The sequence below is a fragment of the Salmo salar genome, chromosome 14 (genome assembly GCF_965601325.2).
Source record: "Salmo salar chromosome 14, fSalSal1, whole genome shotgun sequence".
NCBI classification, from domain to species: Eukaryota; Metazoa; Chordata; class Actinopteri; order Salmoniformes; family Salmonidae; genus Salmo; species Salmo salar.
In genome coordinates this window covers 108,565,324-108,637,412 of record NC_138304.1, presented here as the reverse complement: position 1 = coordinate 108,637,412, position 72,089 = coordinate 108,565,324, and the positions used below count along the sequence as shown (strand labels likewise).

The window sequence follows — 72,089 nt, the reverse complement described above, 5'->3', positions numbered from 1 at the left end:
CCACCTGCAGCACAGACGGTTAGGAACAGTTCAACCACACGTTAACCCACCAACCACCTCCATTAAACCGTGCTTAGTTTGGGGTTTTTTTTAAGTGAGTGAGACTGTATGTTGTATGTAGCATATTGCCTCGCTTCCTGACATTAGGCTTTACAAACCACACATCAATCTAGCAAGAAACAACCTTCATTCAGTTCTCACACATTCAAAATGAGGGAGTATTGTTTCATGTATTCCTGAAGACTGCTTTACTCCTTCCAGGGAATAGACAGCATTTAGAATTCAAGTGAATTATCCCTCACCTCTTCCACTGTCCAGAACGAGGCCTGGGCCTGTTTGTACATCCTCCAGATGTCCGGGTACTGGATTGGAAAGATGACAAAACGCCTGGGGTTGTCTCGAAGCAAAGGCTCATCCTCTGTGCTGTGCTGCTGGTCTGCGTCTTTATGTCTGTTCTGTGTGAAACAATTAAAGACCACAGCTTATTCATCTTGCAGCGTACAGTCACTTAAACGTCGACTGAAATATATTTGATAACGTTTTAGAATGTTAGGCGTATCTGAGATACAGACAGCAAACAAATGCACCTTCTGCTGTGTTACCACTGGTTGGAGAATATTGAATGTTGTAACATCAGTATGTAGTTGTTGGAAACAGCTGATCTAGCCAGTGGTGTAGGTCGTCGTTTTTAGGTGAGGTAGCGCAACAACAAAAAATAACAACGTAAATGACATCATTTCCTCAAAGTTTGTACCGACAGATGTAGCCAATTTAATAGCCTATCATTCTAGAATTTGCATAGAAAAACACATCCTCCAATTGCATCGTCTACCTATGCCCACACACAGGCTATTGTCTAAACCCTAGTTAAATAAAAAGGTTAAAGAAAAATTTATATTTTGAATACCCTCAAACACCAAGTTATGCATACGTATTTTAAAAACACAGGTCATCATCACTGACCATGATGAATGATCATCATGTTTTACCATCCAGACTGCATCTCCATGTGTTGCTCCATGCCAGTCATTTGATCTCAATCAGTTTCATGGGAATTCAGATATTATTGAATGACTGTTTGATGAGTGAATTAGAGCAGATGGTGTTAAACTATTAGCCTTTCTGTATTTTGTTTCAATCAAAGTGTATATACACATACATATATATATACACATATATACACACACACACACACACACACACACACACACACACACACACACACACACACACACACACACACACACACACACACACACACACACACACACACACACACACACACACACACACACACACACACACACACACACACACACCCTGTCTAGTGGTGAGCGCTGTTCTGCCGCATTCTACATTTTTACTATTGGGCTTCAGCTAACCATTTTAAAATCCCATTTGAAATGAGTTGGTGTAACAGTAAGGTTACAGGCATACTATGCTATTATATTAGGTTCTGTTACGCAAAATGAACATTAATCATTGTGATCTTGCAAGACACTGATTAAGCATTGATCTAACTTCACTAAACGAGCCCCATGTTGAGAAGAGATCATCTTCTATTAGTAACAATAATAAGTGATGAGTGGGACTATTAGGCAGAACTTGGTTATTTGAAGCGAAAGGACTAAAAGGTAATTTGAAGCGAAAGATGCTGAAAGGATCCAGGATCAAGCAATGATGTGATTTAAAGAAGTTGAACCAACTTCTGGTGCTGAGGGAGAGCTGAGGGAGAGCTGAGGGAGAGCTGAGGGAGAGCTGAGGGAGAGCTGAGGGAGAGCTGAGGGAGAGCTGAGGGAGAGCTGAGGGAGAGCTGAGGGACAGCTGAGGGAGAGCTGAGGGAGAGCTGAGGGAGAGCTGAGGGAGAGTTGAGGGAGAGCTGAGGGAGAGCTGAGGGAGAGCTGAGGGAGAGCTGAGGGAGAGCTGAGGGAGAGCTGAGGGAGAGCTGAAGGATAGCTGAGGGAGAGCTGAGGGAGAGCTGAGGGAGAGCTGAGGGAGAGTTGAGGGAGAGCTGAGGGAGAGCTGAGGGAGAGCTGAGGGAGAGCTGAGGGAGAGCTGAGGGAGAGCTGAAGGATAGCTGAGGGAGAGCTGAGGGAGAGCTGAAGGATAGCTGAGGGAGAGCTGAGGGAGAGCTGAAGGATAGCTGAGGGAGAGCTGAGGGAGAGCTGAGGGAGAGCTGAAGGATAGCTGAGGGAGAGCTGAGGGAGAGCTGAGGGAGAGCTGAGGGAGAGCTGAGGGAGAGCTGAGGGAGAGCTGAGGGAGAGCTGAGGGAGAGCTGAAGGATAGCTGAGGGAGAGCTGAAGGATAGCTGAAGGATAGCTCTGCCATTTGGCCAGTTCAGGAACAAACAATAGTTTAGAGTAGGCTATACTCTAATAGGCCTGCGACTACGTGGTAATACTGCGGCTATACTCTAATAGGCCTGCGACTACGTGGTAATACTGCGGCTATACTCTAATAGGCCTGCGACTACGTGGTAATACTGCGGCTATACTCTAATAGGCCTGCGACTACGTGGTAATACTGCGGCTATACTCTAATAGGCCTGCGACTACGTGGTAATACTGCGGCTATACTCTAATAGGCCTGCGACTACGTGGTAATACTGCGGCTATACTCTAATAGGCCTGCGACTACGTGGTAATACTGCGGCTATACTCTAATAGGCCTGCGACTACGTGGTAATACTGCGGCTATACTCTAATAGGCCTGCGACTACGTGGTAATACTGCGGCTATACTCTAATAGGCCTGCGACTACGTGGTAATACTGCGGCTATACTCTAATAGGCCTGCGACTACGTGGTAATACTGCGGCTATACTCTAATAGGCCTGCGACTACGTGGTAATACTGTGGCTATACTCTAATAGGCCTGCGACTACGTGGTAATACTGCGGCTATACTCTAATAGGCCTGCGACTACATGGTAATACTGTGGCTATTTGTAGGCTATCGACTAATGTAAATACAGTACCAGTCAAAAGTAGACACTCATTCCAGGGTTTTTCTTAATTTTTGACTATTTTCTACATTGTAAAATAATAGTGAAGACATCAAAACTATGAAATAACACATATGGAATCATGTAGTAACCAAAAAAGTGTGTTAAACAAATCAAAATATATTATATGAGATTCTTCAAAGTAGCCACCCTTTGCCTTGATGACAGTTTCACACTCTTGGCATTCTCTCAACCAGCTTATCCCCGACTTTCCAGTTAGTTGCCTTGAAGTCACTGAAGTCAGTTGGGCGACCGTTCAAAACGCTTTCCCAGTCAGAGCTTGTTTATTCTCGACTTTCCAGTTAGTTTACTTGACTTCAGTGAGTTCAAGACTTCGCAGCTCCAAGTTTAGTTGTTTTGAGCGCAGCACAAATCCTGCTTATTGACCAATGTAGAATGTTTATCATTTTAATTTGGAAAAGAACCACTTAATCCCAGATTAGGGAACCACATAGCCACTGATTCCTTCCAAACCACTCATTGTTGAATTTGTGATTTCCAACTTGTTGTGTAACGTTTATGTCCAATGGCTGATGAGCACCGATGCGTTTTATCTATAATTTCTCTAAATTATTTATCTTCATATGACAAGGAACAAAAAGGATTTTCCAGTAGATTGTCGACTTGATTCATGATGATGACTGCTAGCTAAGATTGAAGGAATGATGTTGACATGATCAGTCCAATCAAAGCTACTGTAGATATAACGTGATTTGACGTCATTTTATCTGTGGCCAATTACCTTGAGCCTTCTTGGATGGGCACTACTTACTAATGTAACTCTATGGCAGCACCCAAGGGGCTATAATTTTCTAGCTCTACCCTTAGACTCGGCAGTGACCTAGTGTCCCCATGAGTGACAGAACACTGAGCCAATCATGGCGCAACGCTCCTTATTTTCTGCTGGCTTGCCCCACCACCACAGAAAGCACTGAGCTAGGCTGAAATACCTGCATTTTGGAGCTGCCTTACTCAAAAAAACACAAAAAGAGACCATGTTTGTATGCAGCTTCATTAACTCAATGATATATATACATTTTTTACATTGTTTGCAAACTTATGTGACACGTAATAATGACAAAATAACATGCAAAACAGGCAAGCCTTTTTTTTTGGCAAAAAAATGTGGGTCTCGAAACAGGTGGGGCTGTTCACCTGCCCTGAATGACTGGTCGCCACTGGTCCGAGGCAAAATGGTGTCGCCTCAACCAAGTGGTCACATCATTCTGGGTGACACTGCACAAGAGGGGTCTGTGGAGGTTTATGAACATCCTCAAGGCAGACATGCAAATGTTTTTCCATCGGTCTGATTGGCTGAAGGAGTGGAGACTGCCTGTCCTCCTTAGTGCACACAGCTATGATTGGCTGAAGGAGTGGAGACTGCCTGTCCTCCTTAGTGCACACAGCTATGATTGGCTGAAGGAGTGGAGACTGCCTGTCCTCCTTAGTGCACACAGCTATGATTGGCTGAAGGAGTGGAGACTGCCTGTCCTCAGTGCACACAGCTATGATTGGCTGAAGGAGTGGAGACTGCCTGTCCTCCTTAGTGCACACAGCTATGATTGGCTGAAGGAGTGGAGACTGCCTGTCCTCAGTGCACACAGCTATGATTGGCTGAAGGAGTGGAGACTGCCTGTCCTCCTTAGTGCACACAGCTATGATTGGCTGAAGGAGTGGAGACTGCCTGTCCTCAGTGCACACAGCCATGATTGGCTGAAGGAGTGGAGACTGCCTGTCCTCAGTGCACACAGCTATGATTGGCTGAAGGAGTGGAGACTGCCTGTCCTCAGTGCACACAGCCATGATTGGCTGAAGGAGTGGAGACTGCCTGTCAGTGCACACAGCTATGATTGGCTGAAGGAGTGGAGACTGCCTGTCCTCAGTGCACACAGCTATGATTGGCTGAAGGAGTGGAGACTGCCTGTCCTCCTCAATGCACACAGCTATGATTGGCTGAAGGAGTGGAGACTGCCTGTCCTCAGTGCACACAGCCATGATTGGCTGAAGGAGTGGAGACTGCCTGTCAGTGCACACAGCTATGATTGGCTGAAGGAGTGGAGACTGCCTGTCCTCAGTGCACACAGCTATGATTGGCTGAAGGAGTGGAGACTGCCTGTCCTCCTCAATGCACACAGCTATGATTGGCTGAAGGAGTGGAGACTGCCTGTCCTCAGTGCACACAGCTAGCCTAATAGTTCATCATTCTCGCCACTGCCAGAGAGAAGACAGGGTAGAATCCACCATTTATTTACCTACCTCTAGGCTGCAATACATATATAGCGGTAATTAAATTGTAGTAATTGTGGTGGTAATTAAATATCATTTATTTAGAATGTATCTGAATTAATTTCACCAGCTCCACGTCTTCTGGAGTGAAATAGAAAATAGTGAAGGTAAGCAGCTCCACCTCATAGACCCTTTTCTGTTTCATAACGTCGGTGAAAACACACGGACGACAATGCAGCAGGGGCGGAAATCCCGGAGGGGACGGGGGGGACACGACCCCCCCATCCTGGGAAAAATATGATTTGTCCCCCCCAATATATCACTGAAACATAACTATGTAATTTAAATAATATTAATAATACGCAATGAAAGCAATTGTGCTGATTATAGACACTTAATAGCGCGTTTTTAAGTTTCAAAAGATTGCGACCCCCCCCCCACCCTTTGCCTCACAATGGTTTGATCCACTGGCAAGGTAACAGAGGGGTCGTGTCTACTGTCTGAAAGGCACCCAACGAACGTAACTGACGTGAGGTTAATCCAGTCAATCGCGCACACACACTAGCTGAATATGCAGAGCTAGCGCGCAAATATTAACTATTAAGCTAGCTAGTACCTATTCCATTTATGTGGCCTCGTCAAAGATGGAATCTTTGCTATCGTCAATTTATTCCAAGATCAGCATGCAGATGATGTAAGTTAGTGCTTCAAAGTCCCTGTGATAAGGTTAGCGATAAACTGAAGTCCAAACTGAACAGAACTACACTCTCTTCTACCATTGTCTTAAATATATTTAATGGTCTCGTTGCAAAAGCTAAATTGTCGCAAGGGAACTTTTATTTATTTATTTTATTTAACCCGGGTAGCAAAGATTATAGCAAACACCACTGAAACGGAATTGGTGCTCACTAGCTTTGCAAATTCAGCTATTGTTGGAAGCCAGCCAATATGAAACAAACTATTAAAATTACAAAAGGTTGCAGCATATGTTGTGTAAATGGTGAACTCATACAGCTGTCAACTCTTGTCATTTTAATCCGTTTCACATTTGCTAGCTACCTTTTAGATCGAAGCCCAAATAGAATGATAAAAGATAAGATGATAGAAGCCCATCTCCTACAGTAAATAACCTACACACTGTGTGTGTAGCCAGCCAGCCAGGTAGAAAAATGGCAGAAAAATAAAAGACGGACATCAGAGTATTTTTCAGTACACCAAAACGCAAAGTAAGAACCCTAGTAGCCTAATATCTCAAAGACTAGTTGATAAAATGTTCATAAGAAAGAAATGAAATTCTAATGGAAATGTTTCACAATGATGTCATTGGGCAAAGCAGGCAACAGATGGCACACAGACAGCAGAGTTGGGGACAGATATACAGGGACAGACTGGCAGAGACGGAGTCTCAGGTAAGTTTGTTGAGTCTTTGTTTGACAACATTATGAAAGGTTCTCAATTTTTTTGACTTGTAAAATAGGAACATAATTGGAAAACGCCATGGATACCCCCACTCTCAACTTAAACTGGTGACTGAACTAAGATTTGTTAAAGGCAATGGTATTGCTGTTGTGATTAGTTGTGTAGTTTTGGGTACCGGTAGTTAGGAGTACGGCAAACACCTTATTTCTTTGGTTCCTCAATATACATTTACCATATTACAATGTAGGCTATGTGTTACAGCACTACTTTTGGTGTCCCCCTCAGGAATTGCTCTTGAGAAAATTTCATGTAATTGTCCCCTCCAAAGTTGATATCAGATTTTCGCCCCTGCAATGCAGGTCTCAGATAAAATAGCAACAACATTATATTTGACATCAATAAATAAGTGGTCTGCTATTATAAAACTTATATCTTGGTAACATGCTCTTTGTGACCGCAGTATTTCTCAACCACATTTAAACATTTAGATCAACAATCAACGCAGCGACATTGCAACAATGTATCACGGTCTTCGGTGAAAACACCTGTCCTGAATGGTGCCTGCCCTGAAAGGTGCCTGTCCTGAATGGTGCCTGCCCTGAAAGGTGCCTGCCCTGAATGGAGCCTGCCCTGAAAGGTGCCTGTCCTGAATGGTGCCTGTCCTGAATGGTGCCTGCCCTGAATGGTGCAGAAGGTGTGATTGTTCCATACTGTTCAGCGGACTAAACTACCTACATCTCCGTTGTTGTAGCTGTCTTTGTTAAGGTTACACAAGCTCACACACTAGACAATGTAAAGCGGCATAGTAATAACGTTACGACTATACACAACGGAGAGAAACCGGTTTACTTTATTGTTACCTGGTAATCCGTGGACTCTACATTCGTTAGATTTGAGCAGTCCATTTCTAGAACAAGCAGCCCTCCAGCAGTGAAGTCTCTCCTGAAGGTCTGGTCTGCTCCCAGCCTTTCTAAACACATAGCTTTATCGCGAGAAGTGCCGGGGTTAAGGGTCACACAAGTCAGAGAAGTTCCGGGGTTAAGGGTCACACCTCGTGAAAGTGATAAACGGACACCTTTTAATTTTCGTAAAATAAAAAACTTTATATGGAAGGATTTTGACGGTCTGCACACGCACAACCCGACCACGATAACAGAGGAACAGATAATGATAGATAATAATCCCAGCGGGAAATAAAGGGAGAACTGTAGAACACTCTACCGGTAGACCAATCGCTTTCCCGTTGTCATGCTGCATCAACCGGCTGCTAAACGTCCAATACCGTCTAAACGTCCAATACCGTCTAAACGTCCGATACCGTCTAAACGTCCAATACCGTGTAAACGTCCATATACTGTAATGAAACGAGCAGGTGTCGGACCTCGACCTTTTAGCCATAAGCCCAGGGTCGTTACACCATGTTACCGTTTACTAGTCACAAATAGGTCTCTGAAATGTTCGACTTCATCATTAGTTGTAGTTACACACATGCCGTTTTCAACCGGTTTGGAAGTCAGAGTTTCTTAGTTCCGAATAGAACTTGAATGCCGCATGAATCCAGAAACCTGTTGGACTATTTTCCTCGATATTATACAATGACACTATTTCAACACTACACCATATTACAGAGAACATGTTAATTATCTCGGGAAAATATGTGTAATGTTGTACTTCTTGTTCACGTAATGCATGCTAATGTTGGGGATTATGAGCTAGACTTGACTCTTAATTCATTCCTTGAAGGAGTGATCTCCTTGTCCAAGAATCGCCAAGAAAACGACGCATGGGTAACGCACGTTGGGCGTTCAGATGTCCCTGAGGTTTACCACCTCTAAATAATCTCGACGGTTACCAGTTGTCGGTCGGCGTGTTAATTCCCCGTGCAGCTGATTTGCGGCAGTATTATTGTAATGACAATGTTTTAATATCCTTTTCTGATTGACTGATAATTCATATCGAAAATGTACTAAACAGTAAGGATTGGACTCTTTAATCTTTCCTGCAAATAGGCCTACCCATGACTATAAACCTACCCATGATAACTATAAACCTACCCATGATAACTATAGGCCTACCCATGACTATAAACCTACCCATGATAACTATAAACCTACCCATGATAACTATAGGCCTACCCATGATAACTATAAACCTACCCATGATAACTATAAACCTACCCATGATAACTATAGGCCTACCCATGATAACTATAAACCTACCCATGATAACTATAGGCCTACCCATGATAACTATAGGCCTACCCATGATAACTATAAACCTACCCATGATAACTATAAACCTACCCATGATAACTATAGGCCTACCCATGACTATAAACCTACCCATGATAACTATAGGCCTACCCATGACTATAAACCTACCCATGATAACTATAAACCTACCCATGATAACTATAGGCCTACCCATGATAACTATAAACCTACCCATGATAACTATAGGCCTACCCATGATAACTATAGGCCTACCCATGATAACTATAAACCTACCCATGATAACTATAGGCCTACCCATGATAACTATAGGCCTACCCATGATAACTATAGGCCTACCCATGATAACTATAAACCTACCCATGATAACTATAGGCCTACCCATGATAACTATAGGCCTACCCATGATAACTATAGGTCTACCCATGATAACTATAGGTCTACCCATGATAACTATAGGCCTACCCATGATAACTATAAACCTACCCATGATAACTATAGGTCTACCCATGATAACTATAGGCCTACCCATGATAACTATAAACCTACCCATGATAACTATAGGCCTACCCATGATAACTATAAACCTACCCATGATAACTATAAACCTACCCATGATAACTATAAACCTACCCATGATAACTATAGGTCTACCCATGATAACTATAGGTCTACCCATGATAACTATAGGCCTACCCATGATAACTATAGGTCTACCCATGATAACTACAGGCCTACCCATGACTATAAACCTACCCATGATAACTATAGGTCTACCCATGATAACTATAGGTCTACCCATGATAACTATAGGTCTACCCATGATAACTATAGGTCTACCCATGATAACTATAAACCTACCCATGATAACTATAGACCTACCCATGATAACTATAGGCCTACCCATGATAACTATAAACCTACCCATGATAACTATAAACCTACCCATGATAACTATAGGTCTACCCATGATAACTATAGGTCTACCCATGATAACTATAAACCTACCCATGATAACTATAGGCCTACCCATGATAACTATAGGTCTACCCATGATAACTATAGGCCTACCCATGACTATAAACCTACCCATGATAACTATAAACCTACCCATGATAACTATAGGTCTACCCATGATAACTATAGGTCTACCCATGATAACTATAGGCCTACCCATGATAACTATAAACCTACCCATGATAACTATAGGCCTACCCATGATAACTATAGGCCTACCCATGATAACTATAGGTCTACCCATGATACCTATAAACCTACCCATGATAACTATAGGTCTACCCATGATAACTATAGACCTACCCATGATAACTATAGACCTACCCATGATAACTATAGACCTACCCATGATAACTATAAACCTATCCATGACTATAGACCTACCCATGATAACTATAAATTCTTCCCATGATAACTATAAACCTATCCATGATAACTATAGACCTACCCATGATAACTATAGACCTACCCATGACTATAAACCTACCCATGATAACTATAAACCTACCCATGATAACTATAGACCTACCCATAACTATAGACCTACCCATAACTATAGACCTACCCATGATAACTATAAACCTACCCATAACTATAGACCTAACCATGATAACTATATGCATACCCATGATAACTATAGACCTACCCATGATAACTATAAACCTACCCATGATAACTATAGACCTACCCATGATAACTATAGGCCTACCCATGATAACTATAAACCTACCCATGGTAACTATAAACCTACCCATGGTAACTATAAACCTACCCATGATAACTATAGACCTACCCATGATAACTATAGACCTACCCATGATAACTATAGGTCTACCCATGATAACTATAGACCTACCCATGATAACTATAAACCTACCCATGATAACTATAGACCTACCCATGATAACTATAGGTCTACCCATGATAACTATAGGTCTACCCATGATAACTATAGGTCTACCCATGATAACTATAGACCTAGCCATGATAACTATAGGTCTACCCATGATAACTATAAACCTACCCATGATAACTATAGGTCTACCCATGATAACTATAGGCCTACCCATGATAACTATAAACCTACCCATGATAACTATAGGCCTACCCATGATAACTATAAACCTACCCATGATAACTATAAACCTACCCATGATAACTATAAACCTACCCATGATAACTATAGGTCTACCCATGATAACTATAGGTCTACCCATGATAACTATAAACCTACCCATGATAACTATAGGTCTACCCATGATAACTATAGGCCTACCCATGATAACTATAGGTCTACCCATGATAACTACAGGCCTACCCATGACTATAAACCTACCCATGATAACTATAGGTCTACCCATGATAACTATAAACCTACCCATGATAACTATAAACCTACCCATGATAACTATAGGTCTACCCATGATAACTATAGGTCTACCCATGATAACTATAAACCTACCCATGATAACTATAGGCCTACCCATGATAACTATAGGTCTACCCATGATAACTATAGGCCTACCCATGACTATAAACCTACCCATGATAACTATAAACCTACCCATGATAACTATAGGTCTACCCATGATAACTATAGGTCTACCCATGATAACTATAGGCCTACCCATGATAACTATAAACCTACCCATGATGACTATAGGCCTACCCATGATAACTATAAACCTACCCATGATAACTATAGGTCTACCCATGATACCTATAAACCTACCCATGATAACTATAGGTCTACCCATGATAACTATAGACCTACCCATGATAACTATATACCTACCCATGATAACTATAGACCTACCCATGATAACTATAAACCTATCCATGACTATAGACCTACCCATGATAACTATAAATTCTTCCCATGATAACTATAAACCTATCCATGATAACTATAGACCTACCCATGATAACTATAGACCTACCCATGACTATAAACCTACCCATGATAACTATAAACCTACCCATGATAACTATAGACCTACCCATAACTATAGACCTACCCATAACTATAGACCTACCCATGATAACTATAAACCTACCCATAACTATAGACCTACCCATGATAACTATAAACCTACCCATAACTATAGACCTAACCATGATAACTATATGCATACCCATGATAACTATAGACCTACCCATGATAACTATAGACCTACCCATGATAACTATAGACCTACCCATGATAACTATAGGCCTACCCATGATAACTATAAACCTACCCATGGTAACTATAAACCTACCCATGGTAACTATAAACCTACCCATGATAACTATAGACCTACCCATGATAACTATAGACCTACCCATGATAACTATAGGTCTACCCATGATAACTATAGGTCTACCCATGATAACTATAGGTCTACCCATGATAACTATAAACCTATCCATGACTATAGACCTACCCATGATAACTATAAATTCTTCCCATGATAACTATAAACCTATCCATGATAACTATAGACCTACCCATGATAACTATAGACCTACCCATGACTATAAACCTACCCATGATAACTATAAACCTACCCATGATAACTATAGACCTACCCATAACTATAGACCTACCCATAACTATAGACCTACCCATAACTATAGACCTACCCATGATAACTATAAACCTACCCATAACTATAGACCTACCCATGATAACTATAAACCTACCCATAACTATAGACCTAACCATGATAACTATATGCATACCCATGATAACTATAGACCTACCCATGATAACTATAGACCTACCCATGATAACTATAGGCCTACCCATGACTATAAACCTACCCATGATAACTATAGGCCTACCCATGACTATAAACCTACCCATGATAACTATAGGCCTACCCATGACTATAATCCTACCCATGATAACTATAAACCTACCCATGATAACTATAGGCCTACCCATGACTATAAACCTACCCATGATAACTATAGGCCTACCCATGACTATAAACCTACCCATGATAACTATAAACCTACCCATGATAACTATAGGCCTACCCATGATAACTATAAACCTACCCATGATAACTATAGGCCTACCCATGATAACTATAGGCCTACCCATGATAACTATAAACCTACCCATGATAACTATAGGCCTACCCATGATAACTATAGGCCTATCCATGATAACTATAGGCCTACCCATGATAACTATAAACCTACCCATGATAACTATAGGCCTACCCATGATAACTATAGGCCTACCCATGATAACTATAGGTCTACCCATGATAACTATAGGCCTACCCATGATAACTATAAACCTACCCATGATAACTATAGGTCTACCCATGATAACTATAGGCCTACCCATGATAACTATAAACCTACCCATGATAACTATAGGTGTACCCATGATAACTATAAACCTACCCATGATAACTATAAACCTACCCATGATAACTATAAACCTACCCATGATAACTATAGGTCTACCCATGATAACTATAGGTCTACCCATGATAACTATAAACCTACCCATGATAACTATAGGTCTACCCATGATAACTATAGGCCTACCCATGATAACTATAGGTCTACCCATGATAACTACAGGCCTACCCATGACTATAAACCTACCCATGATAACTATAGGTCTACCCATGATAACTATAAACCTACCCATGATAACTATAAACCTACCCATGATAACTATAGGTCTACCCATGATAACTATAGGTCTACCCATGATAACTATAAACCTACCCATGATAACTATAGGCCTACCCATGATAACTATAGGTCTACCCATGATAACTATAGGCCTACCCATGACTATAAACCTACCCATGATAACTATAAACCTACCCATGATAACTATAGGTCTACCCATGATAACTATAGGTCTACCCATGATAACTATAGGCCTACCCATGATAACTATAAACCTACCCATGATGACTATAGGCCTACCCATGATAACTATAAACCTACCCATGATAACTATAGGTCTACCCATGATACCTATAAACCTACCCATGATAACTATAGGTCTACCCATGATAACTATAGACCTACCCATGATAACTATAGACCTACCCATGATAACTATAAACCTATCCATGACTATAGACCTACCCATGATAACTATAAATTCTTCCCATGATAACTATAAACCTATCCATGATAACTATAGACCTACCCATGATAACTATAGACCTACCCATGACTATAAACCTACCCATGATAACTATAAACCTACCCATGATAACTATAGACCTACCCATAACTATAGACCTACCCATAACTATAGACCTACCCATGATAACTATAAACCTACCCATAACTATAGACCTAACCATGATAACTATAGGCCTACCCATGATAACTATAGACCTACCCATGATAACTATAGACCTACCCATGATAACTATAGGCCTACCCATGATAACTATAAACCTACCCATGGTAACTATAAACCTACCCATGGTAACTATAAACCTACCCATGATAACTATAGACCTACCCATGATAACTATAGACCTACCCATGATAACTATAGGTCTACCCATGATAACTATAGGTCTACCCATGATAACTATAGGTCTACCCATGATAACTATAGGTCTACCCATGATAACTATAGGTCTACCCATGATAACTATAAACCTACCCATGATAACTATAAACCTACCCATGATAACTATAGGTCTACCCATGATAACTATAAACCTACCCATGGTAACTATAGGTCTACCCATGATAACTATAACCCTACCCATGGTAACTATAGACCTACCCATGATAGCTATAGGTCTACCCATGATAACTTTAGGTCTACCCATGATAACTATAAACCTACCCATGTTAACTATAAACCTACCCATGATAACTATAGGTCTACCCATGATAACTATATACCTACCCATGATAACTATATACCTACCCATGATAACTATAAACCTACCCATGATAACTATAGGTCTACCCATGATAACTATAGGCCTACCCATGATAACTATAGGCCTACCGATGATAACTATAGGCCTACCCATGATAACTATAGGCCTACCCATGATAACTATAGGTCTACCCATGATAACTATAGGCCTACCCATGATAACTATAGACCTACCCATGATAACTATAAACCTACCCATGATAACTATAAACCTACCCATGATAACTATAGGTATACCCATGATAACTATAGGTCTACCCATGATAACTATAAACCTACCCATGATACCTATAGACCTACCCATGATAACTATAGACCTACCCATGATAACCATAATCCTACCCATGATAACTATAAACCTACCCATAACTATAAACCTACCCATGATAGCTATAGGTCTACCCATGGTAACTATAGGTCTACCCATGATAACTATAGACCTACCCATGATAACTATAGGTCTACCCATGATAACTATAAACCTACCCATGTTAACTATAAACCTACCCATGATAACTATAGGTCTACCCATGATAACTATATACCTACCCATGATAACTATATACCTACCCATGATAACTATAAACCTACCCATGATAACTATAGGTCTACCCATGATAACTATAGGCCTACCCATGATAACTATAGGCCTACCGATGATAACTATAGGCCTACCCATGATAACTATAGGCCTACCCATGATAACTATAGGTCTACCCATGATAACTATAGGCCTACCCATGATAACTATAGACCTACCCATGATAACTATAAACCTACCCATGATAACTATAAACCTACCCATGATAACTATAGGTATACCCATGATAACTATAGGTCTACCCATGATAACTATAAACCTACCCATGATACCTATAGACCTACCCATGATAACTATAGACCTACCCATGATAACCATAATCCTACCCATGATAACTATAAACCTACCCATAACTATAAACCTACCCATGATAGCTATAGGTCTACCCATGGTAACTATAGGTCTACCCATGATAACTATAGACCTACCCATGATAACTATAGGTCTACCCATGATAACTATAGACCTACCCATGATAACTATAGACCTACCCATGATAACTATAGGCCTACCCATGATAACTATATACCTACCCATGATAACTATAGGTATACCCATGATAACTATAGACCTACCCATGATAACCATAAACCTACCCATGATAACTATAAACCTACCCATGATAGCTATATGTCTACCCATGATAACTATAGGTCTACCCATGATAACCATAAACCTACCCATGATAACTATAGGCCTACCCATGATAACTATAAGCCTACCCATGATAACTATATACCTACCCATGATAACTATAGGTCTACCCATGATAACTATAAACCTACCCATGATAACTATAGACCTACCCATGATAACTATAAACCTACCCATGATAACTATAAACCTACCCATGATAACTATAGGCCTACCCATGATAACTATAAACCTACCCATGATAACTACCCATGATAACTATAAACCTACCCATGATAACCATAAACCTACCCATGATAACTATAGACCTACCCATGATAACTACCCATGATAACTATAAACCTACCCATGATAACTATAGGTCTACCCATGATAACTATAAACCTACCCATGATAACTATAGGCCTACCCATGATAACTACCCATGATAACTACCCATGATAACTATAAACCTACCCATGATAACTACCCATGATAACTATAGGTCTACCCATGATAACTATAGGTCTACCCATGTGAACTTTTTGAAATAGCTACCATTTCTCTCCCATTTATCACGAATCGATGTAAAATACATTGTTTGGAGTGCTATGCCTGAACCCTCCAAAAGATTTGCCTGATCCGACAAAACACATTTCAGTGTATCCTTACTCATTGAGATGTCAACCTCTTCAGTTACATGTTGCTCATCTGATTCAGTTTTCATAGAGCTTACGATTTCCTCATCTGATAAACATCTACAACTTCCTGTCTCTAAATGGTAGTATTTATTCCTAATATCTTGTGAGTCTGAGATTTGACTGAGCTGTACCACTGACACTTCCTCATATGAACTCTTGGCTACGTCAAGATGAAAATCAAAAGCAGGTTCTTTATCCTCAAAAGAGAGTGTACATTTTGCATATTATAAGTTAGCAGTCCGAGCGTCTTTTCTGAGCAGATGATTGAAAATCTCCACGGGTAGTAGGTTTTGAACCTGAGCCTGATTCACATTCTCTGTTTGTACAATTTTGTTTAATTTCAACTTGTTTGTCACTAGCAATAGAATGAATAAATGTGTCACAGTCATACAGGTATGATAGTCCAGCATTGTTGCAGTCTCTGAAGTAGTTGGCTTTTTAACTAAACACCTGTTAATAATCTGTATTTGGCACCTCCATTAGCGCAAGGCCAGAGTGCATGAAAGTCATGTATGGAATGAAGTTGTATTTCACACCAGGGTATGCAACAAAAAAAAACATTTTTAAGGTGTATTAAAAAAACAGTGAATGAATATATTGTGTTGGAATTCATTTAAAAAAACAGGATTAAATGGAGGCATTACAAGAACAACTAAGTTTTACCAGCAGTAATAATCAACAGTCCCCCTGAAAATCAGAACATATTTGGTTAGTAAAAACACAACTGTTACAGGACTCATCTGAAGGTAACCTGGGACTGGTTCAAAAAATAATAATCGAAGTACAGAGGTAGTTTTGTGCTCCCCCCCCCCCCAAAAAAAAAGTGGGTTAAATGTGTAAAAAAATATATATATTTCCAGAGCTTTCTTATATCCTAGATATAGGACAGACACAAATCTTATTATATATTTACTGTCTGTTTTTCCATGTATGAATGTGTTAGTTAATGTGTCTCTATGTGCTATAGTAGTAAAGGCCAGATTCAAAATGGTACCAAATAAATACAGTACCAGTCAACAGTTTGGACACACCTACTCATTCAAGGGTTTTTCTTTATTTTTACTATTTTCTACATTGTAGAATAATAGTGAAGACATCAAAACTATGAAATAACACATATATGGAATTATGTAGTAACCAAAAAAAAGTGTTTAACAAATCAAAATATATTATATGAGATTCTTCAAAGTAGCCACCCTTTGCCTTGATGACAGCTTTGCACACTCTTGGCATTCTCTCAACCAGCTTCATGAGGTAGTCACCTGGAATGCATTTCAATTAACAGGTGTGCCTTGTTAAAAGTACATTTGTGGAACTTGTTTCCTTAGTGCGTTTGAGCCAATCAGTTGTGTTGTGACAAGGTAGGGGGGGTATACAGAAGATAGCCCTATTTGGTAAAAGACCAAGTCCATATTATGGCAAGAACATGTCAAATATGCAAAGAGAAAATGACAGTCCATCATTACTTTAAGGCATGAAGGTCAGTCAATGTGGAAAATTTCAAGAACTTTTAAAGTTTCTTCAAGTGCAGTCACCAAAACCATCAAGCGCTATGATGAAACTGGCTCTCGTGAGGACCGCCACAGGAAAGGAAGACCCAGAGTCACCTCTGCTGGAGAGGATAAGTTCATTAGAGTTACCAGCCTCAGAAATTGCAGCCCAAATAAATGCTTCACAGAGTTCAAGTAACAGACACATCTCAACATCAACTGTTCAGAGGAGACTGTGTGAATCAGGCCTTCATGGTCGAATTGCTGCAAAGAAACCACTACTAAAGGACACCAATAAGAAGAAGAGCTTGCTTGGGCCAAGAAACACGAGCAATGGACATTAGACCGTTGGAAATCTGTCCTCTGATCTGATGAGTCCAAATGTGAGATTTTTGGTTCCAACCGCCGTGTCTTTGTGAGATGCAGAGTAGGTGAACGGATTATCTCTGCATGTGTGGTTCTCACCGTGAAGCATGGAGGAGGAGGTGTTATGGTGTAGGGGTTCTTTGCTGGTGACACTGTCTGTGATTTATTTACAATTCAAGGCACACTTAAACAGCATGGCTACCACAGCATTCTGCAGCGATACGCCATCCCATCTGGTTTGCGCTAGGTGGGACTATAATTTGTTTTTCAACACGACAGGCTGTGTATGGACTATTTGACCAAGGAGAGTGATGGAGTGCTGCATCAGATGACCTCACCCCAATTGAGATGGTTTGGGATGAGTTGGAACGCAGAGTGAAGGAAAAGCAGCCAACAAGTGCTCACCATATTTGGGAACTCCTTCAAGACTGTTGGAAAAGCATTCCAGGTGAAGCTGGTTGAGAGAATGCCAAGTGTGTGCAAAGCTGTCATCAAGGCAAAAGGTGGCTACTGTGAAGTATCAAAAATATATATTTTGATTTGCTTAACACTTTTTTTTGGTTACTACATGACTCCATGTGTGTTATTTCATAGTTTTGATGTCTTCATTATTATTCTACAATGTAGAAAATAGTAAAAATGAAGAAAAACCCTTGAATGAGAAGGTGTTTAGAACTTTGCTGGTACTGTATATCAAATATCAAACACTGAAATAAAAGAATGATTATTTCGCTCAAACGTGCACAAATTAGTTTACATCCCTGTTAGTGAGCGTTTCTCCTTGCCAAGATAATCCATCAATCTGACAGGTGTGGCATATCAATAAGCTGATTAAACAGCATGATCATTACACAGGTGCACCTTGTGCTGGGGACAATAAAAGGCCACTAAAATGTGCAGTTTTGTCACAGGACACAATGCCACAGATGTCTCAAGTTGAGGGAGTGTGCAATTGGAATGCTGACTGCAGGAATGTCCACCAGAGAAGTTAGAGAATTTGGCAGTACGTCCAGCAGGCCGCACAACCGCAGACCACGTGTAACCACGCCAGCCCAGGACCTCCACATCCGGCATCGTCACCTGCGGGATCGTCTGAGACCAGCCACCCAGACAGCTGATGAAACTGAGGAATATTTGTCTGTAATATAGCCCTTGTGGGAAAAAAAAACTCATTCCGATGAGCTGGGCCTGGCTCCCCAGTGGGTGGGCCTATGCCCACCCATGGCTGCGCCACTGCCCAGTAATGTGAAATCCATAGATTCGGACCTAACAAATTTATATCAATTGACTGATTTCCTTATATTTACTCAGTAAAATCATTCAAATTGTTGCATATACATATATACATATATATATCTATCTATATCCAGAGATGCAAAAAAACAAAACTCCAAAGACAGGGTTTCAGTCCAAAAGATGTATTAAATTAATCACTTGCATTACTTTAACAAGCACAATTTACAGTCAAAAATAGGATATGGTCCATTAGTGCCTTAAAAAGTAATTTCCAGTACTTTACTTTTCCAACAAAGGGCGACAGTTAAGAGTTCAGTCAGGTCTGGTCTAGCTCGAGTGCCAGTCTGTTTGCGCTATCATGCCCACTTCCTTGTCACTCATTGTCATGGCAAACAGCTTGGGATTGACAATGAGCAACGGAGATGGAAAGAACACAAATCAGATATGGGTCCAGCTGTGGTCACCTTATTTAGACATTAAAAACTGTACAAGACTCCATGTTAGATCACCATACAGTAAGAGAGGCATGAGAAGCTAGATCCACATAAATACGAAGACAAGTCTATTGGTGGACTGCTATGTGCTGTGGCGACAGAGCAAGGCCTTGTAAACACACTTGTGGTTGAAATGTTTATAAAAAAATTCAAAAAAAATACCAAAATGTTCCAAGTGTGTCCAAGCCTAAAGGCTGATGTTTGTTGTATCTCTAACCCAGCAGAGAAGCTATACAGCATATACGAGAGTGAAAGCCATGGGCTGTAATGCTGTAGTCGGCTTTGCTGTCCAGAACACTTCCTCGAAAAGGATTTCTAGCTAGCCCGGTAAAGTTCTGTCTGTACATTAGCAAACAGAACATAGCTAGTTCTGTTCAGAACTCCTCTGAGAAGAAAATCACTTCAACAAATCCTTCAAATGCCCCTCTCACCAACTAACAACGTTAAGACGTCACAATGGAATCACAGTTAACCATGTAGAGGGTTCAAACAGACAACAGTATTCCCACGGGAAGATTCAGCTTTGTTAAACCGCATGTACTTGGGGAAATGTTGGCTGGAGCGCAAACGTGCTCCATATTGTTTTACAAAAAATGCAATTAATAAACCCAAATAAAATATGAAACTTAATCAAAAAATGGGTTAAGGTTAACATCTCACTTTCACTACACTATGGGGTCAAAAGCAAAAAAAATGTAGTACTGATTTTAAATATTAAACCTGGCAAATCCTCTTCTATAGACAAAATGCATCATCATGTTGAACAGACAAGTGATTTTTTACAAGACTGTCAACAGGTAATCAATATATAATAGAAATGAACCAATTACACATTTATGTAAACTATATAATGAATAAAGCTGGTTAGGAAGCGGGGCTCCATCTACAGTCATCCATTTTGTTGCATATGTTACTGTTAAACGTGTTGTTTTCTGTCTGACTGAGGAGGAGGAAGGGCGAGAATTGTGTTGTTTACTATCTGACTGAGGAAGAGGGGCGAGGAGGAAGAGATGTGTTGTTTTCTATCTGACTGAGGAAGAGGAGGAGGGGCGAGGAGGAAGAGGGAGAAACGTGTTTTCTGTCTGACTGAGGATGAGGGACGAAGAGGAAGAGGGAGAAATGTGTTTTCTATCTGACTGAGGAGGAGGAGCAGGAAGAGGGAGAAACGTGTTTTATAGCTGGCTGAGGAAGAGGGGTGAGGAGGAAGAGGGATAAACGTGTTGTTTTCTGTCTGACTGAGGAGGAGGAAGGGCGAGTATGAAGAGGGAGAAATGTGTTTTCTATCTGACTGAGGAAGAGGGACGAGGAGGAAGAGGGAGAAACGTGTTTTCTAGCTGGCTGAGGAGGAGGAGGAGGGACGAGGAGGAAGAGGGAGAAACGTGTTTTCTAGCTGGCTGAGGAGGAGGAACGAGGAGGAAGAGGGAGAAACGTGTTTTCTAGCTGGCTGAGGAAGAGGAGGAAGAAGGATAAATCGTTGATCTTTTTCTTTTTTTCCAAAAACAAATTGAGAATTGATGTATGGGTCACCAATAAATCGTTTTCTGTTCCCAGGAAATCACAAGTCTATATCAACCTTCCTGGAAAGTTGAACACTGCATTTTCCAAGGCTGTTGGGAATGTTGACCACTAAAAGCCCAGGGTAAGGAGATCTCAGACGTCACAGCGGAGACGGAGGGACAGAGCTGAGCTATGCACCGTACTGGACCATGGAGAAGTTCTTCATGATGTCGTCCACAGCTATCCCAGCCTCCTGTATGTTGTACCTGGAGAACACAGAGGAAAATCGTTTGGACTAATAAAAAGGTGCAGTGGAATACAATAAAAGCAGGAATGGACAATGATGGCATAGCTTCCAAACATATTTTTCAGTATAAATCTTGTCAATGTTTTGATATGTTATCTATCACAAACAGTGAAGATGGAAGATATGGGTGCACCAATATTTCTTGTACAGCATCACCTCAGTATCTGAACTCCGATCATGATGGACATCACACTGATATCCAATATGAGAATGGATGCAAATTTCAGTCAATTTTGTTGCCAACTTACCAACCCCCATTAACCGGTTAAACAGGAAATACTATGAACAGACTTTTTTTCAATAAGAGATTAAAAAAAACATCTCACAGTATTGAACATGCAGCTACTGGAATGAGGCAGAGAATAGAATACATAATTTGCCAAAATGTAATTTTTTAGTTTATTTATTTAACTAGGCAAGTCAGTTAAGAACAAATTCTTATTTACAATGACGGCATACACCGGCAAAACCCAGACGACGCTGGGCCAATTGTGCGCCGACCTACGAGACTCCCAATCACGGCCGGTTGTGATACAGCCTGGATTCGAACCAGGGTCTGTAGTGACGCCTCTAGCACTGAGAAGCAGTGCCTTAAAACGCTACGCCACTCGGGAGCCCCAAATATATCCAGCTACACTGGTTCTGAAGGGGTAGAGACGGTAAGGTAGGTAGGTAGCTGGTTCTGAAGGGGTAGAGACGGTAAGGTAGGTAGGTAGCTGGTTCTGAAGGTAGAGACGGTAAGGTAGGTAGGTAGCTGGTTCTGAAGGGGTAGAGACGGTAAGGTAGGTAGGTAGCTGGTTCTGAAGGGGTAGAGACGGTAAGGTAGGTAGGTAGCTGGTTCTGAAGGGGTAGAGACGGTAAGGTAGGTAGGTAGCTGGTTCTGAAGGGGTAGAGACGGTAAGGTAGGTAGGTAGCTGGTTCTGAAGGGGTAGAGACGGTAAGGTAGGTAGGTAGCTGGTTCTGAAGGGGTAGAGACGGTAAGGTAGGTAGGTAGCTGGTTCTGAAGGGGTAGAGACGGTAAGGTAGGTAGGTAGCTGGTTCTGAAGGGGTAGAGACGGTAAGGTAGGTAGGTAGCTGGTTCTGAAGGGGTAGAGACGGTAAGGTAGGTAGGTAGCTGGTTCTGAAGGGGTAGAGACGGTAAGGTAGGTAGGTAGCTGGTTCTGAAGGGGTAGAGGCGGTAAGGTAGGTAGTTGGTTCTGAAGGGGTAGAGACGGTAAGGTAGGTAGGTAGCTGGTTCTGAAGGGGTAGAGACGGTAAGGTAGGTAGGTAGTTGGTTCTGAAGGGGTAGAGACGGTAAGGTAGGTAGGTAGTTGGTTCTGAAGGGGTAGAGACGGTAAGGTAGGTAGGTAGCTGGTTCTGAAGGGGTAGAGACGGTAAGGTAGGTAGGTAGTTGGTTCTGAAGGGGTAGAGACGGTAAGGTAGGTAGTTGGTTCTGAAGGGGTAGAGACGGTAAGGTAGGTAGCTGGTTCTGAAGGGGTAGAGATGGTAAGGTAGGTAGCTGGTTCTGAAGGTAGAGACGGTAAGGTAGGTAGGTAGCTGGTTCTGAAGGTAGAGATGGTAAGGTAGGTAGGTAGTTGGTTCTGAAGGGGTAGAGACGGTAAGGTAGGTAGGTAGCTGGTTCTGAAGGTAGAGACGGTAAGGTAGGTAGGTAGCTGGTTCTGAAGGGGTAGAGACGGTAAGGTAGGTAGGTAGTTGGTTCTGAAGGGGTAGAGACGGTAAGGTAGGTAGGTAGTTGGTTCTGAAGGGGTAGAGACGGTAAGGTAGGTAGGTAGTTGGTTCTGAAGGGGTAGAGACGGTAAGGTAGGTAGTTGGTTCTGAAGGGGTAGAGACGGTAAGGTAGGTAGCTGGTTCTGAAGGGGTAGAGACGGTAAGGTAGGTAGGTAGCTGGTTCTGAAGGGGTAGAGACGGTAAGGTAGGTAGGTAGCTGGTTCTGAAGGGGTAGAGACGGTAAGGTAGGTAGGTAGCTGGTTCTGAAGGTAGAGATGGTAAGGTAGGTAGGTAGTTGGTTCTGAAGGGGTAGAGACGGTAAGGTAGGTAGGTAGTTGGTTCTGAAGGGGTAGAGACGGTAAGGTAGGTAGTTGGTTCTGAAGGGGTAGAGACGGTAAGGTAGGTAGGTAGCTGGTTCTGAAGGTAGAGACGGTAAGGTAGGTAGGTAGCTGGTTCTGAAGGTAGAGATGGTAAGGTAGGTAGGTAGTTGGTTCTGAAGGGGTAGAGACGGTAAGGTAGGTAGGTAGCTGGTTCTGAAGGTAGAGACGGTAAGGTAGGTAGGTAGCTGGTTCTGAAGGGGTAGAGACGGTAAGGTAGGTAGGTAGCTGGTTCTGAAGGGGTAGAGACGGTAAGGTAGGTAGGTAGCTGGTTCTGAAGGGGTAGAGACGGTAAGGTAGGTAGGTAGCTGGTTCTGAAGGGGTAGAGACGGTAAGGTAGGTAGGGCTGGTTCTGAAGGGGTAGAGACGGTAAGGTAGGTAGGTAGCTGGTTCTGAAGGGGTAGAGATGGTAAGGTAGGTAGGTAGTTGGTTCTGAAGGGGTAGAGACGGTAAGGTAGGTAGGTAGCTGGTTCTGAAGGGGTAGAGACGGTAAGGTAGGTAGGTAGCTGGTTCTGAAGGTAGAGACGGTAAGGTAGGTAGGTAGCTGGTTCTGAAGGTAGAGACGGTAAGGTAGGTAGTTCTGAAGGGGTAGAGGCGGTAAGGTAGGTAGGTAGTTGGTTCTGAAGGGGTAGAGATGGTAAGGTAGGTAGGTAGCTGGTTCTGAAGGGGTAGAGACAGTAAGGTAGGTAGGTAGCTGGTTCTGAAGGGGTAGAGACAGTAAGGTAGGTAGGTAGCTGGTTCTGAAGGGGTAGAGACGGTAAGGTAGGTAGGTAGCTGGTTCTGAAGGGGTAGAGACGGTAAGGTAGGTAGGTAGCTGGTTCTGAAGGGGTAGAGACGGTAAGGTAGGTAGGTAGCTGGTTCTGAAGGGGTAGAGACGGTAAGGTAGGTAGGTAGCTGGTTCTGAAGGGGTAGAGACGGTAAGGTAGGTAGGTAGTTGGTTCTGAAGGGGTAGAGACGGTAAGGTAGGTAGCTGGTTCTGAAGGGGTAGAGATGGTAAGGTAGGTAGGTAGTTGGTTCTGAAGGGGTAGAGACGGTAAGGTAGGTAGCTGGTTCTGAAGGGGTAGAGACGGTAAGGTAGGTAGCTGGTTCTGAAGGGGTAGAGATGGTAAGGTAGGTAGGTAGTTGGTTCTGAAGGGGTAGAGACGGTAAGGTAGGTAGCTGGTTCTGAAGGGGTAGAGACGGTAAGGTAGGTAGCTGGTTCTGAAGGGGTAGAGACGGTAAGGTAGGTAGGTAGCTGGTTCTGAAGGGGTAGAGGCGGTAAGGTAGGTAGGTAGCTGGTTCTGAAGGGGTAGAGACGGTAAGGTAGGTAGGTAGCTGGTTCTGAAGGGGTAGAGGCGGTAAGGTAGGTAGGTAGCTGGTTCTGAAGGGGTAGAGACGGTAAGGTAGGTAGGTAGCTGGTTCTGAAGGGGTAGAGACGGTAAGGTAGGTAGGTAGTTGGTTCTGAAGGGGTAGAGACGGTAAGGTAGGTAGGTAGCTGGTTCTGAAGGGGTAGAGATGGTAAGGTAGGTAGGTAGCTGGTTCTGAAGGGGTAGAGACGGTAAGGTAGGTAGGTAGCTGGTTCTGAAGGGGTAGAGACGGTAAGGTAGGTAGGTAGCTGGTTCTGAAGGGGTAGAGATGGTAAGGTAGGTAGGTAGCTGGTTCTGAAGGGGTAGAGACGGTAAGGTAGGTAGTTGGTTCTGAAGGGGTAGAGACGGTAAGGTAGGTAGGTAGCTGGTTCTGAAGGGGTAGAGACGGTAAGGTAGGTAGGTAGCTGGTTCTGAAGGGGTAGAGACGGTAAGGTAGGTAGGTAGCTGGTTCTGAAGGGGTAGAGATGGTAAGGTAGGTAGGTAGCTGGTTCTGAAGGTAGAGACGGTAAGGTAGGTAGGTAGTTGGTTCTGAAGGTAGAGATGGTAAGGTAGGTAGGTAGGTAGTTGGTTCTGAAGGTAGAGACGGTAAGGTAGGTAGGTAGTTGGTTCTGAAGGGGTAGAGATGGTAAGGTAGGTAGCTGGTTCTGAAGGGGTAGAGACGGTAAGGTAGGTAGGTAGTTGGTTCTGAAGGGGTAGAGACGGTAAGGTAGGTAGGTAGTTGGTTCTGAAGGGGTAGAGACGGTAAGGTAGGTAGGTCGTTGGTTCTGAAGGGGTAGAGACGGTAAGGTAGGTAGGTAGCTGGTTCTGAAGGTAGAGACGGTAAGGTAGGTAGGTAGCTGGTTCTGAAGGTAGAGACGGTAAGGTAGGTAGGTAGCTGGTTCTGAAGGTAGAGACGGTAAGGTAGGTAGGTAGCTGGTTCTGAAGGGGTAGAGACTAAGGTAGGTAGGTAGTTGGTTCTGAAGGGGTAGAGATGGTAAGGTAGGTAGGTAGCTGGTTCTGAAGGGGTAGAGATGGTAAGGTAGGTAGTTGGTTCTGAAGGGGTAGAGACGGTAAGGTAGGTAGGTAGCTGGTTCTGAAGGGGTAGAGACGGTAAGGTAGGTAGGTAGCTGGTTCTGAAGGGGTAGAGACGGTAAGGTAGGTAGGTAGCTGGTTCTGAAGGGGTAGAGACGGTAAGGTAGGTAGGTAGCTGGTTCTGAAGGTAGAGATGGTAAGGTAGGTAGGTAGCTGGTTCTGAAGGTAGAGATGGTAAGGTAGGTAGGTAGCTGGTTCTGAAGGTAGAGATGGTAAGGTAGGTAGGTAGCTGGTTCTGAAGGTAGAGATGGTAAGGTAGGTAGGTAGCTGGTTCTGAAGGTAGAGATGGTAAGGTACACTACCGTTCAATTTGAGGGGAAAAAAAAGACACCTGATGCAAGCTGTTTCACGAGACAGATTAACTTAACCATTAGCAACTTTGAAAGAGAGAAAACGTAAATATTCAAGAACTAGGATGGTTTCAAATCAAATTTTATTTGTCACACACATGGTTAGCATGTGTTAATCCGAGTGTAGCGAAATGCTTGCGCTTCTAGTTCTGACAGTGCAGTAATATCTAACAAGTAATCTAACAATTCCACAACAACTACCTCATACACACAAATCTAAAGTATGTACATGAATGTATATGGATGAGCGATGACCGAGCGGCATAGGCAAGGTGCAATAGATGGTATAAAATACAGTATATACACGTGATATGAGTAATGTAAGATTTGTAAACATTATTTAGTGCCATTGTTTAAAGTGACTAGTGATCCATTTATTAAAGTGTCCAGTGATTGGGTCTCAGTGTAGGCAGCAGCCTCTCTGTGCTAGTGATGGCTGTTTAACAGTCTGATGGCCTGGAGATAGAAGCTGTTTTTCAGTCTCTCGGTCCCAGCTTTGATGCACCTGTACTGTCCTCGCCTTCTGGATGATAGCAGGGTGAACAGGCAGTGGCTCGGGTGGTTGTTGTCCTTGATGATCTTTTTGGCCTTCCTGTGATATCAGGTGGTGTAGGTGTCCAGGAGGGCAGGTAGTTTGCCTCTGGTGACGGGTTGTGCAGACCGCGCCACCCTCTGAAGAGCCTTGCGATTGAGGGCGGTGCAGTTGCCGTACGAGGCTGATGCTCTCGATTGTGCATCTGTAAACTTTGTCAGGGTTTTGGGTGACAAGCCAAATTTCTTCAGACTCCAGAGGTTGAAGAGGCGCTGCTACGCCTTCACCGCATTGTTTGTTTGAGTGGACCGTTTCAGTTTGTCTGATGTGTACGCCCAGGGATTTAAAACTTTCCATCTTCTCCACCGCTGTCCCGTCAATATGGACAGGGGGCTGCTCCCTCTGCTGTTTCCTGAAGTCCACGATCTTCTCCATTGTTTTGTTGATGTTGAGTGAGAGGGTGTTTTCCTGACACCACACTCCGAGGGCCCTCACCTCCTCCCTGTAGGCTGTCTCATCGTTGTTGGTAATCAAGCCTACCACTGTTGTGTCGTCTGCAAACTTGATGATTGAGTTGGAGGCGTGCATGGCCACGCAGTCATGGGTGAACAGGGAGTACAGGAGAGGGCTGAGAACGCACCCTTGTGGGGACCCAGTGTTGAGGGTCAGTGAAGTGGAGATGTTTCCTACCTTCACCACCTGGGGGTAGCCCGTCAGAAAGTCCAGGACCCAATTGCACATTGCGGGGTTGAGACCCAGGGCCTCAATCTTAATGATGAGCTTGGAGGGTACTATGGTGTTGAATGCTGAGCTGTAGTCAATGAACATTCTTACATAGGTATTCCTCTTGTCCAGATGGGATAAGGCAGTGTGATAGCGATTGCGTCCTCTGCAAACTGAAGTGGGTCTAGGGTGGCAGGTAAGGTGGCAGTGATATGATCCTTGACTAGCCTCTCAAAGCACTTCATGATGACAGAAGTGAGTGCTACGGGGCGATAGTCATTTAGTTCAGTTACCTTAGCTTTCTTGGGAACAGGAACAATGGTGGCCATCTTGAAGCATGTGGGGACAACAGACTGGGATAGGGTGCGGTTGAATATGTCCGTAAACACACCAGCCAGCTGGTCTGCGTATGCTCTGAGGATGCCATCTGGGCCAACAGCCTTGCGAGGGTTAACACGTTTAAATGTTTTACTCACGTCGGCCACGGAGAAGGAGAGGGTGAGGGCCTGCAGTCCTTGTTAGCGGGCCGCAACGGTGCCACTGTATTATCCTCAAAGCGGGCAAAGAAGGTGTTTCGTTTGTCTGGAAGCGTGACGTCGGTGTCCGTGACGTGGCTGGTTTTATTTTTGTAGTCCGTGATTTCCTGTAGACCCTGCCACATAACGTCTCGTGTCTGAGCCGTTGAATTGCGACTCCACTTTGTCCCTGTACTGGCATTTCACTTGTTTGATTGCCTTGTGGAGGGAATAACTACACTGTTTATATTCAGTCATATTCCCAGACCTCTTTCCAGGGTTGTGGGTTCGATTCCCACGGGGGGCCAGCACAGGAAAAAATTTATGAAATTGTATGAAATGTATGCATTCACTACTGTAAGTCGCTCTGGATAAGAGCGTCTGCTAAATGACTAAAATGTAAAATGTAAATGTAAGTTTCTTGATGGTCATCTTGGTGTCTGCTGTGACGATAACGGACGAGAATTCTCTTGGTGGGTAAAATGATTGTAAGGAATTCTAGATCGGGTGAGCAGAAGGATTTGAGTTCCTGTATGTTAGGATTACACCAAGTGTATTAAACCAAGTTAATATGATTATGATAGTGCTTTTGGCTTCTGGACAAATAAAGAAAGTTGATATGAAAACCAGTAGAACAGGAGAGAAAGGCTGTGTGACTGATGTTGCTAGTTTAGCTGTAGTCAGCTGCTTCATGCTGCTCCCCTTTCTACAACACCGCTCCCTGTGTGTCCGAGTCTCCACTCCATTCAGCCATTAGGATGAACATTTCTTATGGAAACTATCTGGACTAGAGACGGCCATTAGTTGGTAAGAAAGCTACGTTCTAACCCTCTGACTACAGACGCAACACATGAAGCAACACTAGAGAGAAATACACATTAGACCTCCCCCTGTAGCACTATAACTTGGCCGTACCAGTCAGAAGTGGAGACAGTGTAGTAGACTGGTGGTCTGATGGTTGAGGGGTCACTGAAGGAGGAGAGGTCCCCTAGGCCAGCAGCCCCCATGTTGTTAAAGACCAGCCAGTCTCCAGGGCTGAGCTCAGGCAGCAGGCAGTGGTCTACCAGCTGGTCTAGGCTGTCACATGATGGACCCCACAGGCTGCTGGAGAACACTGGCTCCTCCGTCGTAGACCCTCTCTGTGGAAGGAGAGGTTAAGATTACACACACATTGTCTTTGAGCAGGTGAGGCATATCAAACTATATGTTCAGCAAATGATAGAGGCTTCTCAACTCCTTGCCCGCCGACGGAGGCTTCTCAACTCCCTGCCCGCCGACGGAGGCTTCTCAACTCCCTGCCAGCTTACGGTCCTATGTGGTTTATTAAGCCCGGTTTGCAGTGCAACACAGTCGGGATAGTGTGTTGACATTCCAAATATTAAAATAAAATGAGTATGAATATTTTTTTGTTCAGATTTAAGTTGATTAAAAAACGCGTTAATCATATTATATACAGCGCACTCGGAAAGTATTCAAAACCTTCACCTTTTCCACATTTAGTTTGTTACATTACAGCATTATTCTAAAATTGATTTGAAAAAAAATCTCAATCTAAACACAAAACCCCTTAACAGAAATACCTTATTTAAATAAGTATTCAGACCCGTTGCTAAGAGACTCGAAATTGATCTCAGGTGCATCCTGATCTCAGGTGCATGTTTCTACAACTTGATTGTAAATGTGGCATTTCAGTTTAATTTGTTATAAATTAGCAAAAATGTCAAAAAAAACATGTTTTTGTTTTGTCATGATGTGTAGATTGATGGGAAAAAAACAATTTAATCAATTTTAGAGTAAGGCTGTAAAGTAACAAAACGTGGGAAAAGTGAAGGGGTGCATTGTACATAGGTATTCAGACCCTTTACTCAATACTTTGTTGAAGCACCTTTGGCAGTGATTACAGCCTCAGTCTTCTTGGGTATGACGCTACAAGCTTGACACACCTGTATTTGGGGAGTTTCTCCCATTCTTCTCTGCAGATCCTTTCAAGCTCTGTGAAGGATGCTCAGCTTGTGTGCAGTAAAGGCAAGAAACAGCGCAAGCCTTTCCTTTGCGACTTTTTCAAATCATAGTCTCACACCTCATGTAGCCTAGCCCATAGGCCTGTAGGCTCTACACCGGTTGTAAAACTTAACTGGCATACATTAGGCAGCTCCCTGAAAAGCATTCCGGGTGAATCGGGTTGAGAGAATGCCAAGAGTGTGCAAAGCTGTCATCAAGGCAAAGGGTGGCTAATTTGAAGAATCTCAAAGATAGATAGATAGATAAATATATAAATATATCAAAACTGAAATAACTTTTTTTTGGTTACTACATGATTCTATCTATCTATCTATCTATCTATCTATCTATCTATCTATCTATCTATCTATCTATCTATCTATCTATCTATCTATCTATCTATCTATCTATCTATCTATCTATCTATCTATCTATCTATCTATCTATCTATCTATCTATCTATCTATCTATCTATCTATCTATCTATCTATCTATCTATCTATCTATCTATCTATCTATCTATCTATCTATCTATCTATCTATCTATCTATCTATCTATCTATCTATCTATCTATCTATCTATCTATCTATCTATCTATCTATCTATCTATCTATCTATCTATCTATCTATCTATTTATATATATATATATATATATATATATAGATTTATTTCAGCGTCACCAAATGGTAAAAATAAAGACCCTTTAATGAATAGGTCCAAACTGTTGACCTGTAGTGTAAATGATAAGATCAGGACCCGCTAAATGAACGAGTCTAGCCCACAGCCACATCAGGACCCGCTAAATGAACGAGTCTAGCCCACAGCCAGATCAGGACCCGCTAAATGAACGAGTCTAGCCCACAGCCACATCAGGACCCGCTAAATGAATGAGTCTAGTCCACAGCCAGATCAGGACCCGCTAAATGAACGAGTCTAGTCCACAGCCACATCAGGACCCGCTAAATGAACGAGTCTAGCCCACAGCCAGATCAGGACCTGCTAAATGAACGAGTCTAGCCCACAGCCAGATCAGGACCCGCTAAATGAACGAGTCTAGCCCACAGCCAGATCAGGACCCGCTAAATGAACGAGTCTAGCCCACAGCCACATCAGGACCCGCTAAATGAACGAGTCTAGCCCACAGCCAGATCAGGACCCGCTAAATGAACGAGTCTAGCCCACAGCCACATCAGGACCCGCTAAATGAATGAGTCTAGTCCACAGCCAGATCAGGACCCGCTAAATGAACGAGTCTAGTCCACAGCCACATCAGGACCCGCTAAATGAACGAGTCTAGCCCACAGCCAGATCAGGACCTGCTAAATGAACGAGTCTAGCCCACAGCCAGATCAGGACCTGCTAAATGAACGAGTCTAGCCCACAGCCAGATCAGGGAATAACGTAAGGACAGTTCTGATTTATACCTTTCTGTTCTTCTGAAATAGATTACATTTTCCTCATATCATGTTTCTTTAAATCCATGTAATCCATGTCTAAAATAAATCAGGGATTTATTGTGAAGGTGTAGGCTATATTACATGGATTTATTGTGATGGTGTAGGTTATAGTACATGGATTTATTGTGATGGTGTAGACTATATTACATGGATTTATTGTGAAGGTGTAGGCTATATTACATGGATTTATTGTGAAGGTGTAGGTAGACTATATTACATGGATTTATTGTGATGGTGTAGACAGACTATATCACATGGATTTATTGTGATGGTGTAGACAGACTATATCACATGGATTTATTGTGATGGTGTAGACAGACTATATCACATGGATTTATTGTGATGGTGTAGACAGACTATATCACATGGATTTATTGTGATGGTGTAGACAGACTATATCACATGGATTTATTGTGATGGTGTAGACAGACTATATCACATGGATTTATTGTGATGGTGTAGACAGACTATATCACATGGATTTATTGTGATGGTGTAGACAGACTATATCACATGGATTTATTGTGATGGTGTAGACTATATCACATGGATTTATTGTGATGGTGTAGACTATATCACATGGATTTATTGTGATGGTGTAGACTATATTACATGGATTTATTGTGATGGTGTAGACTATATTACATGGATTTATTGTGATGGTGTAGACTATAGTACATGGATTTATTGTGATGGTGTAGACAGACTATATCACATGGATTTATTGTGATGGTGTAGACAGACTATATCACATGGATTTATTGTGATGGTGTAGACAGACTATATCACATGGATTTATTGTGATGGTGTAGACAGACTATATCACATGGATTTATTGTGATGGTGTAGACAGACTATATCACATGGATTTATTGTGATGGTGTAGACAGACTATATCACATGGATTTATTGTGATGGTGTAGACAGACTATATCACATGGATTTATTGTGATGGTGTAGACAGACTATATCACATGGATTTATTGTGATGGTGTAGACTATATTACATGGATTTATTGTGATGGTGTAGACTATATTACATGGATTTATTGTGATGGTGTAGACTATATTACATGGATTTATTGTGATGGTGTAGACTATATCACATGGATTTATTGTGATGGTGTAGACTATATCACATGGATTTATTGTGATGGTGTAGACAGACTATATCACATGGATTTATTGTGATGGTGTAGACAGACTATATCACATGGATTTATTGTGATGGTGTAGACAGACTATATCACATGGATTTATTGTGATGGTGTAGACAGACTATATCACATGGATTTATTGTGATGGTGTAGACAGACTATATCACATGGATTTATTGTGATGGTGTAGACAGACTATATCACATGGATTTATTGTGATGGTGTAGACAGACTATATCACATGGATTTATTGTGATGGTGTAGACTATATTACATGGATTTATTGTGATGGTGTAGACTATATTACATGGATTTATTGTGATGGTGTAGACTATATCACATGGATTTATTGTGATGGTGTAGACTATATTACATGGATTTATTGTGATGGTCTGGACTATATTACATGGATTTATTGTGATGGTGTAGACTATATTACATGGATTTATTGTGATGGTGTAGACTATATTACATGGATTTATGTTGACAGCCACAGCCCTACTACAGACCTATACATACTGCAGGAGGGAAGGTTGGAGAGAGGGCCACAGCCCTACCCACCACCTGTACCTTTATAATACACAGTAGGGGGAGACTTGAGTGCTACTTTCGCGATGAATAGTAATAAATCAGCTTATTTTAATAACTTTAGGGGAGATATATCTAATGACATTTTACAAAAGAAATGCCAGTTTGTAAGGGAAATTAATTCAAATGGATTATTTAAGAAGGTGGGTTTATTTGGCACACCCATGGGCTTAATGGGTACACAGTACCCAATACGCCCTGTCTGGACTTTTCACATATTTTATCAAAAACTAAAGTTATTAAACTTCACATGACATTAACCTTGCATTTTATATCCCCTTTTCATACAAAAAAATAGGGCAGTACATGTTAGAAATGACTAAACTTTGATTTTGGTGGGTTTAATAGTTACTAAGCAGCTACTGACCTCGTCCCCTCTGACGAGGACCCCGGCCCGCCGCTACTGACCCCGTCTCCTCTGACGAGGACCCCGGCCCGCCGCTACTGACCCCGTCCCCTCTGACGAGGACCCCGGCCCGCCGCTACTGACCCCGTCCCCTCTGACGAGGACCCCGGCCCGCCGCTACTGACCCCGTCCCCTCTGACGAGGACCCCGGCCCGCCGCTACTGACCCCGTCCCCTCTGACGAGGACCCCGGCCCGCCGCTACTGACCCCGTCCCCTCTGACGAGGACCCCGGCCCGCCGCTACTGACCCCGTCCCCTCTGACGAGGACCCCGGCCCGCCGCTACTGACCCCGTCCCCTCTGACGAGGACCCCGGCCCGCCGCTACTGACCCCGTCCCCTCTGACGAGGACCCCGGCCCGCCGCTACTGACCCCGTCCCCTCTGACGAGGACCCCGGCCCGCCGCTACTGACCCCGTCCCCTCTGACGAGGACCCCGGCCCGCCGCTACTGACCTCGTCTCCTCTGACGAGGACCCCGGCCCGCCGCTACTGACCTCGTCTCCTCTGACGAGGACCCCGGCCCGCCGCTACTGACCTCGTCTCCTCTGACGAGGACCCCGGCCCGCCGCTACTGACCTCGTCTCCTCTGACGAGGACCCCGGCCCGCCGCTACTGACCTCGTCTCCTCTGACGAGGACCCCGGCCCGCCGCTACTGACCTCGTCTCCTCTGACGAGGACCCCGGCCCGCCGCTACTGACCTCGTCCCCTCTGACGAGGACCCCGGCCCGCCGCTACTGACCTCGTCTCCTCTGACGAGGACCCCGGCCCGCCGCTACTGACCTCGTCTCCTCTGACGAGGACCCCGGCCCGCCGCTACTGACCTTGTGCACAGCCGGGGCAGGGATGGTGCTTCCTAGCAGCTTGCTGGAGAAAGACCCGTAGACGCCATCGTTCAGGTAGTACAGGAACTCTGGCTCGTCATCTGGTGTCAGCTCATCTGAAGATGGATGAAGAGACAGGCAGGATGTTTCAAAACGGAGTACAGCAACAAAGAGACTGCAATATACCGTAGGCCCCTTAGTGGGTTCATTGTAATGTTCTACAGCACCTGCTCTTAGATATTCTCTTACACGGTGTGTGTGCTCTGTTATAGATATTCTCTTACACGGTGTGTGTGCTCTGTTATAGATATTCTCTTACACGGTGTGTGTGCTCTGTTATAGATATTCTCTTACACGGTGTGTGTGCTCTGTTATAGATATTCTCTTACACGGTGTGTGTGCTCTGTTATAGATATTCTCTTACACGGTGTGTGTGCTCTGTTATAGATATTCTCTTACACGGTGTGTGTGCTCTGTTATAGATATTCTCTTACACGGTGTGTGTGCTCTGTTATAGATATTCTCTTACACGGTGTGTGTGCTCTGTTATAGATATTCTCTTACACGGTGTGTGTGCTCTGTTATAGATATTTTCTCATCCTACAGAGAAATACTGCCTCCATCCTATCCCATTAATTAAATAGAAATGTTTTATTTTTTAACCACATCCTAACTTCCGAGACACCCTTAGAGGGTGGAGTCACGGCCAGGGTCTGTCATTATCAACAGCAACCCGGGAGCAATTAATAGTAGTGATGGCAGTATTCAGTCAGCAGGCTCACCCTGAGCAAGGCTGTTCCAGTCCCGGGCCACAACCTTCTTGCCGATGACATTGACAGCCAGAGTGAAGGCAGAGGAGACGTAGTAGCTACCAGGCTGAGCAATGACTTGCACTCCAGACAGAGTGGGGAAGTAGGCATCCAGCAGCAGTCTGACGGTGGTATGAACCTGGAGAGAAGAAGTCAGTTGAGTAATGTCTGTGTTCAAAACAGCATTATATTCCCTCTATAGAGCACTACGTATTACCAGGCCCCATTAGGAATAGGGGGCCATTTGGGATAACATGCAATCTGCATCGTTTTTTTGTTGTTGTAAGTAATGCCATGTGATGCGAGGTATCATCATGTACCTGTTTGAGCTGAAACTCTGAGCCAGAGAATCCACCACCAATGTCCAGGATGCTCATGTTGAACCCCAACTCTGCCTAACCAGGAAAGAGACAGAAATGTTTTTTTTTTTAAAGAGCAAAAAAGATAAGGGCGGGGGGACACAGGGTAATCAGGCCTGAGAATTAGATATTGAACACTTACAGGATGTCTATGGACATAAACTTTTCACGCGTGAGTTCCAAATATCCAGCTGGTCACCCCCCCCCCCCCAGCCGGAGTGGTCATAATGCACTCACAGTTCCAACAACATGTGATGTCATAATGCACTCACTGTTCCAACAACATGTGATGTCATAATGCACTCACAGTTCCAACAACATGTGATGTCATAATGCACTCACAGTTCCAACAACATGTGATGTCATAATGCACTCACTGTTCCAACAACATGTGATGTCATAATGCACTCACTGTTCCAACATGTGATTGTTACTCAACAGGACAGTTAACCTGCCCTCAAACCAAGGCACGCTGCCTGCTAATTATCTGTATGTGGTCGTTTCTACTGTAGCATACCTTATGTATGAACACTGCATTCGTAAAGTTCTCAGACCCCTTGACTTTTCCCCCACATTTTGTTGAGTTACAGCCTTGTTCTAAAATGGATTAAATCATTTCGGGAAGTCCAGGATCCAGCTGCACAGGAAGGTGTTTAGTCCCATGGTCCTTAGTTTAGTGATGAGCTTTGAGGGAACTATGGTGTTGAACGCTGAGCTGTAGTCAATGAACAGCATTCTCACGTAGGTGTTCCTTTTGTCCAGGTGGAAAAGGGCTGTGTGGAGTGCGATCGTGTCAACTGTTGGGGCGGTGTGCGAATTGGAGTGGGTCTATGGTTTCCGGGATAATGCCGTTGATGTGAGCCATGACCAGCCGTTCAAAGCGCTTCATGGCTACAGACGTGAGTGCTACGGGGCGGTAATCATTTAGGCAGGTTACCTTCGCTTTCTTGGGAACAGGGACTATGGTGGTCTGCTTGAAACATGTAGGTATTACAGACCCAGTCAGGGAGAGGTTGAAAATGTCAGTGAAGACACTTGCCAGTTGGTCAGTGCATGCTCCGAGTACACGTCCTGGTAATTCGTCTGGCCTTGCGAATGTTGACCTGTTTAAAGGTCTTACTCACGTCGGCTACGGAGAGCGTGATCACACAGTCGTCCGGTACAGCTGGTGCACTCATGCATGCTTCAGTGTTGCTTGCCACGAAGCGAGCACAAAAAAAGCCCTGCCACAGCCGATGAGCATCAGAGCCGGTATAGTACGATTCAATCTTAGTCCTGTATTGTTTTTTTGTTTTTTTAACCTCGACCCCTTTTTCCGCCACAATTTCATGGTATCCAATTGTCCGTACGGGAGTTGCAGCAATGAGACTCGGGAGAGGCAAAGGTCAAGAGCCGTGCGTCCTCCAAAACACGACCCAACCAAGCCGCACTGCTTCTTGACTCAACGCCAGCTTAACCCGGAAGCCGGCCGCACCAGTGTGTCGGGGGAAAACGCCGTACACATGGCGGCCGTGTCAGGGCGCATGCGCCCAGCCCGCAACAGAAGTCGCTAGTGCGCGATGGGACAACGACGTCGCTGCCGGCCAAACCCTCCCCCCTAACCCAGACGACGCTGGGCCAATTACGCCGCGCCATGGGTCTCCCGGTCGCGGCCTGCTGAGGGATTTATTATAAGCGTCCCGGATTAGTGTCCCGCGCCTTGAAAGCGGCAGCTCTAGCCTTTAGCTCAGCGCGGATGTTGCCTGTAATGGTAGTCGACATCCCCTTCAACATGCAGAACAATAAAGGGCTGCTGGTGTGGAGGCTCGCCAACATATATAGTTATGGATCATTTAGTTATTGTCCTTGGTGTGGTTGGCCCTTTAAGGGGGGAGATGACATGGGGGTGAGTAGAGGAGCTTATTACAGGGTATTAAGGGGGAGATGACATGGGGGTGAGTAGAGGAGCTTATTACAGGGTATTAAGGAGGGAGATGACATGGGGGTGAGTAGAGGAGCTTATTACAGGGTATTAAGGGGGGAGATGACATGGGGGTGAGTAGAGGAGCTTATTACAGGGTATTAAGGGGGGAGATGACATGGGGGTGAGTAGAGGAGCTTATTACAGGGTATTAAGGGGGGAGATGACATGGGGGTGAGTAGAGGAGCTTATTACAGGGTATTAAGGAGGGAGATGACATGGGGGTGAGTAGAGGAGCTTATTACAGGGTATTAAGGGGGGAGATGACATGGGGGTGAGTAGAGGAGCTTATTACAGGGTATTAAGGGGGGAGATGACATGGGGGTGAGTAGAGGAGCTTATTACAGGGTATTAAGGGGGGAGATGACATGGGGGTGAGTAGAGGAGCTTATTACAGGGTATTAAGGGGGGAGATGACATGGGGGTGAGTAGAGGAGCTTATTACAGGGTATTAAGGAGGGAGATGACATGGGGGTGAGTAGAGGAGCTTATTACAGGGTATTAAGGGGGGAGATGACATGGGGGTGAGTAGAGGAGCTTATTACAGGGTATTAAGGAGGGAGATGACATGGGGGTGAGTAGAGGAGCTTATTACAGGGTATTAAGGGGGGAGATGACATGGGGGTGAGTAGAGGAGCTTATTACAGGGTATTAAGGAGGGTGATGACATGGGGGTGAGTGGAGGAGCTTATTACAGGGTATTAAGGAGGGAGATGACATGGGGGTGAGTAGAGGAGCTTTTACAGGGTATTAAGGAGGGAGATGACATGGGGGTGAGTAGAGGAGCTTATTACAGGGTATTAAGGAGGGAGATGACATGGGGGTGAGTAGAGGAGCTTATTACAGGGTATTAAGGAGGGTGATGACATGGGGGTGAGTGGAGGAGCTTATTACAGGGTATTAAGGAGGGAGATGACATGGTCAGATGGAGTGGTTATGAATAAAGTCTGTAGGTTGACCTCTGATCAGGAAGGTTAACTTCTCTAGGGTAGGGGGCAGTATTTTGACATTCGGTTGAAAGGCGTGCCCAAATTAAACTGCCTGCTACTCAGGCTCAGAAGGTAGGATTTGCATATTATTAGTATATTTGTATAGACAACACTGAAGTTTCTAAAACTGTTTGAATGATGTCTGTGAGTATAACAGAACTCATATGGCAGGCAAAAACCAGAGAAAAATCCAACCAGGAAGTGTGGAAATGTGAGGTTTGTCATTTTTCAAGTGATTCCCTATCCAGTATACAGTGACTGAGGGTTCATTTTGCACTTCCTAAGGCTTCCACTAGATGTCAACATTTACATTTAAGTCATTTAGCAGACGCTCTTATCCAGAGCGACTTACAAATTGGTGCATTCACCTTGTGATATCCAGTGGAACAACCACTTTACAATAGTGCATCTAAATCTTTTAAGGGGGGGGGGTTAGAAGGATTACTTTATCCTATCCTAGGTATTCCTTAAAGAGGTGGGGTTTCAGGTGTCTCCGGAAGGTGGTGATTGACTCCGCTGTCCTGGCGTCGTGAGGGAGCTTGTCAACAGTCTTTAGAACGTTGTTTCATGCTTCTACTGTGAATATGGAGCTAACAAGAGGGCCTGGAAGTAGATGAGTGAGAAAATGACATGAGCTCAGAGGCGCGCGCTCACATGAGAGTAAGCTGTGTTCCTTTTCTTTTCTGAAGACATTGGAATTGTCCGGTTGGAATATTACTGAAGATTTATGTTAAAAACAACTTAAAGATTGATGCTATACATCGTTTGACATATCTCTACGAAACGTAAATATAACTTTTTTTGACTTTTCGTTGTGACATTTTCGCGCGTTTCCTGCATTTGGAGTAGTGGACTGAACGCGAACAAAAAGGAGGTATTTGGACATAAATGATGGACTTTATCGAACAAAACAAACATTTGTTGTTGAACTGGGATTCCTGGGAGTGCATTCTGATGAAGATCATCAAAGGTAAGTGAATATTTATAATGTTATTTCTGAGTTTTGTTGACTCCACCAAATGGCGGGTTTGGTTTCGTGTCTGAATGCTGTACTCAGATTATTGCAGTGTGCTTTCGCTGTAAAGCTGTTTTGAAATCTGACACAGCGGTTGCATGAAGGAGAAGTGTATCTATAATTCTTTGAATAACAATTTAATATTTTATCAACGTTTATGATGAGTATTTCTGTAAATTGATGTGCACATTCACCGCAAGTTGTGGGAGGCAAAACATTTCTGAACATTACACGCCAATGTAAAATGGGATTTTTGGATATAAATATGAACTTTATCGCGCAAAACATACATGTATTGTGTAACATGAAGTCCTATGAGTGCCATCTGATGAAGATCAAAGGTTAGTGATTAATTTGATCTGTATTTCTGGTTTTTGTGACACCTCTCCTTGCTTGGAAAATGGCTGTGTGGTTTTTCTTGTCTAGGCGCTGTCCTAACATAATCTAATGTTATGCTTTCGCCGTAAAGCCTTTTTGAAATCAGACAATGTGGTTGGATTAACAAGAAGTGTATCTTTAAAATGGGATATAATAGTTGTATGTTTGAGAAATTTGAATTATGAGATTTGTTGTTTTGAATTTGTCGCCCTGCTATTTCACTGGCTGTTGAATAGTGTGTCCCGCAGGTGGGACAGTAGCGTCCCACATAAGCTCCTCTCTACTCACCCCCATGTCAAACACACAGCGGGCATCCGACAGCGCGTGGGTGTAGGCCTGCAGGTCCTTGCAGGAGCTGGGAACGTGGAACCTGAAAACACAACCAAAGACAATTGTAATTACTGTACTAACAGTAGTAACTAGGTTTCTAAAAATACGATTGTAAGGATTAGGAAGATGCTAAATCATGGTAGCTACTGCCTGAAGCAGAAGTAAAAACAGATCAATTTGTCGCTACAGCCCCAACAGGTAACTCAAGGTCAAATGAATTGAACCTAAACATGTATATTGGATGAACCAACCCTTTAAATCATTCCAAATGGACAAAGCACTACGTGTGATGGTCACCATTTAACAGCATCCTAAGTACACTGTGAAAGATGTGTACTTACGTCACTCCCACCACCTGCACCCCCAGGTCCTTGGCAGCCTCCAGCAGGCGCCTACAGCCTTTCAGAGAGCAGCCAAACTCCATGCTGGTCTCTGCTGCCTGGGCCCATGTAGTTACCTGAACCAGCAGCCTGGGAGGAACAGAGCAAGGCACAATTCACTTTATTCACTAAGGACATTTTACATATGTCCCAGGAATCTGACCTGTGGTGCTGACAAAAATAAAACTAACATAATAGACAGAAGAATTTACACTATTTACAAAAATTCATTAGTGACCGGTCCTCTTCTCTTCCATAGTTCACAGAGACCTGGCACGGTCCTCTCCTCCATAGTACACAGAGACCTGGCACGGTCCTCTTCTCTTCCATAGTACACAGAGACCTGGCACGGTCCTCTTCTCTTCCATAGTTCACAGAGACCTGGCACGGTCCTCTTCTCTTCCATAGTTCACAGAGACCTGGCACGGTCCTCTCCTCCATAGTACACAGAGACCTGGCACGGTCCTCTTCTCTTCCATAGTACACAGAGACCTGGCACGGTCCTCTTCTCTTCCATAGTTCACAGAGACCTGACACGGTCCTCTCCTCTTCCATAGTACACAGAGACCTGGCACGGTCCTCTTCTCTTCCATAGTACACAGAGACCTGGCACGGTCCTCTTCTCTTCCATAGTTCACAGAGACCTGGCACGGTCCTCTTCTCTTCCATAGTTCACAGAGACCTGGCACGGTCCTCTTCTCTTCCATAGTTCACAGAGACCTGGCACGGTCCTCTTCTCTTCCATAGTTCACAGAGACCTGGCACGGCCCTCTCTTCCATAGTTCACAGAGACCTGGCACGGTCCTCTTCTCTTCCATAGTTCACAGAGACCTGGCACGGTCCTCTTCTCTTCCATAGTTCACAGAGACCTGGCACGGTCCTCTTCTCTTCCATAGTTCACAGAGACCTGGCACGGTCCTCTCTTCCATAGTTCACAGAGACCTTGCACGGCCCTCTCTTCCATAGTTCACAGAGACCTGGCACGGTCCTCTTCTCTTCCATAGTTCACAGAGACCTGGCACGGTCCTCTCTTCCATAGTACACAGAGACCTGGCACGGTCCTCTTCTCTTCCATAGTTCACAGAGACCTTGCACGGCCCTCTCTTCCATAGTTCACAGAGACCTGGCACGGTCCTCTTCTCTTCCATAGTTCACAGAGACCTGGCACGGTCCTCTTCTCTTCCATAGTTCACAGAGACCTGGCACGGTCCTCTTCTCTTCCATAGTTCACAGAGACCTGGCACGGTCCTCTTCTCTTCCATAGTTCACAGAGACCTGGCACGGTCCTCTTCTCTTCCATAGTTCACAGAGACCTGGCACGGTCCTCTTCTGTTCCATAGTTCACAGAGACCTGGCACGGTCCTCTCTTCCATAGTTCACAGAGACCTGACACGGTCCTCTTCTGTTCCATAGTTCACAGAGACCTGGCACGGCCCTCTCTTCCATAGTTCACAGAGACCTGGCACGGTCCTCTTCTCTTCCATAGTTCACAGAGACCTGGCACGGTCCTCTTCTCTTCCATAGTTCACAGAGACCTGGCACGGTCCTCTTCTCTTCCATAGTTCACAGAGACCTGGCACGGTCCTCTTCTCTTCCATAGTTCACAGAGACCTGGCACGGTCCTCTCTTCCATAGTTCACAGAGACCTGACATGGTCATATCAGTATGTGATACTGATAAAAAAGTGTGAAGGAGCTTTTTTCCCGTTTTGAATTACTTCAACTTTTCCCAGTTAACTACAAACCAAGAAACACCTAAATGTGCAATTTCCTTTTAGACTCTGGTCTGCATGGGCACCTACCTGGCATTTGGGTGAGAACGGGCTATCTTGCAGAGTTCCGTCTCGCTGTCGCACACCAAGAGGTCGACGCCATTCTTGGCTGCGTGTTTGATGTGGGACAGCTGTTTGCAAACTCCAGAGAAGATGATGTTGTCAGGGGGCACGCCGTGGTCCAACACCAGACTGACTTCAGCCTGAGACAACACATCATATGCACATACGTTAGAAGACATGACATACAAGTTACATTTTAGGAGAGGACAATGAAACAGTTAGACGTGTAGTTCAAATAAAATGTTATTTGTGAAATGCGTCAAAAGCAACCGGTGTAGACCTAACCGTGGTGTGCTTATTTACAAGCCCTTCTTGGTGACAGGTGGGCAGTATTCGGAAATTCAGATGAATGACGTGCCCAAATTAAACTGCCTGCTACTCAGGCCCAGAAGGTAGGATATGCATATTATTAGTAGATTTGGATAGAAAACACTCTGAAGTTTCTAAAACTGTTTAAATGATGTCTGAGTATAACAGAACTCATATGGCAGGCAAAAACCTGAAGAAAAAAAAATCCAACCAGGAAGTGGTTTGTAGTTTTTCAATCGATTGCCTTTCCAAACTACAGTGTGTGTGGGATCATTTTGCACTTCCTAAGGCATCCACTAGATGTCAACAGTCTTTAGAACCTTGTTTCATGCTTCTACTGTTACTGGGGAGAGAATAAGAGCTGTCTCAAGCCAGAGACCAACGAGTCGTTTACTGTGCGGGCACACAGGCGCGCCGTTCCTTATTTTTCCTCTAATGAATACGCTATTGTCCGGTTGGAATATTATCGAAGATTAATGTTAAAAAGACCCTAAGGATTGATTGTAAACATCGTTTGACATGTTTCTACAAACGGTAATGGAACTATTTGACTTTGTCTCTCCTTGCTTGGAAAATGCCTGTGTGGTTTTCTTGTTTAGGCACGGTCCTAACACCAAGTAGACTAAAATAAAAAATATATAAAAAGTAACATAACAATAACGAGGCTATATACAGGGGGCACTGGTACTGAGTTAGTGTGGAGGCTATATACAGGGGGTACTAGTACTGAGTTAGTGTGGAGGCTATATACAGGGGGGCACTGGTACTGAGTTAGTGTGGAGGCTATATACAGGGGGTACTAGTACTGAGTTAGTGTGGAGGCTATATACAGGGGGCACTAGTACTGAGTTAGTGTGGAGGCTATATACAGGGGGTACTAGTACTGAGTTAGTGTGGAGGCTATATACAGGGGGCACTGGTACTGAGTTAGTGTGGAGGCTATATACAGGGGGCACTGGTACTGAGTTAGTGTGGAGGCTATATACAGGGGGCACTAGTACTGAGTTAGTGTGGAGGCTATATACAGGGGGGCATCGGTACAGAGTTAGTGTGGAGGCTATATACAGGGGGGTATCGGTACAGAGTTAGTGTGGAGGCTATATACAGGGGGCACTAGTACTGAGTTAGTGTGGAGGCTATATACAGGGGGTACTAGTACTGAGTTAGTGTGGAGGCTATATACAGGGGGCACTGGTACTGAGTTAGTGTGGAGGCTATATATAGGGGGTACTAGTACTGAGTTAGTGTGGAGGCTATATACAGGGGGTACTGGTACTGAGTTAGTGTGGAGGCTATATACAGGGGGTACTAGTACTGAGTTAGTGTGGAGGCTATATACAGGGGGTACTAGTACTGAGTTAGTGTGGAGGCTATATACAGGGGGGCATCGGTACAGAGTAGGTGTGTGGAGGTACAGGTTAGTTGAGGTAATCTGTACATGTAGGTGGGGGTGAAGTGACTATGCATAGATAATAAACAGCAAGTAGCAGCAGTATACAAAAGGGGGAGGAGGGGGGGTCAATGTAAATTGTCCGGTGGCGATTTTATGAATTGTTCAGCAGTCTAATGTCTTGGGGGTAGAAGCTGTTGAGGAGCCTTTTGGTCCTAGACTTGGCGCTCTGGTACCACTTGCTGTGCAGTAGCAGAGAAAACAGTCCAGAACTTGGGTGACTGGAGTCTGACAATTGGCTTTTATGGGCTTTCCTCTGGCACCGCCTGGTATAGAGGTCTTGGATGGCAGGCAGCTTAGCCCCAGTGATGTACTGGGCCGTTCACACTACCCTCTGTAGTGCCTTGTGGTCGGAGGCCGAGCAGTTGCCATACCAGGCGGTGATGCAACCAGTCAGGATGCTCTCGATGGTGCAGCTGTAGAACCTTTTGAGGATCTGGGGACGCATGACGAATCTTTTCAGTCTCCTGAGACTACATCACAGATTGTTGGTGATGTGGACACCAAGGAACTTGAAGCTCTCGACCCGCTCCACTAGAGCCCCGTCGATGTGAATGGGGTTGTTTTCAGCCCTCCTTTTCCTGTAGTCCACAATCATCTCCTTTGTCTTGATCACGTTGAGGGAGAGTTTTTTTTTTTTTTATCCTGGCACCACACGGCCAGGTCTCTGACCTCCTCCCTATAGGATGTCTCGTTGTTGTCGGTGATCAGGCCTACCACTGTTGTGTCGTCAGCAAACTTAATGGTGGTGTTGGAGTCGTGAGTGAACAGGGAGTACAGGAGGGGACTAAGTACACAACCCTGAGGGTCCTCCGTGTTGAGGGTCAGTGTGACTGATGTGTTATTACCTATCCTTTAGAGTTTGTGATCCCACTGGCACAGAGAAAGCCCACAGAATGACAAGGTATTCAAGCTGTTAGTGTTAGTTGATTGATCTATGTTTTTCATAAAAACATAAGCGATAAAATGTAAAAAAAAAAAAATGTTACCACTGACCTTGTTAGCACAGACGAAGCCGAGGCCGAGAGAGGCCAGGACCTCGATGACAACCAGGCTGCTGTTGGATTGGACCTGGTAGTAGGGACGGATCTGGGGCATGCTGAGCTGCCACTGGACATGCTGTCTCATCAGGGACCCAAGGTCAGACACTACAAACACACTCTTTTCAGCCTGGGGAACACAAGAGCTAGTTATATATATATATATATATATATCCACAATGTAATGCTCACAAGAACCATATAATATACTGTCCCCTTCATATGTATTTGGACAGTGAAGCTAACATTTTTTTAATTATACTACATTTTGGATTTTATATATATACACACACCTCTCTAGTGCTTGTCTGTCTGTCTGTATATATACACACACCACACACATATACATATATACATACATACATATATATACAGAGAAGCGCTAGATATAGATATAATAAATATATACATGCACACACACACACCCCTGAAAGACAAGCGCTGGTTACACACACACACACTGAAAGACAAGCGCTGGTCACACACACACACACACACACTGAAAGACAAGCGCTGGTCACACACACACACACTGAAAGACAAGCGCTGGTTACACACACCACACTGAAAGACAAGCGCTGGTTACACACACACACACTGAAAGACAAGCGCTGGTTACACACACACACTGAAAGACAAGCGCTGGTTACACACACACACTGAAAGACAAGCGCTGGTTACACACACACGCGCTGGTTACACACACACACACACACACACACAGAAAGACAAGCGCTGGTTACACACACACACACACACACACACACACACAAGCGCTGGTTACACACACACACTGAAAGACAAGCGCTGGTTACACACACACACTGAAAGACAAGCGCTGGTTACACACACACACTGAAAGACAAGCGCTGGTTACACACACACACACACACACACACACACGCGCTGGTTACACACACACACAGAAAGACAAGCGCTGGTTACACACACACACACACTGAAAGACAAGCGCTGGTTACACACACACACACACTGAAAGACAAGCGCTGGTTACACACACACACTGAAAGACAAGCGCTGGTTACACACACACACTGAAAGACAAGCGCTGGTTACACACACACACTGAAAGACAAGCGCTGGTTACACACACACGCGCTGGTTACACACACACACACACAGAAAGACAAGCGCTGGTTACACACACACACACACACACACACACACACACACACAGAAAGACAAGCGCTGGTTACACACACACACAGAAAGACAAGCGCTGGTTACACACACACACACACACATCTTGTTGCCTGAAGAAAAGTAAATATGGACAATTCCAACATCTTCAATGCGCCTCTGAATTGGATGAGGACCCGGTGTCTCTTCACTAGTCCTTCAGAGCCTCTGAATTGGATGAGGACCCAGTGTCGCTTCACTAGTCCTTCAGAGCCTCTGAATTGGATGAGGACCCGGTGTCTCTTCACTAGTCCTTCAGAGCCTCTGAATTGGATGAGGACCCGGTGTCTCTTCACTAGTCCTTCAGAGCCTCTGAATTGGATGAGGACCCGGTGTCGCTTCACTAGTCCTTCAGAGCCTCTGAATTGGATGAGGACCCAGTGTCTCTTCACTAGTCCTTCAGAGCCTCTGAATTGGATGAGGACCCGGTGTCTCTTCACTAGTCCTTCAGAGCCTCTGAATTGGATGAGGACCCGGTGTCGCTTCACTAGTCCTTCAGAGCCTCTGAATTGGATGAGGACCCGGTGTCTCTTCACTAGTCCTTCAGAGCCTCTGAATTGGATGAGGACCCGGTGTCTCTTCACTAGTCCTTCAGAGCCTCTGAATTGGATGAGGACCCGGTGTCTCTTCACTAGTCCTTCAGAGCCTCTGAATTGGATGAGGACCCGGTGTCTCTTCACTAGTCCTTCAGAGCTGCGATGCCTGTGAGAAGGACTCGACCTCATGACGGGCATTAGCTTATTTCAACTGAGATCTGAGCGACATGCGAATGAGTCGTGCTTCGGAGCACAGCAATTGGTTCATCCCCAGGGCACAACAGCCACAAGGCAAGGAATTTGGAGGGGGGGGGGGGGGGATTTAGACATTGTTAAAAGGCTTTCATGAATCATCCTCCAGGGTTGTTTTAGCTGTTCTAAATCATGTGAAATGAATTAATTCCCTCACCAGAGCTTGTTCGTAAACATGTCCGTCAATGACATCTTCCAGGGTGGTGTCACCCTCCAGGAGTTCAATCATGTGGTTCGGTTGGTCAGCAAGTCCTTTCATCTCAACCGTATTCAGCAGACAATCATAAAGAAGTAGTAGTCAAAGTCGCGACTGAGCCGTGGGTCCTGCAACACACAGACAGAGGACAACGATATGTTGCTGGTAGGTGGACAATCACCTTAATTATTACAAAACTCATTTAAAAGAAACCATGCAAGATGGTACAAAAAAAAAAAAAAAAAAACTTTTCAAACACTTCGAATATCTGAAGACAGAAGTAGATAAAAAATATATTTATTTTCCACCGTGCTTGCCGAGACATGGGTTGGACTGTGTATGACGTGTCCGATATTGACTTTAATTCCAGAGGCGTCAGCTTGATCTAAAAGCTGCTTATATCAATAAGCCCCTTTGTAAGGGTGCCTTCAAACCAAAAACACATCAACTGGTTGTCTGACGCAGCAAAAACACCACTTCCCACAACACACTGCTCTTATTGGGAACCATCGAGTCCCTGCTCTTTTTCACGCATACGTTTGTCCGGTTCGAAAGCAGCCTACGGAAAGTGTCAGAATGGCTTCTGCTTACATGGACAAGTCTGTAGATGGCCGTGTCCCGCTATCAGCTAGGATCCCAAGGCGGCTCAGCGTTGAAGTCAAAGCGCTCCCGGTAAAGGGCCGCCCCTAGGCCTTCTGGGTAGCAGTTATACACCTGTAAAGAGAAGAGGGAGCCCTGTGGGGAGAACAGGTACACGTGTATAAAAAAATAAAAAAAAAAAGTTGTTGATTGTTTGTGTTGAAACTGGAAAACGTGTGACTCAAAGGCCTAGAGGCTCAGACAAGTCACTAACATAGTCAGCCAGGCGTGACAGCATGGATAGAGGGTACAGTGTGTTCAGATCTAGTCACTATTGCATAAACCTGGAAAGTAATTATATTCATTGACAGCTTTGGGAGATTATACTGATGGTAAAGTCTGTACACATAGCTATGTTGAGTGAAATTTACTGCACCCTAAAAATAACAATTTGTTAGTGGTGTATGGAAGGATCGATATGTTAGGTACTTAGCTGCTACCCAGTTGTGCTTTAGGTAAATATTGACAATGTTAAAACATGGCATTCTGTACTCATTTACCGGAGCACTGTAACCAACTATGTTTAGGAAAAACATTCCTAGGGGAGTTTAAAATTCATTTATTGAGGCTGAAAGCTGTTGGATACACATCAATAAAACATACTATTAGCATAATTAATCAATGTGCTTTGACAAGCAAAGAAATAAATGGGAGAGAAAATGTTGCCATGCAACGGGCAAAACACTAATGTAATCTAGCAAGTGTTACTTTGATTCCCAGTAAAGGCCGGTATTTTGAATCAGTATCGTGGATGACCTTGATGAATGGGTAGGATATAAACAAGTATAGATTAGAAAATGTAACTAGGTCTGAACCTGTACTTTAGACCTCTCTAACACCCAGATTCTAACTCCCATTCACCAGCTCGGCAAAATACGTTCATTGATAACCAAATAGAAAGTTTCGTTGAGCAACCATATTAAAATGTACTGACGTTGAACCGGTATGTACTTACATTTACTTACATTACATACTTCCAAAAAACGTCTAAATAAAAATAATTACAATTAATGGGGGAAAAAGCCTCTTGGCCACCTCCAATATACTCATCCGCTGTACTTCAGACCCGTGCGTGGCTATACCTTTTTTTTTTTTTTAAGAAGTACATACCAGTCGTAACGGGAGTAAATTATTAAGATAGTTACTCAGTGAAACTCCATATTTGGTGACCAACGAAAGTATTTTGACATATCGCTTGTAAAGCTGGTGAATGAGAGTTTAAACCGTAGCTTTCTGGGCGTTAGAGAAGTCTAACACATACTGGTTCAGTTTAATCTCTTTAGTTTATCACAACACAGCAAACGATCAACGAATTATGTCTGATAAACATTAAGATGTAGGTAGCTACTTAATAACATTTATTTGGCTGTCAATCTCCAGAGACACAGCGAAACGTTTTAACATTTGACAGTAACTAGAACTCATGAAGATAACGGCGGCTGTTGACATTGCGCTAACAAGTACACGTAGCTAGCTAGCGAGCTACCAAAATCGTAAAAATACATTTAAATGCCATAATTTATCAAATAGTATCTTATTTTGTTTCTACAGGTAAACAATGTGTGTAAATATTTACAAGAGCGCCATTTCCAGATGGAAAAGGTAAGCAGGTAGCTAGCCAGCTACTCGCCTGTCCTGTACCTAGCTAGCCGTTAGCATCCTGTTCGCTGGTTAGCACTGCGACCGCCATGTTGCGTTGGCTAACCAGCTCACTTTAGCACGAATTCAAACAACAGCAAAAAATTCAATCCAAGTTTTTTTTGTAATACTTACGTGAGATAACGGCGAAAATGTTTCGGAAAATCGTCTTCTCTTTTTCGGCGGAATTTTTAAAATGTAGTGCACACCACATAAAAAGAAAGAAAAGCGTATATTTTTGCCATATGTTTTGGCTGACGAGAGCTCGGTAAATGTCCGGACGTTGTTACTCTGGGCTAGTGGGAGGAACGAAGACGGAAACACGTCATCAACGAGGCGGGGTCTGCTTTGCCTTAGCCAATCATGTTTCTCTATTTAAAAAAAAAAAAGTCCATACCAAATATGTATTTCCGAATTGTTGTGAGTTTAATCATGGTCATTATATTATTTAATGCTTACATATAACTTTATAGAGATATAGGGACTATCATGCGAAAACTGTTTGGGAGATTATTTTCAGACTCATGAATGTTATGACAATTTAGTTGCATTTGCTGTTGAATAAGATTCTGAATCATTTATATAATTATGAACAGTAGCAACAGATGTTGCTCACATTGAAACCAATTCACTTGTCCATAGTTGTGTGACTAAAGTAAAACGCTGGCTATTTGTGTCTGATCTCCTATTATTTATGTGGCTCAGCTGACACTCTGTCAATGCAGTGCACACATCATGTAAACACAAATACTGTACATCATCAGGAAAAGAAATGTGTTTACCTGCTATACTATAGAATCCCATTTCAGCTACCCAAATACCCAAACTCCAGTGCTACAGTCCCCACAGCGGCACACATTTCTGTTGTAGCCCTGGACAAATGTACCTGATTCAACTCATTGAGAGCCTCATGATTAGTTGACAAGTTGAATCAATTGTGTTTAAAACATGTTTACTGTAGGGGGTACTCCACGACCCAGAGTTGGGTACCACTGCTCTAATCTAAACTCTTGTTTGTCCTAAATAAATATAGAAATGTTACTAATTTCTTTCACTTGTTTGAAACACTGATTCAGCTTATGCTCCTCACAGAGTGAAATGGTTTAAGTCCAAGTTCATTTACAGGGTGAATTATGCATAGTCACAAGATTCAGGGAATATTCAATAGCTGTAAACATTTGGGTGTGACACTCAAACTTTGAACTCTTGTGTTATTTGTTACATCGACACTTTCCTCACAGATTAACTTTGTTAAGCACCCATTTTGTTTGGCTTGGTAAAATTCAGGTAAACATTGACTCGAGTGACCCAGTTTTATGTAATTGGTTCTATAAAAAACGAAATCCATAACTATTCTGTAACTGGTGGTTCATTTCTCATCCTGCTACAGTTTGTCACAATTTGTGTCTTTGTGTCAGTTACAGAATAGTTATAGATTTCGTTTTTTATAGAACCAATTACATAAAACTGGGTCACTCGAGTCAATGTTTACCTGAATTTTACCAAGCCAAACAAAATGGGTGCTTAACAAAGGTAATCTGTGAGGAAAGTGTCGATGTAACAAATAACACAGGAATTCAAAGTTTGAGTGTCACACCCAAATGTTTACACCCTACTGTTACACCCTAATGTTACACCCTACTGTTACACCCTACTGTTACACCCTAATGTTACACCCTACTGTTACTGTTACACCCTACTGTTACTGTTACACCCTACTGTTACACCCTACTGTTACTGTTCCAACCTACTGTTACACCCTACTGCAACACCCTACTGTTACACCCTACTGTTACACCCTACTGCTACTGTAACACCCAAATGTCATACCCTACTGCTACTGTAACACCCTACTGTTACACCCTACTGTTACACCCTACTGCTACTGTAACACCCTACTGTTACAACCTACTGTTACACCCTGCTGCTGCTGTTACACCCTACTGTTACTGTTACACCCTACTGTTACTGTTACACCCTACTGTTACTGTTACACCCTACTGTTACACCCTACTGTTACAACCTACTGTTACACCCTGCTGCTGCTGTTACACCCTACTGTTACACCCTACTGTTACACCCTACTGCTACTGTAACACCCTACTGTTACAACCTACTGTTACACCCTGCTGCTGCTGTTACACCCTACTGTTACTGTTACACCCTACTGTTACTGTTACACCCTACTGTTACTGTTACACCCTACTGTTACACCCTACTGTTACAACCTACTGTTACAACCTGCTGCTGCTGTTACACCCTACTGTTACACCCTACTGCTACTGTAACACCCAAATGTCATACCCTACTGCAACACCCTACTGTTACAACCTACTGTTACACCCTGCTGCTGCTGTTACACCCTACTGTTACACCCTACTGTTACTGTTACACCCTACTGTTACACCCTACTGCTACACCCTACTGTTACTGTTACACCCTACTGTTACACCCTACTGGTACAACCTACTGTTACACCCTGCTGCTGCTGTTACACCCTACTGTTACACCCTACTGCTACTGTAACACCCAAATGTCATACCCTACTGCTACTGTAACACCGTACTGTTACAACCTACTGTTACACCCTGCTGCTGCTGTTACACCCTACTGTTACACCCTACTGTTACTGTTACACCCTACTGTTACACCCTACTGCTACACCATACTGTTACACCCTACTGCTACTGTTACACCCTACTGCTACACCCTACTGTTACACCCTACTGCTACACCCTACTGCTACACCCTACTGCTACACCCTATTGTTACACCCTACTGCTACACCCTACTGTTACACCCTACTGCTACACCCTACTGTTACACCCTACTGCTACACCCTACTGTTACACCCTACTGCTACACCCTACTGTTACTGTTACACCCTACTGTTACACCCTACTGCTACACCCTACTGCTACACCCTACTGCTACACCCTACTGTTACTGTTACACCCTACTGCTACTGTTACACCCTACTGTTACACCCTACTGTTACACCCTACTACTACACCCTACTGCTACACCCTACTGCTACACCCTACTGCTACACCCTACTGTTACTGTTACACCCTACTACTACTGTTACACCCTACTGTTACACCCTACTGTTACACCCTACTACTACACCCTACTGCTACACCCTACTGCTACACCCTACTGCTACACCCTACTGTTACTGTTACACCCTACTGCTACTGTTACACCCTACTGTTACACCCTACTGCTACACCCTACTGTTACACCCTACTGCTACACCCTACTGTTACACCCTACTGCTACACCCTACTGTTACACCCTACTGCTACTGTTACACCCTACTGCTACACCCTACTGTTACACCCTACTGTGACTGTTACACCCTACTGTTACACCCTACTGCTACACCCTACTGTTACACCCTACAGTTACACCATACTGCTACACCCTACTGTTACTGTTACACCCTACTGCTACTGTTACACCCTACTGTTACACCCTAATGTTACACCCTACTGCTACACCCTACTGCTACACCCTACTGTTACTGTTACACCCTACTGCTACTGTTACACCCTACTGTTACACCCTACTGTTACACCCTACTGCTACACCCTACTGCTACACCCTACTGTTACACCCTACTGTTACACCCTACTGCTACACCCTACTGTTACTGTTACACCCTACTGCTACTGTTACACCCTACTGCTACTGTTACACCCTACTGTTACACCCTACTGCTACACCCTACTGTTACACCCTACTGCTACACCCTACTGTTACACCCTACTGCTACACCCTACTGCTACTGTTACACCCTACTGCTACACCCTACTGTTACACCCTACTGCTACACCCTAATAGGGAATAGGGTCCATCAAAGTAGTGCACTATATAGGGAATAGGGTCCATCAAAGTAGTGAACTGTGTAGGGAATAGGGTCCATCAAAGTAGTGAACTGTGTAGGGAATAGGGTCCATCAAAGTAGTGAACTGTGTAGGGAATAGGGTCCATCAAAGTAGTGCACTGTGTAGGGAATAGGGTCCATCAAAGTAGTGAACTGTGTAGGGAATAGGGTCCATCAAAGTAGTGCACTGTGTAGGGAATAGGGTCCATCAAAGTAGTGCACTGTGTAGTGAATAGGGTCCATCAAAGTAGTGCACTGTGTAGGGAATAGGGTCCATCAAAGTAGTGCACTGTGTAGGGAATAGGGTCCATCAAAGTAGTACACTGTGTAGGGAATAGGGTCCATCAAAGTAGTGAACTGTGTAGGGAATAGGGTCCATCAAAGTAGTGCACTGTGTAGGGAATAGGGTCCATCAAAGTAGTACACTGTGTAGGGAATAGGGTCCATCAAAGTAGTGAACTGTGTAGGGAATAGGGTCCATCAAAGTAGTGAACTGTGTAGGGAATAGGGTGCCATTTGGGAGCAGGAAAACATTCAACATTGGTCACCAGAATGTAAACCTAATTTGGGACGTAGACTTTGTTTGTGTTCATGTTGTTGTTGTTGTACCAAAATGAACCAGACAGACTAAGAAGTTGCTGAAGTTCCAGCAGACAGAAGAAGGACCAGAGTAGCATGGCCTCAAACTCAAATAACTGTTTTCCTGTGAAGCAATTATACTGAGAATTTGGTTAATTCAACAGATCAGAAGATTCCCTCACAGTCAGTCATGGGATTCCTTCAGGATGTTTTGGTGTGAGATTAAAGCTTTATAGGATGTTGACTCACTGACACATTCAACCCCTCAGCAACACACACACACACACACACACACACACACACACACACACACACACACACACACACACACACACACACACACACACACACACACACACACACACACACACACACACACACACACACAAATACAAACAAGGTTTGTCTTCAGGGTTTTTAGATATTGTCTGGGTAAATGTTTTATCAATGAGTCATTTAAAAATACAGTTTAAAGTGTCAACACTTGGGGCTAGCCTAGCCTAGCCTAGCCTAGCCTAGCCTAGCCTAGCCTAGCATCTAGTTTGTGTCAGTGGTGGTTATGGAATATCAGACCTGGAAATAACACTGTGTTCCACAGTCATAGGCCTATTAAATATTGCATATTCAACTGAAAGTGGGAAAATAGTCATCTGAATCAAGTGTTAAATGTTCTTATTAATAACAAGGACAGAAGGATTGGCCCCTTATTTTCAATGTTCGCCTAAAATGACATACCCAAATCTAACTGCCTGTAGCTCAGGCCCTGAAGCAAGGATATGTATATTATTGGTACCAAGTGAAAGGAAACGCTTTGAAATTTGTGGAAATGTGAAAGGAATGTAGGAGAATATAACACAATAGATCTGGTAAAAGATAATACAAAGAAAAAAAACCTTTGTTTAGTATTTTTTGAAATGCAAAAGAAAGGACATAATGTATTATTCCAGACCAGGTGCAATTTAGATTTTGACCACTCGATGGCAGCAGTGTATGTGCAAAGTTTTAGAATGATACAATGAACCATTGCATTTCTGTTCAAAATTGCCCAAATGTGCCTAATTTGTTTATTAATAACTTTTCATGTTCAAAACTGTGCACTCTCCACAAACAATAGCTTGGTATTCTTTCACTGTAATAGCTACTGTAAATTGGACAGTGCAGTTAGATTAACAACAATTTAAGCTTTCTGCCAATATCAGATATGTCTGTGTCCTGGGAAATGTTCTTGTTACTTACAACCTCATGCTAATCGCATTAGCCTACGTTAGCTCAACCGCCCCGCAGGGGACCCACCAATCCATGAAAAAAGGGAAGGAAATACCATTAAGGTTTTCTAAGGATTTTTTCCCCCCTGGAAATGTCTTTGCCAGCATGACAAATGGCAACCTATTCCCTACACAGTTCACTACTTTGATGGACCCTATTCCCTACACAGTGCACTACTTTGATGGACCCTATTCACTACACAGTGCACTACTTTGATGGACCCTATTCCCTACACAGTGCACTACTTTGATGGACCCTATTCCCTACACAGTTCACTACTTTGATGGACCCTATTCCCTACACAGTTCACTACTTTGATGGACCCTATTCCCTACACAGTTCACTACTTTGATGGACCCTATTCCCTATATAGTGCACTACTTTGATAGACCCTATTCCCTATATAGTGCACTACTTTCATGGACCCTATTCCCTATATAGTGCACCACTTTGATGGACCCTATTCCCTACACAGTGCACTACATTGATGGACCCTATTCCCTATATAGTGCACCACTTTGATGGACCCTATTCCCTACACAGTGCACTACTTTGATGGACCCTATTCCCTACACAGTGCACCACTTTGATGGACCCTATTCCCTACACAGTTCACTACTTTGATGGACCCTATTCCCTATATAGTGCACCACTTTGATGGACCCTATTCCCTATATAGTGCACCACTTTGATGGACCCTATTCCATATATAGTGCACCACTTTGATGGACCCTATTCCCTATATAGTGCACTACTTTGATGGACCCTATTCCCTACACAGTGTACTATTTTGATGGACCCTATTCCCTACACAGTGCACTACTTTGATGGACCCTATTCCCTATATAGTGCACCACTTTGATGGACCCTATTCCCTACACAGTTCACTACTTTGATGGACCCTATTCCCTATATAGTGCACTACTTTGATGGGAATAGCGTGTCATTTGTGACACAAAGTAATGAGACAGAAGATTGTAATAACAACCACAAACTCTCCCATGTACTGGGGAACTAACAGGCAGTCATCACCATGTACTGGGGAACTAACAGGCAGTCATCACCATGTACTGGGGAACTAACAGACAGTCATCACCATGTACTGGGGAACTAACAGACAGTCATCACCATGTACTGGGGAACTAACAGGCAGTCATCACCATGTACTGGGGAACTAACAGACAGTCATCACCATGTACTGGGGAACTAACAGGCAGTCATCACCATGTACTGGGGAACTAACAGACAGTCATCACCATGTACTGGGGAACTAACAGGCAGTCATCACCATGTACTGGGGAACTAACAGACAGTCATCACCATGTACTGTACTGGGGAACTAACAGGCAGTCATCACCATGTACTGGGGAACTAACAGGCAGTCATCACCATGTACTGTACTGGGGAACTAACAGACAGTCATCACCATGTACTGTACTGGGGAACTAACAGGCAGTCATCACCATGTACTGGGGAACTAACAGGCAGTCATCACCATGTACTGGGGAACTAACAGACAGTCATCACCATGTACTGGGGAACTAACAGGCAGTCATCACCATGTACTGGGGAACTAACAGACAGTCATCACCATGTACTGGGGAACTAACAGGCAGTCATCACCATGTACTGGGGAACTAACAGGCAGTCATCACCATGTACTGGGGAACTAACAGACAGTCATCACCATGTACTGGGGAACTAACAGACAGTCATCACCATGTACTGGGGAACTAACAGGCAGTCATCACCATGTACTGGGGAACTAACAGGCAGTCATCACCATGTACTGGGGAACTAACAGGCAGTCATCACCATGTAGTGGGGAACTAACAGACAGTCATAACCATGTACTGTACCGGGGAACTAACAGGCAGTCATCACCATGTACTGGGGAACTAACAGGCAGTCATCACCATGTACTGGGGAACTAACAGACAGTCATCACCATGTACTGGGGAACTAACAGGCAGTCATCACCATGTACTGGGGAACTAACAGACAGTCATCACCATGTACTGGGGAACTAACAGACAGTCATCACCATGTACTGGGGAACTAACAGACAGTCATCACCATGTACTGGGAAACTAATAGGCAGTCATCACCATGTACTGGGGAACTAACAGGCAGTCATCACCATGTACTGGGGAACTAACAGACAGTCATCACCATGTACTGTACTGGGGAACTAACAGGCAGTCATCACCATGTACTGTACTGGGGAACTAACAGACAGTCATCACCATGTACTGGGGAACTAACAGACAGTCATCACCATGTACTGGGGAACTAACAGACAGTCATCACCATGTACTGTACTGGGGAACTAACAGACAGTCATCACCATGTACTGGGGAACTAACAGACAGTCATCACCATGTACTGGGGAACTAACAGGCAGTCATCACCATGTACTGTACTGGGGAACTAACAGACAGTCATCACCATGTACTGGGGAACAAACAGGCAGTCATCACCATGTACTGTACTGGGGAACTAACAGGCAGTCATCACCATGTACTGGGGAACTAACAGGCAGTCATCACCATGTACTGTACTGGGGAACTAACAGACAGTCATCACCATGTACTGTACTGGGGAACTAACAGACAGTCATCACCATGTACTGTACTGGGGAACTAACAGGCCGTCATCACCATGTACTGGGGAACTAACAGGCAGTCATCACCATGTACTGGGGAACTAACAGACAGTCATCACCATGTACTGTACTGGGGAACTAACAGGCAGTCATAACCATGTACTGGGGAACTAACAGACAGTCATCACCATGTACTGGGGAACTAACAGACAGTCATCACCATGTACTGGGGAACTAACAGGCAGTCATCACCATGTACTGCGGAACTAACAGACAGTCATCACCATGTACTATACTGGGGAACTAACAGACAGTCATCACCATGTACTGGGGAACTAACAGACAGTCATCACCATGTACTGGTGAACTAACAGACAGTCATCACCATGTACTGGTGAACTAACAGACAGTCATCACCATGTACTGTACTGGGGAACTAACAAGCAGTCATCACCATGTACTGGGGAACTAACAGGCAGTCATCACCATGTACTGTACTGGGGAACTAACAGACAGTCATCACCATGTACTGGGGAACTAACAGACAGTCATCACCATGTACTGTACTGGGGAACTAACAGGCAGTCATCACCATGTACTGTACTGGGGAACTAACAGGCAGTCATCACCATGTACTGGGGAACTAACAGGCAGTCATTACCATGTACTGGGGAACTAACAGACAGTCATCACCATGTACTGGGGAACTAACAGGCAGTCATCACAATGTACTGTACTGGGGAACTAACAGGCAGTCATCACCATGTACTGTACTGGGGAACTAACAGGCAGTCATCACCATGTACTGGGGAACTAACAGGCAGTCATTACCATGTACTGGGGAACTAACAGACAGTCATCACCATGTACTGTACTGGGGAACTAACAGACAGTCATCACCATGTACTGGGGAACTAACAGGCAGTCATTACCATGTACTGTACTGGGGAACTAACAGACAGTCATCACCATGTACTGGGGAACTAACAGGCAGTCATCACCATGTACTGGGGAACTAACAGGCAGTCATCACCATGTACTGTAATGGGGAACTAACAGACAGTCATCACCATGTACTGGGGAACTAACAGACAGTCATCACCATGTACTGTACTGGGGAACTAACAGGCAGTCATCACCATGTACTGGGGAACTAACAGACAGTCATCACCATATACTGTACTGGGGAACTAACAGACAGTCATCACCATGTACTGGGGAACTAACAGGCAGTCATCACCATGTACTGGGGAACTAACAGACAGTCATCACCATGTACTGGTGAACTAACAGACAGTCATCACCATGTACTGTACTGGGGAACTAACAGGCAGTCATCACCATGTACTGGGGAACTAACAGACAGTCATCACCATGTACTGTACTGGGGAACTAACAGGCAGTCATTACCATGTACTGGGGAACTAACAGACAGTCATCACCATGTACTGGGGAACTAACAGGCAGTCATCACCATGTACTGGGGAACTAACAGACAGTCATCACCATGTACTGTACTGGGGAACTAACAGGCAGTCATCACCATGTACTGGGGAACTAACAGGCAGTCATCCCCATGTACTGGGGAACTAACAGGCAGTCATCACCATGTACTGGGGAACTAACAGGCAGTCATCACCATGTACTGGGGAACTAACAGACAGTCATCACCATGTACTGGGGAACTAACAGACAGTCATCACCATGTACTGGGGAACTAACAGGCAGTCATCACCATGTACTGGGGAACTAACAGGCAGTCATCACCATGTACTGGGGAACTAACAGACAGTCATCACCATGTACTGTACCGGGGAACTAACAGGCAGTCATCACCATGTACTGGTGAACTAACAGACAGTCATCACCATGTACTGTACTGGGGAACTAACAGGCAGTCATCACCATGTACTGGGGAACTAACAGACAGTCATCACCATGTACTGTACTGGGGAACTAACAGACAGTCATCACCATGTACTGGGGAACTAACAGACAGTCATCACCATGTACTGGGGAACGAACAGACAGTCATCACCATGTACTGGGGAACTAACAGGCAGTCATCACCATGTACTGTACTGGGGAACTAACAGACAGTCATCACCATGTACTGGGGAACTAACAGGCAGTCATCACCATGTACTGTACTGGGGAACTAACAGGCAGTCATCACCATGTACTGGGGAACTAACAGGCAGTCATCACCATGTACTGTACTGGGGAACTAACAGACAGTCATCACCATGTACTGTACTGGGGAACTAACAGACAGTCATCACCATGTAGTGTACTGGGGAACTAACAGGCCGTCATCACCATGTACTGGGGAACTAACAGGCAGTCATCACCATGTACTGGGGAACTAACAGACAGTCATCACCATGTACTGTACTGGGGAACTAACAGGCAGTCATCACCATGTACTGGGGAACTAACAGACAGTCATCACCATGTACTGGGGAACTAACAGGCAGTCATCACCATGTACTGCGGAACTAACAGACAGTCATCACCATGTACTATACTGGGGAACTAACAGACAGTCATCACCATGTACTGGGGAACTAACAGACAGTCATCACCATGTACTGGTGAACTAACAGACAGTCATCACCATGTACTGTACTGGGGAACTAACAGGCAGTCATCACCATGTACTGGGGAACTAACAGGCAGTCATCACCATGTACTGTACTGGGGAACTAACAGACAGTCATCACCATGTACTGGGGAACTAACAGACAGTCATCACCATGTACTGTACTGGGGAACTAACAGGCAGTCATCACCATGTACTGTACTGGGGAACTAACAGGCAGTCATCACCATGTACTGGGGAACTAACAGGCAGTCATTACCATGTACTGGGGAACTAACAGACAGTCATCACCATGTACTGGGGAACTAACAGGCAGTCATTACCATGTACTGGGGAACTAACAGACAGTCATCACCATGTACTGTACTGGGGAACTAACAGACAGTCATCACCATGTACTGGGGAACTAACAGGCAGTCATTACCATGTACTGTTCTGGGGAACTAACAGACAGTCATCACCATGTACTGGGGAACTAACAGGCAGTCATCACCATGTACTGGGGAACTAACAGGCAGTCATCACCATGTACTGTACTGGGGAACTAACAGACAGTCATCACCATGTACTGTACTGGGGAACTAACAGGCAGTCATCACCATGTACTGGGGAACTAACAGACAGTCATCACCATGTACTGGGGAACTAACAGACAGTCATCACCATGTACTGGGGAACTAACAGACAGTCATCACCATGTACTGTACTGGGGAACTAACAGGCAGTCATCACCATGTACTGGGGAACTAACAGGCAGTCATCACCATGTACTGGGGAACTAACAGACAGTCATCACCATGTACTGGGGAACTAACAGGCAGTCATCACCATGTACTGGGGAACTAACAGACAGTCATCACCATGTAGTGGGGAACTAACAGACAGTCATCACCATGTACTGTACTGGGGAACTAACAGACAGTCATCCCCATGTACTGGGGAACTAACAGACAGTTATCACCATGTACTGGGGAACTAACAGACAGTCATCACCATGTACTGGGGAACTAACAGGCAGTTATCACCATGTACTGGGGAACTAACAGGCAGTCATCACCATGTACTGGGGAACTAACAGACAGTCATCACCATGTACTGGGGAACTAACAGACAGTCATCACCATGTACTGGTGAACTAACAGACAGTCATCACCATGTACTGGGGAACTAACAGACAGTCATCACCATGTACTGGGGAACTAACAGACAGTCATCACCATGTACTGTACTGGGGAACTAACAGACAGTCATCACCATGTACTGTACTGGGGAACTAACAGGCAGTCATCACCATGTACTGTACTGGGGAACTAACAGGCAGTCATCACCATGTACTGGGGAACTAACAGACAGTCATCACCATGTACTGGGGAACTAACAGACAGTCATCACCATGTACTGGGGAACTAACAGACAGTCATCACCATGTACTGTACTGGGGAACTAACAGACAGTCATCACCATGTACTGTACTGGGGAACTAACAGATAGTCATCACCATGTACTGGGGAACTAACAGACAGTCATCACCATGTACTGGGGAACTAACAGGCAGTCATCACCATGTACTGGGGAACTAACAGGCAGTCATCACCATGTACTGGGGAACTAACAGACAGTCATCACCATGTACTGGGGAACTAACATGCAGTCATCACCATGTACTGGGGAACTAACAGGCAGTCATCACCATGTACTGGGGAACTAACAGACAGTCATCACCATGTACTGGGGAACTAACAGACAGTCATCACCATGTACTGGGGAACTAACAGGCAGTCATCACCATGTACTGGGGAACTAACAGACAGTCATCACCATGTACTGGGGAACTAACAGACAGTCATCACCATGTACTGGGGAACTAACAGACAGTCATCACCATGTACTGGGGAACTAACAGGCAGTCATCACCATGTACTGGGGAACTAACAGGCAGTCATCACCATGTACTGGGGAACTAACAGACAGTCATCACCATGTACTGGGGAACTAACAGGCAGTCATCACCATGTACTGGGGAACTAACAGACAGTCATCACCATGTGCTGGGGAACTAACAGGCAGTCATCACCATGTACTGGGGAACTAACAGGCAGTCATCCCCATGTACTGGGGAACTAACAGGCAGTCATCACCATGTACTGGGGAACTAACAGGCAGTCATCACCATGTACTGGGGAACTAACAGGCAGTCATCACCATGTACTGGGGAACTAACAGACAGTCATCACCATGTACTGGGGAACTAACAGACAGTCATCACCATGTACTGGGGAACTAACAGGCAGTCATCACCATGTACTGGGGAACTAACAGACAGTCATCACCATGTACTGGGGAACTAACAGACAGTCATCACCATGAACTGGGGAACTAACAGGCAGTCATCACAATGTACTGGGGAACTAACAGACAGTCATCACCATGTACTGGGGAACTAACAGACAGTCATCACCATGTACTGGTGAACTAACAGACAGTCATCACCATGTACTGGGGAACTAACAGGCAGTCATCACCATGTACTGGGGAACTAACAGACAGTCATCACCATGTACTGGGGAACTAACAGACAGTCATCACCATGTACTGGGGAACTAACAGACAGTCATCACCATGTACTGTACTGGGGAACTAACAGATATTCATCACCATGTACTGGGGAACTAACAGACAGTCATCACCATGTACTGGGGAACTAACAGGCAGTCATCACCATGTACTGGGGAACTAACAGGCAGTCATCACCATGTACTGGGGAACTAACAGACAGTCATCACCATGTACTGGGGAACTAACAGACAGTCATCACCATGTACTGGGGAACTAACAGACAGTCATCACCATGTACTGGGGAACTAACAGGCAGTCATCACCATGTACTGGGGAACTAACAGACAGTCATCACCATGTGCTGGGGAACTAACAGGCAGTCATCACCATGTACTGGGGAACTAACAGGCAGTCATCCCCATGTACTGGGGAACTAACAGGCAGTCATCACCATGTACTGGGGAACTAACAGGCAGTCATCACCATGTACTGGGGAACTAACAGGCAGTCATCACCATGTACTGGGGAACTAACAGACAGTCATCACCATGTACTGGGGAACTAACAGACAGTCATCACCATGTACTGGGGAACAAACAGGCAGTCATCACCATGTACTGGGGAACTAACAGACAGTCATCACCATGTACTGGGGAACTAACAGACAGTCATCACCATGAACTGGGGAACTAACAGGCAGTCATCACAATGTACTGGGGAACTAACAGACAGTCATCACCATGTACTGGGGAACTAACAGACAGTCATCACCATGTACTGGTGAACTAACAGACAGTCATCACCATGTACTGGGGAACTAACAGGCAGTCATCACCATGTACTGGGGAACTAACAGACAGTCATCACCATGTACTGGGGAACTAACAGACAGTCATCACCATGTACTGGGGAACTAACAGACAGTCATCACCATGTACTGTACTGGGGAACTAACAGATATTCATCACCATGTACTGGGGAACTAACAGACAGTCATCACCATGTACTGGGGAACTAACAGACAGTCATCACCATGTACTGGGGAACTAACATGCAGTCATCACCATGTACTGGGGAACTAACAGGCAGTCATCACCATGTACTGGGGAACTAACAGACAGTCATCACCATGTACTGGGGAACTAACAGACAGTCATCACCATGTACTGGGGAACTAACAGGCAGTCATCACCATGTACTGGGGAACTAACAGACAGTCATCACCATGTACTGGGGAACTAACAGACAGTCATCACCATGTACTGGGGAACTAACAGACAGTCATCACCATGTGCTGGGGAACTAACAGGCAGTCATCACCATGTACTGGGGAACTAACAGGCGGTCATCCCCATGTACTGGGGAACTAACAGGCAGTCATCACCATGTACTGGGGAACTAACAGGCGGTCATCACCATGTACTGGGGAACTAACAGGCAGTCATCACCATGTACTGGGGAACTAACAGACAGTCATCACCATGTACTGGGGAACTAACAGACAGTCATCACCATGTACTGGGGAACTAACAGGCAGTCATCACCATGTACTGGGGAACTAACAGACAGTCATCACCATGTACTGGGGAACTAACAGACAGTCATCACCATGAACTGGGGAACTAATAGGCAGTCATCACAATGTACTGGGGAACTAACAGACAGTCATCACCATGTACTGGGGAACTAACAGACAGTCATCACCATGTACTGGTGAACTAACAGACAGTCATCACCATGTACTGGGGAACTAACAGACAGTCATCACCATGTACTGGGGAACTAACAGACAGTCATCACCATGTACTGTACTGGGGAACTAACAGGCAGTCATCACCATGTACTGGGGAACTAACAGACAGTCATCACCATGTACTGGGGAACTAACAGACAGTCATCACCATGTACTGGTGAACTAACAGACAGTCATCACCATGTACTGGGGAACTAACAGACAGTCATCACCATGTACTGGGGAACTAACAGACAGTCATCACCATGTACTGGGGAACTAACAGACAGTCATCACCATGTACTGGGGAACTAACAGACAGTCATCACCATGTACTGTACTGGGGAACTAACAGACAGTCATCACCATGTACTGTACTGGGGAACTAACAGACAGTCATCACCATGTACTGGGGAACTAACAGACAGTCATCACCATGTACTAGGGAACTAACAGGCAGTCATCACCATGTACTGGGGAACTAACAGGCAGTCATCACCATGTACTGGGGAACTAACAGACAGTCATCACCATGTACTGGGGAACTAACAGACAGTCATCACCATGTACTGTACTGGGGAACTAACAGGCAGTCATCACCATGTACTGGGGAACTAACAGACAGTCATCACCATGTACTGGGGAACTAACAGGCAGTCATCACCATGTACTGGGGAACTAACAGACAGTCATCACTATGTACTGGGGAACTAACAGACAGTCATCACCATGTACTGTACTGGGGAACTAACAGGCAGTCATCACCATGTACTGGGGAACTAACAGGCAGTCATCACCATGTACTGGGGAACTAACAGACAGTCATCACCATGTACTGGGGAACTAACAGACAGTCATCACCATGTACTGGGGAACTAACAGACAGTCATCACCATGTACTGTACTGGGGAACTAACAGGCAGTCATCACCATGTACTGTACTGGGGAACTAACAGACAGTCATCACCATGTACTATGCTGGGGAACTAACAGACAGTCATCACCATGTACTGGGGAACTAACAGGCAGTCATCACCATGTACTGGGGAACTAACAGACAGTCATCACCATGTACTGGGGAACTAACAGGCAGTCATCCCCATGTACTGGGGAACTAACAGACAGTCATCACCATGTACTGGGGAACTAACAGGCAGTCATCACCATGTACTGTACTGGGGAACTAAAAGACAGTCATCACCATGTACTGGGGAACTAACAGACAGTCATCCCCATTTACTGTACTGGGGAACTAACAGACAGTCATCACCATGTACTGGGGAACTAACAGACAGTCATCACCATGTACTGGGGAACTAACAGGCAGTAATCCCTATGTACTGGGGAACTAACAGGCAGTCATCACCATGTACTGGGGAACTAACAGGCAGTTATCACCATGTACTGGGGAACTAACAGGCAGTCATCACCATGTACTGGGGAGCTAACAGGCAGTCATCACCATGTACTGGGGAACTAACAGGCAGTAATCCCTATGTACTGGGGAGCTAACAGGCAGTCATCACCATGTACTGGGGAACTAACAGGCAGTCATCACCATGTACTGGGGAACTAACAGGCAGTCATCACCATGTACTGGGGAGCTAACAGGCAGTCATCACCATGTACTGGGGAACTAACAGACAGTCATCACCATGTACTGGGGAACTAACAGACAGTCATCACCATGTACTGGGGAACTAACAGGCAGTCATCACCATGTACTGTACTGGGGAACTAACAGGCAGTCATCACCATGTACTGGGGAACTAACAGGCAGTTATCACCATGTACTGGGGAACTAACAGACAGTCATCCCCATGTACTGGGGAACTAACAGACAGTCATCACCATGTACTGGGGAACTAACAGGCAGTCATCCCCATGTACTGGGGAACTAACAGGCAGTCATCACCATGTACTGTACTGGGGAACTAACAGGCAGTCATCACCATGTACTGGGGAACTAACAGACAGTCATCACCATGTACTGGGGAACTAACAGGCAGTCATCACCATGTACTGGGGAACTAACAGACAGTCATCACCATGTACTGGGGAACTAACAGACAGTCATCACCATGTACTGGGGAGCTAACAGGCAGTCATCACCATGTACTGGGGAACTAACAGGCAGTCATCACCATGTACTGGGGAACTAACAGACAGTCATCACCATGTACTGGGGAACTAACAGGCAGTCATCACCATGTACTGGGGAACTAACAGACAGTCATCACCATGTACTGGGGTGCTAACAGGCAGTCATCACCATGTACTGGGGAACTAACAGACAGTCATCACCATGTACTGGGGAGCTAACAGGCAGTCATCACCATGTACTGGGGAACTAACAGACAGTCATCACCATGTACTGGGGAACTAACAGGCAGTCATCACCATGTACTGGGGAACTAACAGGCAGTCATCACCATGTACTGGGGAACTAACAGGCAGTCATCACCATGTACTGGGGAACTAACAGACAGTCATCACCATGTACTGGGGAACTAACAGACAGTCATCACCATGTACTGGGGAACTAACAGACAGTCATCACCATGTACTGGTGAACTAACAGACAGTCATCACCATGTACTGGGGAACTAACAGACAGTCATCACCATGTACTGGGGAACTAACAGGCAGTCATCACCATGTACTGGGGAACTAACAGACAGTCATCACCATGTACTGGGGAGCTAACAGGCAGTCATCACCATGTACTGGGGAACTAACAGACAGTCATCACCATGTACTGGGGAGCTAACAGGCAGTCATCACCATGTACTGGGGAACTAACAGACAGTCATCACCATGTACTGGGGAACTAACAGGCAGTCATCACCATGTACTGGGGAACTAACAGGCAGTCATCACCATGTACTGGGGAACTAACAGGCAGTCATCACCATGTACTGGGGAACTAACAGGCAGTCATCACCATGTACTGGGGAACTAACAGGCAGTCATCACCATGTACTGGGGAACTAACAGACAGTCATCACCATGTACTGGGGAACTAACAGACAGTCATCCCCATGTACTGGGGAACTAACAGACAGTCATCCCCATGTACTGGGGAACTAACAGGCAGTCATCACCATGTACTGGGGAACTAACAGACAGTCATCACCATGTACTGGGGAGCTAACAGGCAGTCATCACCATGTACTGGGGAACTAACAGGCAGTCATCACCATGTACTGGGGAACTAACAGGCAGTCATCACCATGTACTGGGGAACTAACAGACAGTCATCACCATGTACTGGGGAACTAACAGGCAGTCATCACCATGTACTGTGGAACTAACAGGCAGTCTTCACCATGTACTGTACTGGGGAGCTAACAGGCAGTCATCACCATGTACTGGGGAACTAACAGGCAGTCATCACCATGTACTGGGGAACTAACAGGCAGTCATCACCATGTACTGGGGAACTAACAGGCAGTCATCACCATGTACTGGGGAACTAACAGGCAGTCATCACCATGTACTGTACTGGGGAACTAACAGACAGTCATCACCATGTACTGGGGAACTAACAGGCAGTCATCACCATGTACTGGGGAACTAACAGGCAGTCATCACCATGTACTGGGGAACTAACAGGCAGTCATCACCATGTACTGGGGAACTAACAGGCAGTCATCACCATGTACTGGGGAACTAACAGACAGTCATCACCATGTACTGGGGAACTAACAGGCAGTAATCCCTATGTACTGGGGAACTAACAGGCAGTCATCACCATGTACTGGGGAACTAACAGACAGTCATCACCATGTACTGGGGAACTAACAGACAGTCATAACCATGTACTGGGGAACTAACAGGCAGTCATCACCATGTACTGGGGAACTAACAGGCAGTCATCACCATGTACTGGGGAACTAACAGGCAGTCATCACCATGTACTGGGGAACTAACAGACAGTCATCACCATGTACTGGGGAACTAACAGACAGTCATCACCATGTACTGGGGAACTAACAGGCAGTCATCACCATGTACTGTACTGGGGAACTAACAGGCAGTCATCACCATGTACTGGTGAACTAACAGACAGTCATCACCATGTACTGGGGAACTAACAGACAGTCATCACCATGTACTGGGGAGCTAACAGGCAGTCATCACCATGTACTGGGGAACTAACAGACAGTCATCACCATGAACTGGGGAACTAACAGACAGTCTTCACCATGTTGTTATCCAGCAAACTAATCAGCATGATGTCATAGTCCAGATAATTCCATCCTCACTTCCTGCGTATTTGGGCACAAATAAAGCCTTTGTTATGATATCCTTCTCGGCATTTAAGGGCATTGTGGCACCGTTTAGCTGTTGGTTGTAACTGTTGTTTAATCCGTTAGGATCACAATAGAAGTGTTTCTGTATTCAACATGGATAGAGTGGGATGCAGCTGTAATGGTTTCTATTGAGAAGTAGAGGAGTCAGGACACAGGAATAAGTGTAAACAAAACGTGTTTACTCAAATTTATCAATAAACTTCTCACAGAAAAATAACATGGTTTTTAAAAAAAAAAAACACAAGACAGGAAACAATCCCGGACAAGACAAACAGGAAAGGCAGAGGGTTAAATAATGAACATAATTAGGGGAAAGCAAAAACAGGTGTGCACAATAAAGACAAAACCAAACGAACAGGGAAACATCGATCGGTGGCGACTAGAAAGCCGGACGCCGCCCGAACAAGGACAGGGGTGGTGACAGCAGCTTTTATCGGCAGAGTTATACACTAAAACACTGAGGCTACAGCCCAAATGGCACCCTATTCCCTATATAGTGCACTACTTTGATGGACCCTATTCCCTATATAGTGCACTACTTTGATGGACCCTATTCCCTATATAGTGCACTACTTTGATGGACCCTATTCCCGATATAGTGCACTACTTTGATGGACCCTATTCCCTATATAGTGCACTACTTTGATGGACCCTATTCCCTATATAGTGCACTACTTTGATGGACCCTATTCCCTATATCGTGCACTACTTTGATGGACCCTATTCCCTATATAGTGCACTACTTTGATGGACCCTATTCCCTATATAGTGCACTACTTTGATGGACCCTATTCCCTATATAGTGCACTACTTTGATGGACCCTATTCCCTATATAGTGCACTACTTTGATGGACCCTATTCCCTATATAGTGCACTACTTTGATGGACCCTATTCCCTATATAGTGCACTACTTTGATGGACCCTATTCCCTATATAGTGCACTACTTTGATGGACCCTATTCCCTATATAGTGCACTACTTTGATGGACCCTATTCCCTATATAGTGCACTACTTTGATGGACCCTATTCCCTATATAGTGCACTACTTTGATGGACCCTATTCCCTATATAGTGCACTACTTTGATGGACCCTATTCCCTATATAGTGCACTACTGTTCACCAGGGCCCAGAGGTGCCAATTGAAGTACTGCTCACAAGTCAAGAAATGTTGCTGAAGTCTGGATCATCCCCGAGACGCCCAGCATCTGACTGTCTCACCCTCTCACCCTTCCCTGGCAGCAGTATACTAGCTGTCTCACCCTCTCTCCCTGGCATGCCATCATTATACTAGCTGTACCTGTCTCACCCTCTCTCCCTCTCCCTGGCATGCCATCATTATACTAGCTGTATCTGTCTCACCCTCTCTCCCTGGCATGCCATCATTATACAAGCTGTATCTGTCTCACCCTCTCTCCCTGGCATGCCATCATTATACTAGCTGTATCTGTCTCACCCTCTCTCCCTGGCATGCCATCATTATACAAGCTGTATCTGTCTCACCCTCTCTCCCTGGCATGCCATCATTATACTAGCTGTATCTGTCTCACCCTCTCTCCCTCTCCCTGGCATGCCATCATTATACTAGCTGTACCTGTCTCACCCTCTCTCCCTGGCATGCCATCAGTATACTAGCTGTACCTGTCTCACCCTCTCTCCCTCTCACCGGCATGCCGTCATTATACTAGCTGTACCTGTCTCACCCTCTCTCCCTGGCATGCCATCATTATACTAGCTGTACCTGTCTCACCCTCTCTCCCTGGCATGCCATCATTATACTAGCTGTATCTGTCTCACCCTCTTTCCCTGGCATGCCATAATTATACCAGCTGTATCTGTCTCACCCTCTCTCCCTGGCATGCCATCATTATACTAGCTGTATCTGTCTCACCCTCTCTCCCTGGCATGCCATCAGTATACTAGCTGTACCTGTCTCACCCTCTCTCCCTCTCACCGGCATGCCATCATTATACTAGCTGTACCTGTCTCACCCTCTCTCCCTGGCATGCCATCATTATACAAGCT

The 72,089-nt window shown here is 44.4% G+C and overlaps 2 protein-coding genes across 3 annotated transcripts in view; both read right to left on the bottom strand.

The window, feature by feature from the left end:
* Positions 1 to 7,663, bottom strand: part of rrm2b (ribonucleotide reductase M2 b) — a 29,088-nt gene extending 21,425 nt beyond the window's left edge. For both annotated transcript variants that reach the window (XM_045695093.2, XM_045695094.2), the window contains exons 1-3: positions 7,508 to 7,663; positions 303 to 455; positions 1 to 4 (exon numbers count right to left, since the gene is read on the bottom strand). The exon at positions 1 to 4 is cut by the window's left edge and continues 113 nt beyond it. In XM_045695093.2, coding sequence (XP_045551049.1) covers positions 1 to 4; positions 303 to 455; positions 7,508 to 7,627 — 277 coding nt within the window. In that variant the 5' untranslated portion in view covers positions 7,628 to 7,663. The remainder of the gene's footprint in view (positions 5 to 302; positions 456 to 7,507) is intronic.
* Positions 7,664 to 20,018: 12,355 nt separating this feature from the next.
* Positions 20,019 to 50,836, bottom strand: azin1b (antizyme inhibitor 1b). The gene is made up of 12 exons (XM_014143324.3): positions 50,654 to 50,836; positions 48,833 to 48,976; positions 48,203 to 48,369; positions 46,014 to 46,187; positions 43,226 to 43,398; positions 41,386 to 41,514; positions 41,003 to 41,084; positions 36,334 to 36,408; positions 35,987 to 36,152; positions 35,205 to 35,320; positions 29,687 to 29,910; positions 20,019 to 22,109 (listed from the first exon to the last, which is right to left on the bottom strand). Exons 3-12 carry the CDS (start codon positions 48,302 to 48,304, stop codon positions 22,034 to 22,036), a joined length of 1,317 nt encoding a protein of 438 aa, XP_013998799.2. The 5' UTR covers positions 48,305 to 48,369; positions 48,833 to 48,976; positions 50,654 to 50,836; the 3' UTR covers positions 20,019 to 22,033.
* Between the last annotated feature and the right edge of the window lie 21,253 nt (positions 50,837 to 72,089).

What these genes read in the sequence shown, in the direction of transcription:
- azin1b (XM_014143324.3), bottom strand. Translation starts at nt 48,304, where the DNA reads ATGAAAGGACTTGCTGACCAACCGAACCACATGATTGAACTCCTGGAG. An exon ending in GTGCAGGTGGTGGGAGTGAC is followed by an intron (nt 41,085 to 41,385) that starts GTAAGTACACAT and finishes TTGTGTTTTCAG; the next exon opens with GTTCCACGTTCCCAGCTCCT. An exon ending in CTGCCCCGGCTGTGCACAAG is followed by an intron (nt 29,911 to 35,204) that starts GTCAGTAGCGGC and finishes CTCCTTCCACAG; the next exon opens with AGAGGGTCTACGACGGAGGA.